The 72,089-nt window shown below is 40.8% G+C and overlaps 1 protein-coding gene and 1 long non-coding RNA gene across 33 annotated transcripts; one reads left to right on the top strand and one right to left on the bottom strand.

Annotated features, from left to right (window-relative positions):
• Positions 1-32,767: 32,767 nt before the first annotated feature.
• On the bottom strand, positions 32,768-35,794 carry LOC119016323. Of its 2 annotated transcripts, none has more exons than XR_005074027.1 (5): positions 35,050-35,794; positions 34,661-34,697; positions 34,336-34,541; positions 33,528-34,177; positions 32,768-33,420 (listed from the first exon to the last, which is right to left on the bottom strand). It is a non-coding gene; the product is annotated as an uncharacterized LOC119016323 (long non-coding RNA). The 2 variants fall into 2 exon arrangements; XR_005074026.1 differs by having other exon boundaries at positions 34,268-34,541.
• A 119-nt stretch (positions 35,795-35,913) lies between these two features.
• LOC119016320 lies at positions 35,914-58,233 on the top strand. 31 transcript variants are annotated; one of them, XM_037092091.1, is made up of 14 exons: positions 35,919-36,099; positions 38,793-38,881; positions 38,987-39,062; positions 39,274-39,493; positions 39,941-40,011; positions 50,748-50,839; positions 51,121-51,204; positions 52,171-52,240; positions 55,957-56,057; positions 56,380-56,488; positions 56,575-56,684; positions 57,111-57,283; positions 57,386-57,442; positions 58,096-58,233. In XM_037092091.1, the coding sequence occupies exons 9-14, from the start codon at positions 55,994-55,996 to the stop codon at positions 58,183-58,185; spliced, it is 603 nt and encodes a 200-aa protein (XP_036947986.1). In that variant the 5' UTR covers positions 35,919-36,099; positions 38,793-38,881; positions 38,987-39,062; positions 39,274-39,493; positions 39,941-40,011; positions 50,748-50,839; positions 51,121-51,204; positions 52,171-52,240; positions 55,957-55,993; the 3' UTR covers positions 58,186-58,233. The 31 variants fall into 31 exon arrangements, 8 of the variants coding, with proteins under 8 accessions (XP_036947986.1, XP_036947987.1, XP_036947984.1 ...); XM_037092089.1 differs by lacking the exon at positions 50,748-50,839 and adding an exon at positions 39,632-39,709 and having other exon boundaries at positions 35,921-36,099; positions 39,274-39,533; positions 52,139-52,240; XM_037092087.1 differs by lacking the exons at positions 50,748-50,839; positions 52,171-52,240 and adding exons at positions 39,632-39,709; positions 40,363-40,451 and having other exon boundaries at positions 35,922-36,099; positions 39,274-39,533.
• Positions 58,234-72,089: the final 13,856 nt, after the last annotated feature.

The raw sequence follows: 72,089 nt of genomic DNA on the forward strand, positions 1-72,089 counted from the left end.
TGAAGTCCTCTGTATGTTATGCATCTGCAGTGGCTCACTCCGTACAGGCTACGTCACATTAGTTACAGTTAGTCAATTAGGTGTCACGAGGTTGAGGGAAATAGTAGCTAGACCCAAACGCAGTTACTAACAGGAAGCAGGATTGGAGAGAGCAAAAAGTGAGCTTTATTCAAAAAGCTGAATTACACAAAAGGGAGCCAGATACAATAAACCACAAAAAGGGAAGACAAAGCAAAGTAGAAACCGAGGACAAAACAGCTAAACAAAGTGCAAACAAAAAGCAAAGTTCAAATCAAAAATGCAAAAACCAAAAACGCAGAGACTAGAGACATACGAAGAGCCACTACAACAAACCTCAGGGAAATATCTGCGTCTTCCCTTGGTGTAAACGGGGCATTAAAGGACAAGAGACACAAGCGGGCCATGTTGAGCCGCATTTTGTAATAACGGTGCATTTTGTAATAAATGTCCAAAATGTAATAACTTTTTCATTTCATTTTGTAATAAAGCCGCATTTTGTTATAAACTGCCGCATTTTGTAATAAACTGCCCCAACGCATTTTGTAATAAATTTTGCCGCATTATGTAATAAGTTATTACATTTTGAGAAGATTATTACAAAATGCACTTGCAATTTTTTTATTCTCTAAAAAATGTAATAACATGGTGCATTACGTAATAACAATTCTAAAGCATAGTTTATTTGTTTATTAATTGTATTTTATTTTACTTTGAAGTATTTGTAAAAGCTAGGCCTATTATTAGTATCACTGTATTAGCCTAGTAGCAGTACTTAGCAATTACTATCAGTACACTATTCAAAGGTTGCATTAATAGAGAATATTCTGTAAATTCCAGATTTTTTTTATTGGATACCAAAACCACATCAAGAATAGTTATAAACATCCAACAAACCTTATTATGCTTCTTGTAATACAGAACAAAACTCTGGTATCAAAATGTAATCCATTCATAAACATTAACATATGCACATACAAAATAGAAACGCTGATGAATAGGTAAAGAACAGCTTTATTTATGCATTTATAGAACCTTTCAACAACAATAAATGCAACCAACACATGCAGGCTTGCAGCCAATTTAAAATAATAATGAACCAATGAATATAAGTTCTACCTTAAACAACGTAAGTGTCTTCTGCTTGTTTAGAGAGCTGCTGTGACCAGCAAATTTCTCCACTAAGATCAATTTTAAACAAATATGAAATTGCCTCACAAGGCTAAACAAACAACAACATTTCTATTTCCAAAATATATCCGTAATTTCAAATTGTCCATGTCTAATATGTCTAATTACCAGCCAAGCCATAAACCACTTGGAATGTTTCCCAAACAGCTCCTTGAGTTTTAATGCCACACCACCAAAGCGCCCTGCTGCTTTGTACAACCTTTGTACACTAATTGTGTGCTTTCCAACGACGTCCAACCCAAGGCTTCGGCTTAATGTTTCCCTTAGATAGATTGATGGATGGAATCGATCTGCAATGTCTTTAAAATGTTGAGACACTCTGTTAAATGTCCCAAGCATTGACATGTCATCCTCAAGGGTCATTTTGATAATAGACTGAAAGATTTCAGTTGGTAGGACAGGCTGAACAGGGGGTGTAGTCAGAACAGGGTCCTCAGGCTCATCAGGCTAGATAGGTGGGTCAGACTCATCTGGTGAGGCAGGCTGGATAGGTGGGTCAGACTCATCTGGTGAGGCAGGCTGGATAGGTGGGTCAGACTCATCTGGTGAGGCAGGCTGGATAGGTGGGTCAGACTCATCTGGTGAGGCAGGCTGGATAGGTGGGTCAGACTCATCTGGTGAGGCAGGCTGCAGAGGTGAAAGTGTGTTGTTGTCATATAACTGTGCTGCTTGAGCATCCAAAACATGCTCTATAAATGGTGTGACTGGTCCCTCCAAACTCAGATAATGTTCTCCATGCCCCTCTGCCACATGACCAAGTACTAGCACTGGATTGTTGTGACAATATATGTTTGACTCTGATACAATATTTGAGGCATTGATTCCCAGAGAGGAAATTACAAGAAACTGGACCTGGAAAATTTCAGATGCTCTTTGCAATGTAATGTGGTCACCATAGGTTCCAGTTTGGGCCATTCTTTCCAAGTATCCATCCCAGTCATTGCCCTCGACAAAGTTGAACAAGAGTGTTCCATTTCCATTGTATGGATAATTCCTGAGGTCTTGGACAATTTCATCTCTTAAGCTTTCTGGTGATCTAAATATTCCAAGGGTGGATAGCTGGTCAGCCATGGCTGCAAACTGACAATTTCCATCTGGGTCAGGGTCATAGCGAATGCTTAACTCCATGGACATAAATGCCTCTAGTCTGTCTGTGTGTGTGTACTGAAACAAAAGTGGGTTCAGGCCTCTCTTTGATGGTGCTGTCTTGGGTTTTTTAGAGTGTGTCTTTTTTGCAGCTGGGTCGCACTAGTTATATCCGACACGAAGAACCATTTTTGTGTTTGTCGGAGGGTCTTTGGGTCCCTAAAACTCACTTTGTATTTTGAGAGCTTTCGATTTTTTTTTCACAATTGTACCACGCCTTACGTGATACTTTTTGGAGACTCGATGGGCACCATCCCTCATACTGACCAAAACAGCGTCCTTAACATTGTAGTGTTGTGATAGGTTTTGTTTGAATGCACGCTTGATCATTAGTTTAGCACAGTGCTCAGAGGCCTTCCGTGCCATTCTTCTCACCCTTTTTCGTTTAGTATCAAATTTTTCTCGATGTCTCAAGGATGGTAAAGTTGAATGTTGATTCCTCACAGACTCCTTACGAACAGAAGATGGAGAACCGCATAAAGGATGCCTTATGCTGTTGCTTTTTCTTCCATAGTATACTTCAAATGGAGACCTCCAGCCTAAAACTTCTTTAAGATCCTCATTTAGCACTCTTGAATATACAGGTAGGTGCTTGACCCAGTTAACTCCGTTCCCTTGAAATTTCACCAGATCATACATGATCTTCTTTCTTAGCCACCTATGTGTCCTCTCAACCTTTCCTTGGCTTTGTGGATGATATGCTGAACTTTCAATTATTTTCACTTGCAGAGATGTCATTAGAATTTTCACCGCCCCTTTAAACTCAGTCCCTTTGTCATGTTGTAATACTCTGGGTGGTCCATGTTCACGATAAATCTTGGTAAGGTGTTTGGCAATTTCAACACTACTTTTTCTTTTCAATGGTTTCAGCCACATGTAACGACTAAACACATCCATCACTGTGAGAATGTAACGGTATAAAGCCTGACCATAACTAATTTTCATTTTTCCCATGTCCAATAGGTCAATTTGGTGTCGATCTTGCACTTCTTTGGCTTGAATGGTCATCAAAGGGGGCTTATTCAGAAACTTTGCATTTTGAAGTTGGTACCACTCAGTTTTGTTCAAGATTTCCTGCACCTTTCTTTCACTTATGCCACTATGATGCATTTTCAGTCGTTTGCTCAACTTTCTTGCTCCAGAACCCTTAGTATCATCTAGACCCTTTTTAACAACACAATCAACATTAGACTGTAGCATGACTGGCTTGCCGGCACACAGCAGTGTCTGCCCATCCTCACTGAGAGAATAGACCCCTTGATTTCTCCAGAGACGCACCAAGGCATTTTGTTGAATTCTTGTGCGTTCAGCAACTGGAACATGAAACTCTCCTCTCAACTTGCGAACTATGACATTGTACATTTCCTCGGTCATTGCTTGCTTTTGTCCATGGCCTACAATGAGCCCCAGCAGGGTGCAGGTCAGGGTTATAATTAGCAGACCTACAAGGGTGACAAAAGAGGGAAAATGTTTAACTCCCAAAACTAAACTGCATTTTGTGCCTTTTTTTGCACTTTTATTTTATTTGTGGAATTTCATTTCAAGTACTAAAATATTTTATCTTGAATTAATATTTAAGAAGGCATTTTAATTATTACAATTTTGATAACCCACCACCACCTGCACCATCACAGTACCATAATTCAAATTGTTTTATGAATGTTGATCTTATGTTATAGCCCTAGATTTGTCTCAATAAAGGATGCTATCATTAAAGAGGACGCTGCTTTTGTAGGAATACTGAAAAACAAGGTTTTAACAAATTTATTGTTTTCACACCTGTTATAACATTTTTAGCCTTATAATAGCTATTTCGATGCTTACTATTTATGACTGTGTTAATTCATTGCATGGAATGTTAGGTATTCAGTTTCACTCATTCAGCCAATGGTTTTCAGTGACTTCACACAGGGAAGGTAATGCTCTCTTATCCAACATTCTCCATATGGCTAAACTAGGAAGAAGTGAATTAGTAAGTTAAACTACGTAATTAGACTTACAGTGAAGGGTGAAGCACAACTATCAAAGCTGTTGTTCACAATGAAGATCTACCCACGGAATAACACATGAGAGGGGTGAACAGAGAGGCAAGCTTTGAAACAGCTTGGAACTGTAAAGTTTGGCATTCATCTTAAACCATTTTAGAGCAAAACAGCAAGTTATTTGTTATCCAAATTAATTAAGATCTGCAAAGTACAGTTTATGTTCTTACAATGACAAAAAAAGTTCAACCCCAAAGTTTTATTGGCATTTAAAATATAGATGGTTCATAACTTTTCATTCCTTCTGTTAAAAAACCCTATAATGTACACTAGTCTACTCAAAATAATAAAAAATGAAGGGTTCCACCCAGTGTAAGACCATATGCTGGTGCAGTGGGCCCTTCCTTCTGATGCACATAGTATTTTGTTTCCAACTCATTCCACTATGTAAATAATATACATTATTAACCAGAATGCCTCATTCATTGTGATCTGGGATGTGTTGTTTAAATGTTCACTTTATTTTTTGAGCAGTGTACTATTGTGTGTGTGTGTGTGTGTGTGTGTGTGTGTGTGTGTGTGTGTGTGTGTGTGTGTGTGTGTAGTTTTTTTGCACATGCACAGTTTTCCTTCAAATGTGTCCTGCTTTAAGTTATTAACTTTTAATATGTACTTAGAGGCATAGATTTCAGTTTTACTTTACAAACTGTTTTTAATGCAGTGAGCATAACTTGGACAATGCAGGTTTAAATTCAGCCATATAATTTCTTATCAAAGGCAAAACATCTACATAACTTTAGATCAACTGCAAAATGTCTTTATACTTCCATATATTCAATTACACAGATAATATTTGGCACAGTTTTTTCATACCTGGCATCATGTTGAACTCTGTTGGCTCTCTCAATTAAGCATGCAAGCAGCATGATCTTTGTAGAACTGATGCAGCAGCCAATCAGATTACAGCCCGCCCTCCCCTCCCTGGCTGAGTGACAGACCATGTAGAGCTTTGAATTTGGCCACAAGTTATTGGCCTATATAATTCCAAACTTCAAATAGGCAACTGAAGTTATATTTGGAGTATTCTGTCATACATAGATTTATTGGGCTACATAGCTCTAAGGGAAATTGCATAAAAAACAACAAAAGTCACTCTTGTATAAATTCATTGTTTAACAAACAACAATAATAGGTATTATTACATAATGCACCATGTTATTACATTTCCTAGAAAATAAAAAAGTTGCAAGTGCATTTTGTAATAATCTTCTCAAAATGTAATAACTTATTACATAATGCGGCAAAATTTATTACAAAATGCGTTGGGGCAGTTTATTACAAAATGCGGCAGTTTATTACAAAATGCGGCTTTATTACAAAATGAAATTAAAAAGTTATTACATTTCGGACGTTTATTACAAAATGCACCGTTATTACAAAATACTGCTCAACAGGGCACGAAAATCAAAATACACAAGACACAGAACCATGATATCGAAACATAACACAAAATGAACCATGACACTAGGAGTCTTTAAATTTCAGTCCAGTTTGAACAAATAATGCTTTTTCAAAGCTGAGCGTCTGGACTGGAGCGGCTCTCTGCTTCTCCAAACTGAGGCTGCGCTGATCAGTGATTACGGTAGAGAACAGATCGACTATAGATATGTACTTTATATGACCTCACTTCAAAAAACACAAACTATCCGTGTAAAACTATAGAAAGACTCAACTGTATTCTTTTACTGTCATAATTTTGAATCACATTTTTGTAATAATTAAGTACTCATATCATCATCCTCAAGGTGCCCAGATGCCTGTTAAAGCCTAAAAGCCTTCACTTTCAAATGTTTGATGTTCAGAGGTTGACTTATGTCTTTCATCTTATTGTGACTTTTGAGATGTTTCTGACCATTTTTGAACGATACATTCACTGACATGTTACTCAAAACACGTGTGCACAGTCAAACTCACAGAAGTGTACGTCGAATATTCCAGACTCCACTGAGACACAGGTGACATACACAACATTTCAAACAAACGATTCCAAGTCAAAAGACAAAAAGGAGAAATTAAATAAATAAATAAAAGATACAAAGATGATAAAATAAAATAAACATCTCAGATAGTAACACTCGTATGTTAGAAAAATAAATTAACAAATTATTGTCTAATCACATTGGTACAGTAAAAATACTTTATCAATTATACTTGCAGTCTTGTATGTCATATATAGCACCCAAAGCCAGGAATTATAAAGCAAAGTGTTTTTACAGTAGCTCAAAAATTGTCAAATATGCTATCCTGTATGCTAGCTGTTCTTCCACTTTTAGGTCTTAAACAATTTGTCAACAAAATTTTCCTTTAATTTTATTTTCAACTTTATTTTTATTTCCCTTCTTCTATTTTTTATACACTTAATTTTCATTCTATAGGGATGTTTTACCATTTCATTAGGGTTTTATAATTTAACAAAACAGCAGATAGATAAATACAAAGTCAACAGGAACCAGAACCAGTGCATGATGCCCCCAGTTACTGGGGTTCATCATTTTTTAAACCTTACCCTAACCAGCTCATGCAAATTTCACCAAAAAGAGATTCTTAAAGTCAGTAAAGTGGACGCCCAGACACAATCGATATTTGAGGACGTGGCTTCTGGGCTTGAAGAAAAATGTCTGCTTCCCTGACAAATTAATCCCTCACCCTCCCCATCCCTCAAACCCCTACACACATCAGGCATAACCTATCACTCACTGAATGATTCCTTAAGGTGCCACACACTTATACCCCTTCCCTTCCCTTAATTTCATCCCCTACCACACCTCCACACAAGGAGAGTCTAAAGGACAAGGTGACTTCTTACAGGAGACCGTTGGCCGTTTTTACACATTATCCCTGTTGATGGAGGTTCTCCAGTGCTGACAGTAGGAAAAATAACAAGACAGTTTGGCACAATATTTACCAGGTATCACAGAGGCAGCTAGAGTCAACCTATGTCTGCCAGCATAGGTTTGCTTTAACTGCCACACTCATACCTGGTGAATATTGTGCCACACATTCACTGTATTTTTCCTACTGACAGCACTCTCTGACCTCCATCAACAGGAATATGACTGCAACACGGTCGACGTTCTCCTTTAAGGTGGAATATTTTATTGTATGTTTTGTTTTGTAAAAATTTCACTTGTATATAGTTAGTTAAGTTGGGTAGTTTTTTTTAGATGTACTTAGAGTTAGATTGTTAGTAAATAATTCAGTTGCATAGGTAGTTATAATTATGTAGTTATAGTTTCATTCAGTTTGTTGTACATAGTTATAGTTAGGATCCTCCACGAGTTTCAGCTCATAGAAACCTTGGGAAAAGCAATGAATCACCACTTCAAAAGTGGCACTTACCCCTATACCCCTAACCCATCATGGCTACTACCACTGAGGCAGAGGGTTTTAACAAAATCGACATGTATACTGTTGCTTTTCCCAGATTGTAATGTTTTACTGTTTTAGTTCTCCTGTTCCCATTGTGTATACGTTAAATTATGCAGAACAAGGCATCCATTACCCTCAACAAACTTAGTGTGGAACATGCTGCAGGAACCAGGAGGGCCCACTGGCTTTAACCACAAACCTTCCCTTTCCTTTCCCTTACCCTCCCTCACGGCATCCCACCTGGTTCCCACCTTATTTTACCTGGTCCCTCACTGTCATCCTCCCCATCACCCAAAGACTAATTTTCATTAAAGTGCCACACACTTATACCCCTTCCCTTCCCTTTCCTTTACAGTACCTCCCTCCTTCCCTCCCCCGTGTCATCCCACCTCAGGTAGGGCCACGAATAAACAGCCAAGCAAGGGGAGTTGTTTGTCTTTTTGTAAATATAACTCTCAAAGCCATTGATTTGGACAAACTGGCAGCACAGAGAGTTAAACACCTGATCCAGTTTCCTTTTCATTGGTCCCCTGTTGAGTCCTGAGTGCTATGCAATAAATAAACATGGCAATGATGACTGAGGCAGGTAGGCTGGTAGGGATCCAAAACAAAAAAGCTACCTTTACAATGACAGAACAGGAGCCCTTTCTCGAGAGACAGTCCCTTCCCTTCCCTTCCCCTCCCTCCCCACTAACAGCCAAGACAAAACAGTCAGAAGGAAAAAGTCAATCGCCACATCAGGCACAACGTGTCACTCAACTAGTGATTGCTTGAAGGAGAATGTCGGCCGTTTTTACTCCTTATCCCTGTTGATCGAGGTTACCAAGTGCTGTCAGTAGGAAACATTACTAAGACTTGTCTTGTAATTTTTCCTACTGACAGCACTCTCTCACCTCAATCAACAGGGATATGAGTTAAACACGGCCGATGTTCTCCTTATATTTTTTGTATTTTGTAAATAGTTAAATTGTATATATTTAGGTAGTTGTGTTTAGATGTTGTTAGGTTGTATATAGTTAATTAGGTTGTATATAGTTCTTTAGGGTTAGTTTAGATGGGGTTAGAGTTAGACAGGGCTAGTTAGATGTGGGTATAGTTAGATTTAGTTTGTTGTACATAGTTCTTGTTAGTTAGGTTCCTCCACATGGACTCTGCCTTGACGGGGCGTGGAGGCTTGAGTGCATCGGTGATCCTAGGTAATGCCCAGTTGCCTAGCATCACCGATGCCAGACTAAAGAGTCCAATAGATGTGTGACAAATGGCATACTTGCCTTGCACTTGATTTGTATAGACATTTTACTTAAATCCTGGCCATGCCATGTTTACTGAACTCAACCAGTTGGGGAATGTGCCTGAACCCAAACTCTCACACTTTGGAAAATGTCACCCAAAAATTGGAAAATTTCAACTTTTGTTATACGTACAGAGCGACTCCAAATGGCCCAAACATGCTCCTAAACAGTTTCTGCACACTAACTTTTGCCTCTCACACTTCACCAAATTTCAGCAAATTTCAGAAAAATGTAACTTTTTTTTATGTCTAGATGGATTCCAAATGGCCTGAAACGTGCTCCTAAACACTTTCTGGAAGACACATTTTGCCTCTGCCTCTGACACATGAATTAGTCACTTTCTTTTTCAAGGTGAGTGCAAAGGTCAAGGTGAATTGCCCCATGAGGCGCAACATTTCACTGAAGCAGTGATGGCCTACACCAAGAAGCTTGAGGTTTTTACGTTGTTATTTGACCTAAACCCTCACCATCATCCTCTCCATCATCCAAAACTACACCCACCCTACCTTCCTCCCTCCCTCCCCAGTGTCATCCCACCTCAGGTAGGCCATGAATAAACAGCCAAGCAAGGGGAGTCTCGCCTCCAATGCTTTGGACAAACAGTCGGAACAGAGGGTGAAACACCTGATCCGTTTCATTGGTCTTAACCCCATCCCCACTCTCACCCCCACCCTACCCATCCCACCAACCCCTATTTACCCTCCACTGAAGGAAGGTCGAAGTACAAGGTCAACTGCCGCATCAGGCACAACGTGTCACTCAACTAGTGATTGCTTGAAGGAGAACGTCGGTCATTTTTACTCCTTGTCCCTGTTGATCGAGGTTACTGAGTGCTGTCAGTACGAAACATAACTAAGACTCTTCTTGTACTTTTTCCTACTGACAACACTCTCTCACCTCGATCAACAGGGATATCAGTTAAACACGGCCGACATTCTCCTTATATTTTTTGTATTTGTAAATAGTTCAATTGTATATATTTAGGTAGTTGTATTTAGATGTTGTTAGGTTGTATATAGTTCATAGTTAGTTTAGATGGGGTTAGAGTTAGATAGGGATAGTTAGATGTGGGTATAGTTAGATTTAGTTTGTTGTACATAGTTCCTATCAAACGTTGATTTTTTGAATTGGCCATAACTCGGGGAACCAAAGGTCCTAAAGACTTAGTGACACCAATCAACTTGGGAAGGTCGAAAATGGTGGGGGAGGTCAAGGTGTTATCGTCTCTATCTGCTTCAGGGGAGGAGTGTTTACTTTTTGTGTTCACAGCCCAACTTCATGCTTCATGTCATGTCACATCTTTACACCTATAGTGGCAGCTTTTGGAAAATAAGGAATATTACGCCTCCGTTTTAGAAAGATAAGGTGGCACATTGCAGGTCACGGTAAAGGCCCCCCACACACCGCCCAGATGTCCAACTGCCTTATCCGACCACTCTCCGACTACTCTGTTGCTTCTTGTCTGACCCGTTGGGCAGAAAAGTTGCACTGAACACATCGCTTAGACGTGCTGCCAGCTCCACAGTAGCATGTTCATTCTGCACTTGTGCAAGATGCAATAAACAGGTGGCTCTAGTCAGTAGGTGATTTGTTAATTTTTACCTGCCCCGACACACCTATGTAAACCTCCCAAAGGACGCCTTAACCATAACTGTAGTCTTTTTGTAACTGTATTTATAAGGAGTTTATTCAGGCAGGAATACATAAGGAGTAAATACACCATTAAATTGTATGCAGTGGACAGAGTTTATTCAGGCAGGGTTTTCTCATGTTTCTCACAATGCACTACAAGCAGGGTTCTTTTAAATTACATGACCCACCTGACCCCTTGGAATATTTTGCCATCTAAATTCCTTGAAGGACACACAATGAACATTGTGCAAAATAGCAGAGCCCGACCAAAATATCAGAATTTGCCTATACTGATTAATCAGCTGATTTATAAGGTTTTACAACCTTATATTTAAAAAGTATAATGCAGAAAAACATGCTTGGGGTAATTAAAAGTTGGTGTAATGACACAGTTTGCCCAGCAGAGTGCGTTTCAATGGAGGATAAAACAGCTGGTGTCAGGAAATGTAACAGCCACCTCATTGATGATTAAACTATACAGCAGCTAAAAAATGGCAACTGGCAACATAACATAAGCCACCATGTTCTGAAATGACACACTTAGAAATGCAAACAAAAGTAACATTTTGGATTTAGGACATGAATAGCAAACTTTTGTTGATCTGGTCATTTTTTCATTCTTATACAATCAGGAGTCTGTACAGGGTGATAATTGACCGGATGCTCTATGCCTTTCTCGTGTCTCTGACTTCCTGTTGGCGCGATCTGCTCTGTGCAGCTTGTTTCGGCTTTCGTCAAAAAATAATCCAGGCAGCTGGATCACAAAGCAGCCGTGCGCGGCTTGAGTCCACTGAGCGCTGGAGCTGATCGCCACCGCTTGTGATTTGTAACACACTATCTGCTACCAGGGGATGGAGACTGATGGCAGGTTAACAAGGGGGATGCTTTTTGGTAATTTTGCTAACAAGGGGGGCGGCATCCCCCTCACATCTTTATTGTTTGACGAGCTGGTCTCAGGCTAATCACACAACCACTGTGAATTTTAATAAAATACAATCTATTGAGTTGGGAAAACATGATTAAGCACAAAAACGCATGTCTTTTCTGCAAATCATACATGGCTTGTCCACTCCTCCACTCAGAGAATTTGTTAACATTAGAACAAATCCATGTCGGATCACAAGAGGAGTCACAAGGGGGGACTGCATTATTCCGTCTAGGAAAAGTGCCTTTAGTCAGTCAGCCTTCTCTGTCACAGCCTCACGAGAATGGAACGACATCCCAACATGTATCAGAGATCTAAACACGTATCGGTCCTTTAGTTCCAATATGAAACAGTGGTTTTTTTGATAATATGACCTGCCAGCACTGAACCTGATCCCCCTGCTGTTGCCTTCTTGTGTCGGTGTGTCTGTGATTTTGTCCTGCTTGCTTAGCTCGTCCATATGGTTCGTTTTCATGTTTTGTTTTGTTTTTTGTGTTGTTGTTTGGTTAGTTTTTTGTTTGTTTGTTTTGTTTTTGTTTGTTTATGACTGATAGACATGTTGTTGTTTTCTTGTTTTGTTTTTGTTTTTATGCACTGTTGCTGTATGTTGTGCTGTTGTGTGCATGTGCTGTCTGCTCTGGTGGGCTACTGCCTGCATGTGATGCGCATGCCTCTCTGTATTCTCTCTCTAGTTTTACCTTTATTTGAATTTGTCTGATACTGACTGTTGTTTGTCCTGCACGCTTTATGTATTTTATGCCGTGAACTATTAAATACTTACAGGATATGTGGTTATGATTAATGTTTTATCAGAAAGTGTTGTTCTTATCTTAGTTGATGTGTTGTTTTGTTTTGTTTTGTTTTGTTTTAAATCTTGTTATTTGCCTTTTAGGGAGCCTGTTGTTACATCTGGCCAGGGACTGCAGATGAAAACTAGCCTTCTGGCTAAATCTGGTATATTTACAACCCTAGCCCTAACCCTAACAGTGCACACTGTAACAGGAATGTTACAGGAAAAAAAACAGGAAATCAGGCACTTTCTGTTGTATAATGTTATTAGGGCTGGGAGATGGAAATGATCTCTTAGCTACATCTGACAGAGACTTCATGTTTCTACACACTGAAAGAAAAAGACAACTAAAATGTGACTTACTTGTGATCCACCAGGTTGGTTGAGTTGGCTGAGGAGGGTGGTGTAGAGGTCTTTCCTGTGCAGGTACTCATGTCTGAAATTACAGCACAATCATTAAGAATGACACGTTCTAATACAATCTTGTAGAATCCAAATTACAGTAAAATAACAGAGACTCACCTTGGCGTTAAAACAGCAGGGAACGCGGCTCTGTGAGCTGGACTGAGCTGGTTTATCCCACGCCAGGAAGCGGCCAGTGGCATGCTCTTTTGACTCCTGTGCAGCTTTCCTGCAAGCATTATAGGCCAGGACCCTGATTAGAGGTTGTCAGGCCATGTTATGCATTTACTAGTTTTGCTTATGGCTTTTCAAAAATCTGCATTCTACGATTTGACCAGCAGGGGGAGTCAAGAGCCATGGGCCATGATTGCAAGGTTGCTTGAAAGGGACATCTAGAAATTACGGCTTTCCACCTTCTATTTACTGACGTTGGCTTCTGTGCCACAGCCCCACAGGAGCCTTCAGCAAGCCCCACTCTCACTCAGAGTCAATGGACTCAAAACGGAGTACCAGGGGCACAAACCTTTAAATGGAGTACCAGGGGCACAAACCTCCTGCTGAGGGCACTCCTCCTCCCACCACCACTCCAGGAAATTCAGATGGATGAAACCACATTGGGTCACTTTTGAGGACTTTCCTTTTCCTGATTTTCCTATAAAAAAAACAAACGCAAATCAATAAACACAATCAGAAATCAGAAAACACAACAACATTAACCAAACAGGAAGAGGTAGGTACCCTCGGGCGTCAGGAATCGTCGCTGATTGGACTGGTTCATCCTTTGAACCAGAAGGACGTGGTTTACATGTTTTCAAAATAAGAGCGCTGCCAGCGACAGTTATTGCAGTTTTTCTCAATCGCTAAAACACAGTTTCTGAAATCGTGCTCCATTTTCTGAAAACATTCAACACAAAACCTCAGCTTCAAGCACTATTTAGAAAACCTCTGGCTCAAAATGATATACATATAAATATATGTTGGCACCCTGATCATGTGCAGTAAACAGCTTCTCACAGAAGTCCTTGATGTACGTCACCACCAAAGGTATGAACAACTCCTTACTTGATAACGACGATGTGTTTCGGGGCAACATGTACTGATCAGGTATTTTATTTATCGGGGGCAACTTGCAGATGGAACTTTTGACGCACAGAAAGAACATGCACTTTTGACATATCAATGCACAACCCCAATGCATAAAAAGACAAATAATCAAATTTAAAAAATGTAGGTAGATTTGTTTTATTTCAAACCATGCACGTTTTTAAACATCTGAAGCAGACACTTCACCACAAAACAATGCAGACTGATGTAAAAGTTTGTGACTGTACACTGCAGGGCATGTGAGTGGAGCATGTGAAATATAGTCGGAGCGCAGAGCGGGTTTTAATCCAAAGGCCAGAGCGATGGTTCCTTTTCGCTCCAGTTCCAAGACTGGCCACTAGATGGCAGTACAAGGCCATCCACTGGCTCAAACAGACAGAACACAGCACCCCAAAACAATCTACTGTTCTTTACAAACTGAAAAGGGTTTCAATCGACAGGCTCTCTCCAGCAACAGAGCCGCTGCATGTCAGTTTAGGCCACATCGGGCAGTGTGTCCCAGCCGTAGTTCAGTGGAAAACGTCAGGAATTGCTCCCTCTTTTAAATTTGAGCGAGCGTGGAGCGATTTCACCGGAGCTGAATGAAATTTTAGGTGAGCGGAGAGCGCTGTTTGAGCGGAGCTGTCTGGTATAACTTTGAGCGATGGAGCGAAGCAGCGAACACCCACGAAAGCAGGGAGCAGAAATTCTCGCCGCTCAGCTGCGCTCACATGCTCTGGTACACTGTGTACTGATATAGAGACGCATATGTGGCATATAAATACTGATAAGATAAAATAAATACCAGTGTGAAGAAATTGGAAAGATTTGTCTGTAATTTAGATGAAGCTCATTATTGACACTTTAAAAGGGGGTGAGAGAAATGTTCTTGATGCCACATAGCTGCGACGGTCATGCCACGCTCTCATTGGTCGGCCGGCCGGCCCAAACGGCCCACGAGGGCTCTGGCATCTGCCCAAATTCCAGTCCGTCACTGCTGGTGTGCACGGGCGGCTGCCGGCTGGCATGTAACTTAAAGACGGATTGTTGCCACCCACCGGACAAAACAACGAAAAAAACCAAAACAAAAAAACACTGGTGATGACTTTGTGGCGGCCACCAGCCATCCTGGAGTACCGACCGTTCTGTGATTCTCCAGAACACACATGGCCAGTCCGCCCCTGGTTACATTCAGTCATGCTGCCACTTCAAATTTGTTTTTGAGGATTGATAGTACTTTGTCACCAGCACACAGTGTACAACAAACCTTAATATTCTCATCCTTAGCTGACATGAATTCAAACTAATCAGTGTATTAACCTGCACATCTCTCTGCAATGCACACATTTTGCACAAATTTGATTGGCTCTAACTCTGCTCAATGACCTCGCAGGAAAAAGGCACACCATACGGAGGTTACGGAAGGTTACGTAAGGTTACGTAAGGTTACGTAAGGTTACGTAAGGTTACGTAAGGTTCGTCCTCCACTACGTGATTTCAGACCTGACAGTTTCATAGGCCGTAACCCTCTGCGATGTACCCTTGCAAAGTTACAGAGCATCCGCTCCCTTACAGAGCTAACGTAACATTAGCCCTCCTGTAAAACACCATGTTTGCCATTATCTCAACTTCTCACAGATTAAGATCAATCATATGGCATACACTTCCTCATAGCATGTAACTTAACTTTTAATTAGTACAAAGGAAAATAGACAACTTGAAAAGTGACATTTTAAAAAACAAAAAAAAAAAATGTAAACAAAATCAAAAACATCAACTGTGCCAGTGGGAGTGTTTGTACTATCCAGCCTCTGCTGGGTGTCAAGTGTGGATGGACAGTCAGATACAGTCTTAGTGCTGGAAACAGAGTCAGCCAGTCTCTCAGTCTCTCTCTCAATTCAACTGGCTTTATTGGCATGAGGTAACACTGTACATACTGCCAAAGCACTCGTTTGTGTGCTGAATGTGTTGGCGATCCATAAATATATGTCTGGACTAAAAGCAAAACAAATAATGGCAACTACTTAGAACAATTAAACTTACAAAACTACTTATCAAAATTTTAATAAAACAGCTGGAACTAAAATAGAACAAAAATTATAAACTATGAAAGCAAAATATCAAATTCAAAGTAGGAAGCAAACATTAACAACGTGTGCAAAAACTCTCAGATATGAACTGAGACAACAATAGAGGACACAGTCAACTGTTGTAATGGTTCAAAGTTTGTCTTGTTGCACTGTTGACACATTAGCTCAGGCCCATTGTCAGACATCTATAGCTCCATCAGAGCCTTGATGTCATTGATGCAAGATGTTTTCCTGTCATTGTTCTTGGAGCCAAAAGCCTTCTCCACCAGGTCCTGCTTCCCCCTCTGGATCTCCACCATCTTCTCCTCTACTGAGTCTTTCACAATGAACTTCACATCGCGGCCTGAGGAGGTTTCCCATCAGTGCCTGCACCTTTGAGCTTGTCCTCCACTTCATCTTCTTCATTATCTTGTTCATCTTGTGGCAGGACTTGCAGGGTTTGCAGGTTCCTCCAGTAAACATGGGGATGGTTTCAAACAGCATCTTGTGGAAGAGCAGAGCGACGGGTTTGTACAGCAGCTGGTTCCTCAGCAGGAAGCTGTAGTAGATGACACAGTGCCGCTGACTGGGGATGGTCACACACTTCTTGTCTCGTGTCAGGACCTCTCTGTAGAAGCCCAGCGCCTCCTGGAACTTGCCCCGGTGCAGCAGGTAGGCCCAGATTATCACAACTGTTCAAATGTTTCCATTTCACATCCCTCTTGCAATTCCTGGTGGGTCTCAGGAGTTGTGGCTGCACCAGTCTGTAGGAGACATCAAACCACTGTTGGCAGAGGAGAAAAAATTAAGGTTAATGTTCTGACAGGTTCTGACAGGAAATGTGATGAACTTACATGCACCTCCTCCTCTGATGGGGCAAAGGCAGCCACTTGCTGTGCTGCTGTCTTGTGCTCCTTTACCCCAATCACCCACTGTTGCCCTAGTTTTGCCCTGCCAAGCCACTCAGGGTTTCACATGAATTAGTAGAGTTAATGACTAAAATATCAGGGTGAAATTTACCAATGCAGACCAAAAGATCACAGTAACACTCACAGTCATATGCTCTGCTATCGTTCTTTCAAACAGCTCAAATATCTCTTCAGCAGCCTTCAGCATGTACAGCAGCTCCCAGTTGTCAATCTCCAGCAGTATCCCAGTAATTTTACCAGCCAAATTTGGCTGAAGGGCCTGAATCATTGGGTACAGTCGCTCCCCAAGAAGCTGTTATTGATCCATGAGTGGAGCTGCAGCCAACATGGAGGCAGTGAGTGGCTCTTGTCCTTGAATGTGTATGAGCGGCTCCATCACAGGTGCAGGAACAACCTGTAGTCTTGTCATGTGTGCAGGTACAGTAATGACCTGCTGTCTGTGTCTCTCTCTCTCTCCCTCCGTCTCTCCCTCACTCCCTCTCAGGTGTCGCTAACGTTCAGTGTCACAGAGGCCAACGTGCTGCTGGCGTCACAGTTAGCTAATTCTTCTACCGTCTTAGTGAAGTACAGCTTCACCGTCCTCATCATCTTGTTCTACTTGTGGAAGGACTCCACCATGATGTCTCCACAAACAGGAAGCGGCTGCGGGAACTCAAACAGCATCAGCTTGTCTTCTCGGGTTCGACGTGTGGATCTTCATCTTCAGCTGGTACACCATGAACTGAGGGTTGCAGGTTCCTCCAGTGAACATGGGGATGGTTTCAAACAGCATCTTTTTTTTTTTTAAGATTTTCTTCTGGCATGGACACCTTTTATTAAGCAGTAGACAGATCGAAAACACGGGAGAGAGAGGGTTAGAACACACAGACCACTAGCATGTTTGTTGTACAGAGTTATCAAGGAGTTAGTGCTTCATGCTCTGTACAGTGAACATAGCAGTGTTCTGTCTAGTAATCAGTTTGAAGCACCACTTAAATTCTTACCATGTAACAACAATATCCTTTAATAATAACCTACTGGTTCTACCCTGTCCGTGCTGAGTACGAGGGAGGGCGAGCAGGGCCTGCAGCTCTGGTTTGAGAAATGTCTGGAAATATTAAAAATTAATCCAAAATGAGTCTGAGAAAAATAAGAGAAAAACAACATATTATTTTTTGGCAGGAGACTCACCTCAGTGATAAAGAGCATGAAAAGTTTAAACAGTTGGCTTTTGAAAATATATTAGCATATTACTAATCTTACAAACATGGACAAAAGAGAGGAGTTATAATATTAATCTCTGACAAAATTATGTTCCAGATCTCCAAACAGATAAAGGACACTGAGGGGAGATACATTCTAGTAAAAGGTTACATTGACCACAAGCAGGTAACACTATTAAATGTGTATAGACCCCCAGGTAATGATAAAACATTTATGGAGGAAAATATTGGATATAATTGCTGAAGACACTGGTGGGGTCCTTATCTGTGGTGGAGACTGGAAGATACAATTCCAACAGTCCCTCGACTCGACTAATTTAACAGAAAGAAATAATCCTGAGAAAGTCACCGTTAAGAAACTTCTCCTTGAAGCAGGTATGATGGATGTTTGGAGGGAATTAAACCCAACAATGAGGCAGTTTACCTTTTTCTCCCACCCTCATAATGTTCATTCAAGAGCTGATTACTTTTTAATGTTTCATTCAGAAAGACACTAAATTTTCAAATGTCAAATAGGGGTAAAATATATCTCAGACCATGCGGGTGTATATCCATCAGTGGCATATCCAGGATATTTTTACTGGGGTGGCCAAGATGGGACACAAAGCTAGTGTGGGGTGGCCATGGCATAGCCAAGTTTAATGGCACGTACGCAGCCGACCGCGGTTGAGATCTACAGAGCAGATTGTCTATGTTTAAGCATGGGGTTTGCTGTGCATTAGCAAATAAATAGCAAACACTTTGGGCAAAATTGGACCATCCTTTTTAAAATAATCATGTATGAAAGTACACAACAACTTCAAGTAACTGTTCATGAATGACACATCTGGACAAAACAGAACTTGACATACCATGCTCAGCAGGTGGAGCTCCAGACACTGCTGAATCACACTCATCTCTCACTATCTCCTCCTCTTCTGGGTGTGGCCGGTCAGCTGTGGGAACACACAGATATCTGAGAAATCTGAGCCATCAATAGGTTGGAGGTTCTGCCACACACACACACACACACACACACACACACACACACACGTCTATGTATGTATGTACGTGTGAAAAAAAACTGTATATATATATTTATCAATTTATTTCTTTCACACTTACACATTCATATATACATCCATTCATACATACAGTTGTAATTGTATGACTGGAGTGACAAACAACTTGAATGTGAGCCTACATGGTACATTCCATCTGTCCAAGAATGACCCACCATCCTGTGCAGGGGGAGCTGACTGCTCTGGGTTACTACAGCTGTACTGAGGCTGCTGACTGGACCGGGCCATAGCTATTCTCTAAATAACCCTGGGGAAATGGAATTCAATCACTCAATCAGTCAGTCAATTCACTGTGATGTAATAGCTGTAACTACAAACATCAAGCAGGATCATTGTCAAACTGGGTTAGAATCAGTATGCAAACTACAGGTCTTAAAAACAGCTTTGACTCCATTAAAATGCCAAAAAGAAAGGAGGTGTCAACAATGTGCCTAATTATGTCTATTTATAGTATCTACAAAGGTTTATTTTTACATAACTACCGACAACTTCCATCACTTTTAATAACACAATTAACACATACTGCATCTCAAGCATGTGTGGCATTTGAATGCAATTTGCTCGTCTTCTGCATATTTAAACATCTAAAAATATGTGAACTGTTAAGATGAGCTAATTGATACAAACACAAAGTGCTTTATCTCCAAGAGCATAAAGTCTTTAAACAGCCCTTAAATCACAGAGCAGATAAATAAATCCCAGCTTGTTCTTGTGTAATAGCTACTTAAATCTAGTCTGTCACACTTTATTTCACACACTGGTTGGTCAGAAATATAACATCAGCTCTACTGAACACACACATCTGTAAAAAAAAAAAAAAAAAAAGCCCTCAGTCTTCACTCCAGAAAACAGCTGTTCATATTTCATGGCAGTATGCAAATAACATTTTTTTTTTTAAATGCTAACGTTAAATTCTTAACTTGGTTTGCAGACTGCTGAACTAGCTCCTCTTTTAGCTGCTACTTAGTACCAGATAAAGTTTTCCTACACATTCAGAGGGAACTACGACATTGCTAAACATTAAATTACCTCTCAATAGACAGATTTCAGCGTTTTTATCCAGCAGTTGATGTTGTCACTGTGGCCGTCCTCCTGTTTCATTAACAACCGGGCCGGACCGGACCAGCAGCAGCAGCAGATGCAGTGTGCTAATGGCTCACCTATTACACCTGCATGGCCATTGGCCAAATGTTCGCTGACCAGAAATCAGCTCTCACAGCCTCTGTATGCCCATTACTGTGTTAGTTAGAAATATAAAACTGGCCCTAAATCAGCTGATCAGCTGTCGTCATTGATTGACAGCATTTCTCTTGTTTCTTGTGTTGATGAACTTGACCAACTACCTATCAGATCAGGGGTGGCCAATGAGTTTTCAGGGGTGGCCATGGCCACCCCAGGCCACCCCCCAGAATCACCACTGGATAATATCTATCCCTACATTTAGATGGTGAAATTAAAAATACCACATGGAGGCTCAACACAAGCTTATTAAATGATCCTCTGTGCAATCAAGACATTCAAAACGAATTTAAAGAATATTTGGAACAAAATTAGACTGAAGAACTTGAAAGCTTTTATTCCTTGAAGAAAAAAAGAAGAAGATATGGCAGAAGGCAAGGCAGTCCCTAAGACTCTTGCCAATCTTTTAAAAGATATCTTAAGGTTCATCAGCACCTTGATTACTGCTTCAAATTCAACAGGAAAACTTTGGAAAATACAAACATTAAGGATGCTTACAAACGTCTTAGGCTGGCTGTGCAAACCAAACCATCAGATGGGAACGTGCACACGCAAGTTAACACAGCTTGCAGCGACTGGACTGAGGACACAGTTGCAGTTATCACTAGACATTTTGAGGGTGTACTGGCAGATTTCCACTTCACTACTGACAGCACAAACTGGCAGGAGCTATGGACCATGGCAGTAAACTGGGTCAAGAAAGAACTGGTTGATTTTAATATGGATGCTGCAATGAGAGCTGAAGTAAAGCTGAAGGAAAAACTGGATCAAGTGGCAGAGGACAAAGCCCTGTTTACAAGGCACCAGCATTACAATGACACATTTAAAAGCTAAGCATCCAGAGGCCAATCCTGATACTTGGTGACTCAAATACTTCACGGCTACCAAAGTGCAATGACAGCAGAGTACAGGTCGACTCTTACCCGGGAGCACGATTGTGCCATGCCCTGCACATTTTGGAGAACACAAAGCAAACGGATCATGTCCTCAAAGTCACTCTTTCATTTGGAATCAATGACAAAAATGCCAGGGATGGAGAGCAGGTAAAACGGGAACTGGAGGCAATTTTTATAGTGGCCAAAGAAAGATTTCCAAAAGCCGAGGTAGTCATGCCTCTGATCTCCTTCTCAAAACATTTTCCAAACAAATACCAACAGGTGCTCTCTCATATTAACACACTGATTGAAAGCTTGCCACACCTTCCAAAATTACCAAAAGCAATGTTTCAAACCGTACATGACCGAGTACACTGGTGTCCACGAGCGGCAGAACACATGTTGTCTCACTGGAGAGACATGTTGCAATTTGAATTAGCCATGGTAAAATGTATTTTTTCTCCTTTGGACAGAGTTCTTCAGCTAATTCTACAGTCGTGCATTGGCTAGGCAGTATAGGCAAATGCTAGGGGCGCCGTCATCCACAGGGGGGCGCTGAAAACGGAGGGAGAAGATAATAAAAATAATTTAGAAAGTTAAAAAAATAGATATATTTTACCAGCGCCATTACTACAAGTAATTCGAAATATTATAAGATCACAGCAACATAGCATCTGTCACTCCAGAGTCTGAATTAGTTGTCTCGACAGTGACATTTTGAAAGCCTTGCATTTTAAAGCAATAAATTAAGGGTAGGTAATTGAAATCAATGTTCCTTTTTAAATGACTGGATCAAACATCTTGTAGCAAAATTTATTTTGGGGATGTTTGTTGTTGTAACTTTGTGAGTATTTATTAAATAATTTACAGCTAAAAATTGTTCTTTTTTCCAATTACACCACAACAGTAATTGTTCTGAATAAATAACCTGATGAAAAAGATGGTGGTAATCGTGGGACAGAAGGTCCTGGTAATTCTTTTTCCATAGCTGTTCCACTGCAGAGAGCACTGCCCATTCTTAGGACAGACAAAAAAACAGAATGGCAAAAGGAGACAGATCAATAGTGGTTATTATTTTTCACATATTTCTTCATGCATATAGGCTCCATCTTACATAGTCATCAAATCAGAACCCTAAGAAGTAGTAGCTCTGTTATGATTTCTACTGCAAATAGATGATGTTGCAGTCACACTCTGATGCAACTACTATAGCTGTCACAATACAGCACTTTGAGCACAAAACAGGAACTGTAGTGGGAGACTACCTTCCTTATCTGTCCAATTATTCCACTATCAGACCCTGTGACTCCACTCAAAAGTTAAAGTCCAAATTAGAGACAAGACAGCTCAGAGACTAAGTCCAACGTAAGGCCTACAAAGTGTCTCACCCAGGCCCCTATCTGTGGCCTTGGGTGAGCTGTAGCTGCACCTGCTGCTCTCCCACTCCAGCCTTTTTATTATAAAGAGAGCATCAAACCTTGGTCTTTCATCGGGCTCAAATTCCCTGTTAACACAGAACTGCAAGGTGTATTCTCAAATCAATGTATATGCATGATCATGACCCTGTTTGTATTTGCCACTACAGTCCCCCCTTTGGTCCTTCTAAAAAGGACCAACACTTCAAACTTCAACATCAGGGAGTACAGTCGTCTTATCATCAAAACAGAAACAACAGCATGAGTATACTGTAAATAAAACACAATATATAGTTTCAAACAGCGTAAATGCAACCCCATCCTACAAGACTGATAATGAGTATCAACCCACAGGGAAGTGCTTCAACTATCAAGACGATAGTTGAGAGCTCTCCCTGAGCCATCTTCTGGACCAGCCCTCAAACAGATGACCCAGTGATATTCATTGACAGGTTTCTATTCTGACCTGGCAACATGACAGGGGAAACGTCCTCTCCAATTAGCTGTTCATGAGAGGTAAAATGCCCCACCATGTGGCCCACCAACTGACCTGTTCTGTGGGTGCAAACATAATATGTGTACATACAGCATTAAATCACACATTGTGGTTAACTCTTTGAAGGCACTCGTGACTGTAACACACGTGAATCAAACTCTTGATGAATTACACCACTCAACACCTCAAGGTTTGTTTTTAAGCATGCATAACTAGGTAACTCGTGCTCATGTGAATATATCATAGGTTTAAGATTTTTTTTTTTTTTTCAGAAAAGCACAAGATTACATAGACAAATTCTTAAACCTTTTAGAATTAGAATATTATCTAGACACACTTTGTAAAGATAATCCCTCTTTGGTCAGTTCAGCAAACATTAGATCAGTAATTATTAGATCATTGACGTAAAACACTCATACCACCTTTTGTTTTTGTAAAAAAAATTTCTTCTGGTATTTTTTCCATTGATCCAATTACATAAAGACAGGTAAGAGCTCTATCCAATCTTAGCACCTGGATTTAAATGACACGCTTGGGTTATTTGTTAGCCTTGGTGACATATTACCCGTGGTGTTGCCTTGGTTAGTGTGGCGGCCCTAAGGCCAACATTACACCAGAGTCCCTATGAACTTACTGGTTTCCTGTAAACCACACTGGTTTAATACATTTCTTGTGCTTTTTATGGCACTCAGCTTTCTGACATGACCTTCACAAATGAGTGCCCGCTTTTCTTCATCAACACATTTACAACCTTTGACTCTACATAACTATGTTGAATACAAGGGATCGTCGTACAATTGTCGGAACATAATTTATAAACCTGTCAGCCTGTCTCTCTCCTTGTACAGTAGTCTCTGTGTTGATAGCTCACCCTTCTTCCTGGAGGGTGCAGGTACTGACAGATACCTCTGCTCTGTTGTATCCATTTGGATTGTTCCTCTGCAGGAGTGGACAGCAACCTTAGCCAGGCTCACAGCCTTGCTGGCACATTTGTCTAAATTACATTTTGACCTCCATCCATGATGTTGATGACTTCCTAGCTGATTATCCACGGAGAGCTCATCCTGTAGTTGTGGTTGGGCTAATTGTTGAAGGGCTGGATTCACACATTTTTATGGTGGTAGCATTGCCCCCATTGGTGGCCGGATACCAGGTCTCATTGCTGCACTTCATTAGCCTCACCACGTCAGGTTGGTTGTGTTTCTTCAGGTTACATACTCCAACTCCTCCTCGTGCTACACAGAAAAGGAAGATTAGTTTATCAAGTTTACATAGCTGTCATTCTTTTTAATTTTTTATTGGCATATTTGAGAGTTGGAACTCCATCCATCCAATTTCACTGCCATGTGCACTGCACAACAAGCAAGACATTCAGTTATGTCTGAACAGTCCGCTCTGTGACTTCCTGGCAGTGGTATTCTTTTGACATTTGTAACTTACAATACACTCTTGTTGGTCTTTTTCTGTGCTTCTTAGTTTGGCCAAATCTCTTTTTTCTCAGTTACTCATTAGCCGAATCCATCTACTGGCTTCTAACAGTTTCATTTTCTGATTGTTTCTGTGTCCTAACATGACGTGTTTGTGCGTATTACCTGTAATGTCACCATCCATTCTCTTGGCAGTCAGTGGTGCGGGGTAGTCCCACCCAATGTTTACCTGGATTGTCAACTATTGTGCCATCGGTGGTTAGTGAACAACCATATGTGTCAGCTTTTACATACAGGAGATGTAGTAGTTCTCCCATTTTCACTATGCCCTTGTAATTGTGGCTAAGGTGACCATGGTAAGTGCACAATTAACATGTGGTGTGTTAATAGTGGCACATGTCATTAGGACTTCTCTTTCTACCTCCCCCCTTGTGAAACCTGAAAGGGTTAGCACAAAGAGAAAGAAAACAAACAAATTAATCTGAGTCAGAGAACGCTCTGACTCTGGCCTGAATTCAGGCGTGGATGGCTGGTGTACATCTTGCAGGCCGGACGGTCCTGCACGTGCACTTTCCAGGGTGTCACTGCCCGTGGTTGTGCTGGTGGCATCATCCTCTGCAGCCTCTCCGACACTACTATCAGTCTTTCACCTGTTGGAGGACACATCTGTAGATTTGAGTTAAACCCCGTAAATAGTGCTGCTGAAGCGGTCCCTCTATAGGGCCCCTGCACTGTGGCAGTGGCATTGGGCATCCAGTGAGCATTTCATGCAGGGTTAGATGGCTTAGTCTGTTAGTTTGTGAGTGCATAGACATTAGTGCTAATGGCAAAGCATCTTCCCAGGTGAGTTTACCATTACCATCAGCCATGATTTTGGCTATTTTAGTTTTTGATACACCATTGGCATGTTCTACTGAACCTTGTGACTGTGGACACGTTATATGTATGTTGTTATTAGATGCTTGATGTTTCTGTAGTTCAAATGATGATTGTACTTCTTCTGTAACAGGTATGTGAACTTTGATGTGAAAATCATGATGCAATCAACACAGACAATTTATATATATGCTTTTTTAAAAGGATCTCAGTATTTTCAACATCATTATATATCATTTCTAATATTTCAGTTCTAATATTAGCTTTGAATTTCTTTGTTATGAACACACCATTTGGACAATAGAGTAGGTTGGTCAAATACTACTTGATTCACAACAGCCTTCTTCAGCTCACACCCTGTACTTCCAAACAACAGATCATAGCGTTTACTTGAATATAAACTGGCTTAAACTGTATTTGCAACACAATTGGTCATAATATTTGAAATAGCAGCTTATATGTAATCGTCGTAAATTGTATATATCACTTGCATATAGGTATTCACTTCAGACAACAACCACTAATGAGACAGCATGCTGAAAGGAGCTTGAAAAACAACAACAACAACAACAACAACAACAACAAAAACACAACAAAAACTTGATGTACTAAAAAAGGAAAAGTTCACTGAGCTTGGACCCAGTCGACAGTGAGGAGAGAGAGGGAGGGTGATGACGTCACACCGGACGTGCAGTAGAGTGGGGGGGCGCTAGCATCCCCCCTCTCACACACACCAGGGGAGGAGCAATGGAGCTGCAGTTTGAAACACAACTTTTCAGCACACAACTCCCTCAGCCATCAGCGAGATAGGAACCCGCTCTTAAAATAATATAAAACCTGCCCGGGGATGTGTCTCCTCGGCTGTAACCTCAACTGACCGTCACTTGGATTCCTTATCTCAACGACACTTTACACATGCATTTATAAACTCTTAGCCTGCGCGAATAGTATTCATAAGTCAAAAACAACACACAAGAACAACCATCTCATAAATCACATTCAATACTAATATATCTATTAGCACACACATTTTAGACCAGAACTATCAAGTTTGTCTAATAACCTTCACACCGTTTGAGTACTGCAACACACTTAACCACTTATTAACAGTAATACAAAGATCTTTAGAACAGCAAAAATGTCTCCAATGTCTGACAGTTACATCAGCACCAAATCACACAACACTGCAAACTAACTAATTTTTCCAGTAGATTCTTCCACACAGTCAAGACACAGGTGGTTGACAACACACAGTCAACAACCTCATACACTACTTTTTTACTTTATTAAACCCCCATAAGAATGTTCAAACATTTATTGTTGGTTTAACTGAAACTTTTTGTTGGTCTTCGATTTTTGTTAACAACTATTATCGCTGTTTATTTTCGGTTCAGATTGTTTTGGGTTTTTTTGCAGTTTTGGTTCTCGCATGCATTATTCTCACATTTCCTTTAATTTAGACTTTAATTTACTTTGCTTTTTGATTATTTTTTATTATTTATTTAAGGCTGTGTTTTAATCTGCATTTCTCTGGCTTACAAATACCTTTTTCTTTTCTCTTAGCCCAAATTGAAGAGTGCCCTGGATAGTCTCTACCCTTTTTAGCCTGAATTGTCTTCATTTTCAGAAGTCCATGGTCTCAAACTCCTAGTTTTACTAGTTTTTCTTTATCTCTATCAAAAGATGACTCTTTATCAGAATTCATGCACTCCGGCAAACCAAACCACTTTGTATAATTTTGCAGCAGGAAAGGCTTTCCTCAGAATATGGTTTGCACAGACATTCTGCTAAAGTTTTATCTACTGTGCTTTGCGCATCACGAATGGCATTTACGCCATAAACCTTTCTGGTGGTCTTCTTGAGTGGTTTTAATATCACCACGTTTTAACCACACTAACTGTTCATGTGTCAGCCTCCTTCTGGGCTGCTATTAAGGATGGTAAAGTGGTGAGTGGTTCACAGTTTTCGGCTGCCTTCAACTGGTTTCAGCTTGTTTAGCGGCCTCGTCAGCCAGGCTGTTGCTTTTGGCTATTAGGGAACTGCTCTGTTGGTGAGCAGCACACTTGATAATAGCTGATGCACTTGATAGATGAATGCTTGAATTAGTGTTAAGATGGCTGCTCCATGCATTACTGGTGTGCCATTCCGCTCTGAGAAAACCTCTCTGTTTCCAGATATTTCCATACATATGACACACTGCGTATGCATAGCCCACTGTGAGTATACATTTAACCGCTTGCCTTCTGATAATTTGCTTTGCGGCAGTTAAAAGCTTTAATTTCTGCAAGCTGTGCTGAGCATGGTTGGGCAAGATAGATTGCTTGGACTGTGGTAAACGTATCATCTGGCAGCAACTGTACAATTTCTTAACCTGTGTTGTTGCTTGTCACGTCTCTGAAGCAGGACCCATCTACAAAGAGAGAGAGATATGTTGTTATTGGCTGATTATGCATATCTTCACGTGGTTTCAGAAACACATTTGTGGCTTGAAGGCAGTCATGTTGCATTCTATCTATGGGTATCATCATCCATGTTGTGGGATTAACTGTATTGCAGCGTTGGATGTTCAGTTGTTGCTGAGAGCACAACTTCATAACCTAGCTTGTGTAAGCACAAACCTTGGACTGGTGAGGTGGGCATGTATCTGGTGAGATGTATACAGTATTGTTGGGTGTCCTATGGTTCCTGTTGAGGCTCTCTCAAAGCAAAAGCTGCTGCTGCAAGTCCCTGGCAACTGGGATGCAGACCAGCCTCAGAGTTATCTAACTTGGTGCTATAGTATGCTAAAGGTTGCTTACCAGTCGGAGCGTCTTGCATTAAAACTCGACAGGCAAACTGCGCCCTATCTGCAACATATTCAATTATCTGTTCTTTTTGGTTTTCTGAGGTTAAATGAAACAGCGCGCAGAACACAAACAGTTAGAGGACACATAATTAAATCAGCTATGGTCATAACGTTAAAGTTACGGAAAGTTAAAAATAATGATCTATTAATCACTTTTTGTCACCGTGGGGCTACATTTTTATTTTTTTTTTAAATAAACACCTCATTTCAGAAATGTCCTATTTTCATGATTTTTTTCTTTAAGGGACGTCTATGGTCTGGGAGGCCTAAAAGAATAAAAAATAAATGAGAAAAAGCTTAATCTATGGACAACAATAGCCTGCTAAATCCAATAAGGCAATCATTTGTTTTCATTTGCAGTTTTGGAACAAAGTTGGACTGGAGAAGAAAACTATGGCATCCAAATCCATGAACAAAGTTTCCCATTGATAGTGAAAATAACCTTGAACTGTGAGTCAGGATAAACAGGAATGCTAGAATATGCATTTGTTAAATCAGTAACTGAAAACCCACAGTCATTACAACATCTTAATTTATGACCCTAAAGTATTTTAAAAATCTCTCCCCCCCCCCCCCCCCTTTTTTTGGTTTCTTTTTCAGGCAAGATGGGGGAGGTACATGGTGAAATGAGAGAGTCAACAATGGCACCCTGATAAATGAGCAATGACCTTGACAGCCCTAGGGCTGAGTGGATATTTTCTTTAACCTAGTCTAACAGTCAACAACAGGATAACAACAGAATGTGCATCTTTTATATTTCTAAAAATCCAACTTGCTTAGAGCCCTAAAGCTATCAGATACTGCCAGAAAGCAAAGCTTAGACTTTAACAGTCACTCAGTGTTTCCCTCTGTGTGTGTGTGTGTGTGTGTGTGTGTGTGTGTGTGTGTGTGTGTGTGTGCGTGCGTGCGTGCGTGCGTGCGTGCGTGCGTGTGTGTGTGTGTGTGTGTGTGTGTGTGTGTGTCTTGTCTATGTGCTGCTCAAAGTCCAGACCTCTGACCTCTGCTGTCTCCTTTGGCTGTGTCAAGGTGAATCCTGGGAAATGAACAGACACCTTTAGCTGGTGCATGTGGTCAGGATTCCTCTGGATCTCTCCCTTCTTGATGATTAAGCTCGGGGTTCCCATAACCTTACTTCTGCAGCATAGCTTATCTGGTCAGTGCTGTTGCACTGTCCTTGATAATTTGATACGGGCCCAGTCTCCTTTTCCTCTGGCTGTTGTGCAGTGCCTGCCATCTTTGTCCAGGACTCTGTGGCCCACCCGACTCCAGTCTTTGTGTCAGGTGATACCTCTGTAGCCTCCTTCAATTTGTTTGGCTGACATGGCCTGTGTATAAAACACTTCTGGATCTCAATGACAGTCTGCTTCCTTGTTTGCCTAGGCACGGGGTCGGGGAACATCATCCCCTCAGTGATCTCGACTCCGCAGTCAGTAGTCAGTAGAAGCTGGCTGGTGGAGAAAAAGGCTTTTTTGGAGAAGCAAGGTTAATTTGTGACTCATTTTAGAAGAGAGAAAGAGGGCTGAAAAGTCAGGGTGTACTGGTTATCGTCCTCCCTCCTTCAGAGAGTCATCCTGGGATGCCTGACCTTGTGTGGAGAAGGTATTGTTTAAAGGAGGGTTGTAGGTGTGGAGACAGCATGGAGGAGGTCCATTCCTAATTCTGGCCCTACATTGTTTCTTCTTTATGTTACTCAAACTCTATTTTCCCATTACCGTTTCAGTCCCACTACTGATTTTAAAAACTTGTCAGTCTATCTTTTTTTTTTCTTTCCTGCTTTCCATGTGCCTTTTACTGGAAGCACCCCATGGGTGACATAGTGCCAAAGTTGAACATTTTTAACCACATTATTTCCCCATTTGTCTGCCATTATTTCAGCAGAGCCTGTAAGAGGGTCAGATAGAGCTTATACATTTCCAGTTTTGTTCCTTATGTTTTCAACTGACTCACTGGCACAGATGTGCTTAAACTTTCAATGGACTTATCATTCAAACAAATTTCACAATCACTCTGCTCTTCCCATACAGTGTATGGATGGATCTCATCAACCACACACTAACTTTGGGTAACTTACTCAGCCAGGTGGTTTGTATGACACATTCGTTCCGAGCAACGCACCCCTGTAGTATACAGGCTGTATACTAGTCACTGAATGTCACCACAAAGTTTATTCTTTATACTTATTTCATATATATATTTTCACTCATACACCCATTTTATTGTAGTGGGGCCTCATGTAATACTGTACTGTATCATATCATTATTACAGTATCTCGTATTATATTTTCTTCCTATTATATGCTATTACTTCTATTATATTACCCGTTATCAGGTTTGCATAAGTCACTTCCTTTCAGTTTCTTACTCACCCATAAGGATTATCTAGAACTCCTTTGTGGGCTAAATCTCTGAAGAATGTTAGACTCAGTGTGATGAATCAGATCTCTTTAATGCATGCTGCATGTAGGGAAGGTCCAGACTGTTCTCTCCAGTCTTCCAAATGACTTAAATACAACAGAGTGGAGGTCACATACTTTCACAGCACTTCATATCTTACTCCCTCTCAAAACAATAACCCCTCATGTAGAGATAATTGCCTCTCATATGACTTTCTGACACTCCAAACGGGAGTCTCTCCTCCTCCTCTCACATCCTGATCATATTCTTTACAGCACATTGATTACAAACCAGAAGAGTCTGTATTACCAACTTTCGTCAAATGCCACAATGTTTGACTGATTTCTTGCTCAGTTTCCAATGTCCAATTTCCTCATAATCAAAATATGTTTGTTCAAGCCAAACATGCGTTCCGACACCTTGATTTTCCATGTCCCGTTTAGTGGCGCAATAGTCACCAGTAATTATTTTATTTTCATTTTTATGCTTGTATCTGTGTTATCACCCACCACTTTATCCTCATCATTCAATTTATTATCATATCATATTACTTTATTTTGCCTATAATTATCAGTTATTTTAATTACACTTCTCTTATTACTTACTATTCTTCTACTATTTACTATTCTGTTATTATTTATTATTTTCTTATTGTTTATTAAATATTATTATTACTATTATTATTAGCATCATTATTATTGTCCGTCACCACTTCATCCCTTTTATGGGGTCGCAGGGTTTGTTACTGGAGCCAGTTGCAGTTATCTGTCTGGGCAAAGGCAGGGCACTCCCTGGACGAGTCATCAGCTCAGCGCAGGGTCCTCACTGATGGCAGAGGCCGCCACGCAACGTGCCAACTGCACATCAGGAGCAATTTGGGCTTCAGTATCTTGTTCCGATGACGAGCCTACCTGCTCTACCTGCCGTCTATATTATTATTATTATTTATTACTTATTTGTCACAGCATCGATTTTAATGCATGCTCTCTACTCCAAGTCTAAGTTCTCTGCTAAATGCAGAAGGTTTGGCTGAAGTCTAAATTGCAGCTGCCCTGACAGTGTAAATTTGGGCACTTTATATATTCATTAACTGAAAGAAAGTATGATTGGCTATTCCTTCAAAAATAAATAAATAAATTCACATTGAAAGACATTCGCAGGACTAATGGATCACACTGACACAGACATCTGGACAGGCAGACAAACAGACAGACAGACAGACTGATGGGGTCAAAGGTCATGGCCTCTTTGTTTTGTAGGACTGGGTGATTGACTTTCACACATCTAACCTGTTTACACATGTGGTCACTTGCCTCCATCTAGTGGACAAAAGAAGCAATTGGATCCACCTCATCAAATTCTAACAATTATTAGCACAACGCTTACAAACCATCAAAAAGCAGTGGTTTTGACCTCAGATCAAATGGAAATGCAATCAATGGCACCCAAAGACTACTGATAGCAGAAGTGAAGTGTTTTAGTGTTTCATCTTGGACATTACCTTTGTTTTTCCTTCTATAATCATGTCCAAGCTACGCTATACTTGACTCATTTCATCAGGTCATCTCAGCCTTCAGACAGCCGGTTGGTCAGCCTGCGTTGTCTGGCTTGGTTGGAGGAATGACCTGCAGCCCACACGACCCTTTGTGGAATCGTTTTTGACGTGTCTCTGGTAGTATGAAATGCATTTTGTGTCTCCTGCTCTCTGTCTTAAGCATTTACTTGTTTATTCATTCACTCCTTCATTTATGTGTTGGTTTGTTTCTTCTTGTAGCTGCTTGTATGGCAATAAATGTTTTCATCCTGACATCTGGTAATTACAATCATCCCACATATCATTACGGAATGTTTCACATGCAGTGAACATTTTTTATGCATGCCCTTATCCTGCAGTAGCAATGTTTGTCTAAACCCTGTGTTTCTCAAATAAATGAGTTTAAGAAAAGACAGTGCCTGTGTGTTTTTCACTTTGTTTTGTAACCCTTTCTATGTCAAACTTATGTTAACAAGACTCCAAGGCATTTTCCTTTTCACCAAAAACATTTATTAAAACCATGATTCTAAACAGCAACAACAACAACAACACGTGTGAACATACAAAACAACAACAACAAATGTGAACAAGACAAAGCAAACAACAACAAGTGTCAACAATGAATCAACATATGCAAACTGCTAATCATAACACTGAGGACTATCATCATACCACTGACAGCAACAACAAACAAACAAACATAACAGGAACTTAACAACAACAGTCTTCAAAGATTACACCACACGTCTTTTCATTCATCCAACCAGTCCAGGTCCATGCCTTCGCCTCTGAAGGACGCCCGTCTCACACCATAGTCCAAACACAGCTCATCATTGATGGATATTTCTCTCGTGGCCAATAAGAGGACAGTGTCTTTGGGTCCATCTGGAAAGTTCAATTGGAAGACCACAGGCTTCACATTGAAAGCCTTGAAAGAGTGGTTCATCCTTCTACTGAAAGTGTCCGTGCCAGGGTGACCCTCGCGGGGGAAGGTCTGAGGAATCAGCGCACATCTTGGTGCCGAGCCTGCCCTTAATGAAGAAGAGGTAGCACATCGTTCCCTCCTGCATGTCTTCCATCTTCTCCTTCCCCTCTGATTCTGAGATCAGCTTTCCATGGTAGTCACAGATTACGTCCCCTTTGGAGAAGGGCATGGTGGCAATGACACCTGCACAGAAGAGCAAAAGGAAAAAAACAACAACACATGAAGAGCTCTTGATTAGCTGCCATGGCAACGTCATTACAGGAAAGTTGTGCTTTTCTGTCTCTCCTCACCTTTACCCTTGGGCTCTCAAAAATCCTTCGATGTGATCACCTTTCCTCCACCACTGACTTGATCTTGGTTGTCTTCAATGGCAGTCTTTCAAAGGGAGACCCACACTGTGGCCAGTGGCTGCCGCGGGTCTATCCTTCTCCTGCCTCCCCTTCCCCTCATCCATCTCACCTAGTCCAGCTGTGGTTCATGACCACGAACATGCAGAACAAACAAATCCTTGTCCTCTTCCTCTGCACTGGAGACTGACTTGGTCTTCTTCACAGAAGGTGTGTGAGGAACAGGGACGCTCTTTGGTTTATGTACAATTTTTTAAATTACTATTCTTATTTTGCAATATTCCTTTGGTGCCATTATGCGTCTTGGCACTCTTTTTCCTCCTCAGTCTGTGACATGCACATTTGCACATGTCAGCCCATAACAACTCACTCTGGAGTCTGGACGCTCCAAATGGTGAGCATGGGTCTGCTATTCATGTCTCCCATGCAGGAAATGTTGCACATGAAGCACAGCACAGGATGGTTGTTATCTCTGATCCCAACTGTGTGGCTCATAAGGGACAGTCACACTCTGGCTCTTTGTTTGCTCATCTTCAACAAAGCCTACTTAGCTCTCAGGCTGCCCTCCACTCGGATCAGATGGCTGCGATGCTCTGTGCCAGAAGAAAAAAAAGAGTCACCTTAAACATTAATCAAACCAGAAGCATAACCAGCCTCAGCTCTGCACCCTGCACATCCTCCACCTGTTCATAGACAACACAGAATCCTTTGCTTTGGTGGCAGCGTACCAGGGACTGGCGAGACGCTTCACCTGGAACCACGAAGCACAGTTCCTGTTACTCCCAGCATCTACCGACCCTGGTCCCCTCTCTTTGAGACCGTCTGGCCCGGTTTACTTCGGCATCCCATTCTTGTGGCGTGTTGTCCTTCATGCACGCCCTTTTCAGGTGGACGGGCAGTACATCGTACCCTTTGTTGCACCGGAGGTAATACACAAGTCACCTGTCAGGGCCCTCCCTTCCAAAACAGAGGACAGAGAGAATGCATTCATCAGATGTCAGCATGTGCACTGCCTTCTCCTAAATGTAGTCAGGTGAAGTGTGTAGTCACAAGCACATATGTGTGTTATTACTTACATCTGCCTGAATCAATTAGAAGGGTGACCTGCCTTATCTGTGGAGACACAATGCAGACACACACACACACACACACACACACACACACACACACACACACACACACACACACACACACACACACACACACACACACACACACAGGTAACCCTGTAAAGGCTGATATAGCCAAAAAATCCCTGAGAAAATTCTAATATTTTGCAACTGAGATGTTTATAACACTGAAATCAGGCCAAAAACTGTGGCCGTATCATTTTGTTTATGTTATATTTTTTGTAGCACATTTGACACATTCCGCACGTTTGGCAAGTTCTTGCTCAGGACTTTGTTGATTTTAGATACAAAGCAAATTATGAAACTTACATTTTGAAAATATAACTTCCCCATACCTGAGCCGAACAAGCAGCATCCAGAGCAGCACACCATCAGCCTCCTGAGAGACAGACTGGCTCTGCTAGAGGTGGAGCTGACCGAGCTGAGAGAACAGCTACTCCCCACCAGCACCACAACACACCCTGACCTCCAGGAACAACTCAACCAAAATAAGCACCAGATGGACACTACTACACAAGAACTCAGGGAACAGATCTCCAACCTGCAGAAGGATAAACAGGCCCTCAACACAGAGCTGAGAGAAACAAAAGACATCGTGAGAAGAGAAATAGCGCAGATGAGAGACGACATGACGAGGGAATTATCAGCCGTCAGGTGGAACTACAACTACAGCACAGAACACAGACTGTAGAAATGCCCCCCAGCCTTCCAACTACTGAGCCCCCACCACTCAGTGAAGACGCAACAGAGGAAAGACCCCCAGCGGTCACCTGTCTTATACAATGAAATCCCTTTCAATATGCATGTGGAATATACAGGGCCTAAAATCGTCAACCTTCAGGTTGAAGAGTTTGTATGGATTCAGATCAGTCTCATAAATAATAAATGCACAGCGAAAGACTCACCAGTGTGTTTTGTGATTTATATATAAATGACTCTCTACACACAAATATATTTCAATGCACACACAAAAAGTTTTCAATATATGTAAATGTAAAAAAAGTTTCACCTATATTTTTTCTGATCCACACATAAACGTTTCATGATTAATATAAATGTAACATAAATCCACATATATGTTTTTAAAGGTATTTGAAATGTTAGTAAAAAATGTGTTTTATGTTGTTACATTCATATACAAACTGTTGCACTTGCATTTAAACGTGTCTGTATATGTGTGTCAAGTTGTCTACATTTGTGTCTCAGCCAATGCACGAATGCATTTTTTTCAGATGGAACTGTCCGCAGCCAATGAGCTGTCGCCTTAATTTTCAGCCAATCACATTAGCTTAGCCCCACGGGGACGGTTACGCCCATCACATTTTGCGGAGGGGTCAGAGGTCAGATTCAAGATGGCGTCAGGAGGCAATTCTGTGGAATAAATTGTAAGTAAAACATAACTAATTTAGCTTCTAACCTCCTTGTCATAAGCAACCAATGAATTGGTTTGCTAAGTTATAACATGAGCTGAGTTATTTCGAGAATGATTTGAAACCTTAGTCGGTTTAATTGTGTTTTAAGCTTGTAACTCCATAAGCTAGCGTTAGCCAGCTTTGCTCATGTGTAAAGTTTCCGCATGCTAACTAGGTGTTTCTACTTCTATGATGTATGAACTATAACGTTACCATTAGTGAAAGTAAAGTGTCTGTGTGACAGGGTCTTACGCCTCGAGCCGAGGTAGCAGCACGGGCTTTGGTTCAGCTATTAGCGAGGGAACTGTCCGCGCCTTACTGCAGTCAAGCCACCCTCCACTCCGAAATCCCCGGTCAACCTAGCTGCCACTTAATTTGCAGTGCCTGTATATAGGCGATATTACGGTAATGCCGTGCCAGAACAGAATTCAAAATAAAAGCAGACACTTATGAAGGCAGTCTGCAATTTCACACAAATACAATCAATCAGCCAGTCTGTTAATTGACTGATGAATTATTTAAACCATTAGTTAATTACTTAATCGAGCATTTAAGGAATTAATTCATTGATTATTTATGTATTATTCAATTCAAATTACCATCCTTATTCTGATCACACTGAAGCTGTAGAAGATGTGTGTCATGACATCTGTTTGTACAATTAGTCCAACATAAAAATAAACACAATAGCTGGAGTTTCTGATGAGGAATTTCAAAATAAAAGCCCACTTAATAGTCAAATATTTTCAATATTTCCTTCAAATTCAGATTTACTTTAAAAGAAAACTACCTATGTCCACTGACTCATTTCTGTTCAGATTGATAGGACTCGACGTCAGAGTTGCACCCAGATAATTCCATGAGGATCTGATGTGGATTTTCAAAATTAAAGCCCTCTAAAATGTGACATTTTTGCCAATATTTCCCTTTGATTTCAGATTTACTTTAAAAGTAAACTACCTTTTTCCACTGACTCATTTTTGTTCAGATTGATAGAACTCAACATCAGAGTTGCACCCAGATTGCAACTCTGACGTTGAGTTCTATCAGTCTGATATGAAATGAGACTGTGGAAACAGATAGTTTTCTTTTAAAGTAAATCTGAAATAAAGGGAAATATTAGCAAAAATGACACATTTGAATTTTGAAAATCCACATCAGAACTTCCTGAAATTTTCTGAGTGCAACTCCGAGGTTGGGTTCTATCAGTCTGAAGTGAAATGTGTCTGTGGAAACAGGTAGTTTTCTTTTAAAGTAAATCTGAAATCAAAGGGAAATATTGGCAAAAATGTCACATTTTAGAGGGCTTTAATTTTGAAAATCCACATCAGATCCTCCTGGAATTATCTGAGTGCAACTCTGATGTTGAGTTCTATCAGTCTGACGTGAAATGAGACTGTGGAAACAGGTAGTTTTCTTTTAAAGTAAATCTGAAATCAAAGGGAAATATTAGCAAAAATGACACATTTGAAAGGGCTTTTATCTCGAAAATCCACATCAGATCCTCCTGGAATTTTCTGAGTGCAACTTTGACATTGAGTACTATCAGTCTGAAGTGAAATGAGTCTGTGGAAACAGGCAGTTTTCTTCTAAAGTAAATCTGAAATCAAAGGGAAATATCTGTGGATCTGAATTTGAGAGAAATATTGAAAATATTTGACTATAAAGTGGGCTTTTATTTTGAAATTCTCATCAGAAACTCCAGCTATTGTGTTTATTTTTATGTTGGACTGATTGTACAAACAGATGAAATGTCATGACCCACATCTTCTACAGCTTCAGTGTGATCAGAATAAGGATGGTAATATGAATTAAATAATCAATTAATTAATTCCTTAAATGCTCAATTAAGTAATTAACTAATCGTTTAAATAATTCATCAATCAATTAACAGACTGGCTGATTGATTGTATAAGTGTGAAATTGCAGACTGCCTTCATAAGTGTCTGCTTTTATTTTGAATTCTGTTCTGGCACGGCATTACCGTAATATCGTCGATATACGGGCACTGCAAATTAAGTGGCGGCTAGGTTGACCGGGGATTTCGGAGTGGAGGGTGGCTTGACTGCAGTCGCGCCTTCAAGCGCATCCCAAGTTAGGGTAGCGACAGGACAGGGAGCCAAGTCAGCAGACCAGTCAGGGCTGGAGACAGCACCCAACCTGTCCCCAATAATGATGGTAGGCTGAGGCAGGCCATGAGAAGGTCATGCGTTTTATTAACTATCCCTATATTTCACATTACAATATCAAAACAGTGGTTTAAGGCCTGTTTATATGTAAACATCATTATTTGATGTTATGGTTGACGACATTTTTCCATAGTCTGCGTTTCTCTGTGTCCTGTTATGCTGCCATACAAACGATAACATTACCGAACAGCATGAATGTATTTTATACTCCTATTTAGTTATTGATAACTACAGTCTTTGAAAACGAGTTAAATATAAAACCTTCAACTAAAGCCATTTTCCTACATTTCCATTATTTATCAATATTGCTCTAGAATAAATAGACCATCTCTGGTTTTCCTCACACATTTTTTTGTAATTCCCACATCAGACAATTCCCAAGTATGTTTGGAGATCAGCTGAGAGGTAAAAGGTGGTTCTTAGCCCTGCCACCTATTATTGTCAAAAGGACTGATTTCCATATCTGTGTCCTTTCAGGACGCAGCCAGTTCCCGCCTGAGGGCCCAGGGGAGCTGGAACTTGCTTATGCTGGCCTTGGGAAAAGGATTATTAGTACACACAGTGAGGTAATCATACATATATGAATATGTATTAAACAATATTGTACAATGTTCAATGACTGATGTTAATAACCTGCTGAATAGTTAATCATATTTCACTTTGATTTAAAGATTGTGGCTCTCCTTGAGGAGGAGTTTCCAAAACCAAAATTATTAAAAGGATGATGGATGTTCTTCAAATCTACAGGTAGCATTTTTCTCAACCAAAAATATAGCTATAATTTTTTTTCACATTCAGAGCCCCAGAGATGTGTTATGTGACATCCTGCTTTGAAATACCATTCATATTACACAAAGTGGTAGAGGACAGTACTAAAGTTGCCTGATATTAATGCATGTATATTTTTACAATGTTTTGAAGGACCCTTGTGTTGTTCCTCTTTACATCTTAAACATAGGTGGGAGCAGACGTTGCAAGCTGTCCATAATCCCTACTGACAACGAGGGGTACTCCACAAGGCTCCTCAAATCAGTGTCCAACAACGGCAAAGACATAGTGTTTGTTGTTCCACTACAGGAGCAACTTTCCACCGAAGCGCTTCCTTTTGATTCGCCAGAGTTCGCAAAGATGCCACAGTCATGCTGCATTTCATGTGGCAGTGAAATGCCTTTGCAGAGGTTGCCGCTGCATGTAGAGGGATGCGATGGCAAAGTGACTGTAAGTTTTCTATAATTTCACAAATAAATATGTAACATTTCATCTTGTGCAAATGACTGTTTCAAAGTCTATAGCACTAGCTCTTTTTTTCTTTTAAGGAGAGTGAACCTGAGTGAAGATTGCCAAGTTATTATGCAGCCTTTTCCACCATGACAGGGATGGGGGAATCCTCAGAGGTAATGGATGTTGTCCTCCAGTGTAACTTTGCTATAGAGAAATAAAGTCTTATTCTTTTTGTCCTTGGGAAGCAAGGTAGAAGACAGTTGTAATATTTTTTTTAAAGTCAGAATTATATTTCCTGTGTCCAGGAGATGTGACATGTCTGAGAGAGGTTCATTAACCACAATACATTTCTCCTAAAAATTGTGCCCTCTTTAAAGTATTTACTTTTTAAAATTTTCTTTTAGGTTTGCCCAGTCTGTCTCGTATCATACCCAGTTGGTATCCTCCCATCTCACACAAGCACATGTGGTGACAGGTAAGAGGTTTTGACTAATTCAGGTTTACTTAATTCAAGTCCATGTTCTGAGTCAAGTGAAGAACATGTAAAGACTGTCACGCATAATTAGAGTATGATTATGTGTTGTGAATGCTCTTGTTCCTGTTTTGTGCTCAAAGTGCTGTATTGTGACAGCTATAGTAGTTGCATCAGAGTGTGACTGCAACATCATCTATTTGCAGTAGAAATCATAACAGAGCTACTACTTCTTAGGGTTCTGATTTGATGACTATGTAAGATGGAGCCTATATGCATGAAGAAATATGTGAAAAATAATAACCACTATTGATCTGTCTCCTTTTGCCATTCTGTTTTTTTGTCTGTCCTAAGAATGGGCAGTGCTCTCTGCAGTGGAACAGCTATGGAAAAAGAATTACCAGGACCTTCTGTCCCACGATTACCACCATCTTTTTCATCAGGTTATTTATTCAGAACAATTACTGTTGTGGTGTAATTGGAAAAAAGGACATTTTTTAGCTGTAAATTATTTAATAAATACTCACAAAGTTACAACAACAAACATCCCCAAAATAAATTTTGCTACAAGATGTTTGATCCAGTCATTTAAAAAGGAACATTGATTTCAATTACCTACCCTTAATTTATTGCTTTAAAATGCAAGGCTTTCAAAATGTCACTGTCGAGACAACTAATTCAGACTCTGGAGTGACAGATGCTATGTTGCTGTGATCTTATAATATTTCGAATTACTTGTAGTAATGGCGCTGGTAAAATATATCTATTTTTTATTTTCTAAATTATTTTTATTATTTTCTCCCTCCGTTTTCAGCGCCCCCCTGTGGATGACAGCGCCCCTAGCATTTGCCTATACTGCCTAGCCAATGCACGACTGTAGAATTAGCTGAAGAACTCTGTCCAAAGGAGAAAAAATACATTTTACCATGGCTAATTCAAATTGCAACATGTCTCTCCAGTGAGACAACATGTGTTCTGCCGCTCATGGAGACCAGTGTACTCGGTCATGTACGGTTTGAAACATTGCTTTTGGTAATTTTGGAAGGTGTGGCAAGCTTTCAATCAGTGTGTTAATATGAGAGAGCACCTGTTGGTATTTGTTTGGAAAATGTTTTGAGAAGGAGATCAGAGGCATGACTACCTCGGCTTTTGGAAATCTTTCTTTGGTCACTATAAAAATTGCCTCCAGTTCCCGTTTTACCTGCTCTCCATCCCTGGCATTTTTGTCATTGATTCCAAATGAAAGAGTCACTTTGAGGACATGATCCGTTTGCTTTGTGTTCTCCAAAATGTGCAGGGCATGGCACAATCGTGCTCCCGGGTAAGAGTCGACCTGTACTCTGCTGTCATTGCACTTTGGTAGCCGTGAAGTATTTGAGTCACCAAGTATCAGGATTGGCCTCTGGATGCTTAGCTTTTAAATGTGTCATTGTAATGCTGGTGCCTTGTAAACAGGGCTTTGTCCTCTGCCACTTGATCCAGTTTTTCCTTCAGCTTTACTTCAGCTCTCATTGCAGCATCCATATTAAAATCAACCAGTTCTTTCTTGACCCAGTTTACTGCCATGGTCCATGGCTCCTGCCAGTTTGTGCTGTCAGTAGTGAAGTGGAAATCTGCCAGTACACCCTCAAAATGTCTAGTGATAACTGCAACTGTGTCCTCAGTCCAGTCGCTGCAAGCTGTGTTAACTTGCGTGTGCACGTTCCCATCTGATGGTTTGGTTTGCACAGCCAGCCTAAGACGTTTGTAAGCATCCTTAATGTTTGTATTTTCCAAAGTTTTCCTGTTGAATTTGAAGCAGTAATAAAGGTGCTGATGAACCTTAAGATATCTTTTTTTTTTTTTAAACTCTTTATTTAGTTATTTTTGTGTGTGTATGTGTATATATATATATATATATATATATATATATATATATATATATATATATATATATATATATATATATATATATATATATATATATATATATATATACATATATATATATATATATATATATACAGTCATGGAAAAAATTATTAGACCACCCTTGTTTTCTTCAATTTCTTGTTCATTTTAATACCTGGTTCAACTAAAGGTACATTTGTTTGGACAAATATAATGATAACAACAAAAATAGCTCGTAAGAGTTTAATTTAAGAGCTGATATCTAGCCATTTTCCATGGTTTTCTTGATAGTAACCAAAATCACTTAAGTTCTTACATCAATAGCTATGGCACTGTACTGCCAAAAACACTGCTTTTAAGCATTCCATGTTTTCTTTTCTGTTTGCTTTAAACACATGATACACACAGGAGTTAGTACTTGATTGCGTAACCATTGTTTTTGATGACTGAAGCCATGCCTCTTGGCATGCTCTCCACCAGCTTCTGACATTGTTCTGCTGTCACAGCAGCCCATTCCTGTTGCACAAATTCAAACAAATTTGCTTTGTTTTTGGGCTTGTGGTTCTCCATTTTGAGTTTGATGATTTTCCATAGGTTTTCAACTGGATTCAGATCTGGTGATTGAGCAGGATGTTGTGGTTCTCCATCCAGGCTTTAACTGACCTTGCTGTGTGGCAAGGGGCATTGTCTTGTTGGAAAATCCAGTCATTCGAGGCAGGAAAGAGTTTTCCAGCTGATGGAAGAAGACTGTTTTCAAGAGTAGTCCTGTACATGACCTGGTTCATTCGCCCTTCACACAATTGCATTTGCCCTGTTCCACTCATACTGAAACAACCCCAGATCATCACTGATCCACCCCCATGTTTTACTGTAGGGGCAAGACAGTCTGGTTTGTAGGCTTCTCCAGGCCTCCTCCTAACCAGTAAGTTAGCTGGAGTGGGCATCAACTCAAAATTGGATTCATCACTGAAGAGAACCTTAGCCCAATGATCAACAGTCCAATCCTTGTGATCCCTAGCAAAGAGTAACCGGGCCTTCCTGTGCCTTTCGTTGATGAAGGGCTTCTTCCGTGCTCTGTGTGACTTCAGACCAGCTTCAACAAGTCGGTTTCGAACTGTCCTTGCCGAACAAGTCACATTTCTCGACAGTGCCCACTCATTTTGAAGGTCCCTGGAGGTCTGACGACGATTCCTGACACAGGAACGGACGAGTGCACGGTCATCTCGTGGGGTAGAGAGACGTTTCCTGCCGCGGCCAGGTAGCAATTTGGTAGTGCCGTGTTCGGCTTGTTTTTTCTTGTTGTAATGAACAGCTGTCTTGGAGATCTTTAGTTTTTTTGCTACCTGTCTCTCACTCATGCCAATTTCCAGCAGTGCCAAGATGGCTGCCTTTGTGGCTTCACATAATTCTTTTGTTTTAGGCATTATGTGAGAGCTGACAACTTCTGAGTTGTGCTATGGCTTGAATGTAAGCAGGAAACCACTCTAAGCCTTTGCATGTGCAGTGCTGCTTATGACATGAAATGGCCTCTTATATACCCTGGGAATACAATTAAGCTTAAGATTGTCAAATAGGACATAAAGTATTATGTGATCAGCTGCATTTTTTGTCGTGTTCATTGTATTATACCTTTAGTGGTACCAGGTATTAAAATGAACAAGAAATTGAAGAAAACAAGGGTGGTCTAATAATTTTTTCCATGACTGTATATATATACACTATATTACCAAAAGTATTCGCTCACCTGCCTTTACTCATTCTATGAACTGAAGTGCCATCCCATTCCTAACTCATAGAATTCAATATGATGTCGGTCCACCTTTTGCAGCTATTACAGCTTCAACTCTTCTGGGAAGACTGTCCACAAGGTTGAGGAGAGTGTTTATAGGAATTTTTGACCATTCTTCCAAAAGCGCATTGGTGAGGTCACACACTGATGTTGGTCGAGAAGGCCTGGCTCTCAGTCTCCGCTCTAATTCATCCCAAAGGTGTTCTATCGGGTTCAGGTCAGGACTCTGTGCAGGCCAGTCAAGTTCATCCACACCAGACTCTGTCATCCACGTCTTTATGGACCTTGCTTTGTGCACTGGTGCACAGTCATGTTGGAAGAGGAAGGGGCCCGCTCCAAACTGTTCCCACAAGGTTGGGAGCATGGAATTGTCCAAAATGTTTTGGTATCCTGAAGCATTCAATGTTCCTTTCACTGGAACTAAGGGGCCAAGCCCAGCTCCTGAAAAACAACCCCATACCATAATTCCTCCTCCACCAAATTTCACAGTTGGCACAATGCAATCTGAAATGTACCGTTCTCCTGGCAACCTCCAAACCCAGACTCGTCCATCAGATTGCCAGATGGAAAAGCGTGATTCATCACTCCAGAGAACGCGTCTCCACTGCTCTAGAGGCCAGTGACGGCGTGCTTTACACCATTGCATCCGACGCCTTGCATTGCACTTGGTGACGTGTGGCTTGGCTGCAGCTGCTCGGCCATGGAAACCCATTCCATGAAGCTCTCTGCGTACTGTACTTGGGCTAATCTGAAGGTCACATGAAGTTTGTAGCTCTCTAGCAATTGACTGTGCAGAAAGTCGGCGACCTCTTTGCACTATGCGCTTCAGCATCCGCTGACCCCTCTCCGTCACTTTACGTGGCCTACCACTTCGTGGCTGAGTTGCTGTTGTTCCCAAACGCTTCCATTTTGTTATAATAGAGCTGACAGTTGACTGTGGAATATTTAGGAGCGAGGAAATTTCACGACTGGATTTGTTGCACAAGTGGCATCCTATGACAGTTCCACGCTGGAATTCACTGAGCTCCTGAGAGCGGCCCATTCTTTCACAAATGTCTTGTTTCACAGTCTGCATGCCTGAGTGCTTGAATTTATACACCTGGGGCCAGGCCAAGTGATTAGAACACCTGATTCTGATCATTTGAATGGGTGAGCGAATACTTTTGGTAATATAGTGTATATATATATATATATAAATACATATATATATATATATGTATATATATATGTATATATATATGTATATATATATGTATATATATATATATGTATATATATATGTTTATATATATATATATATATATGTGTATATATATATATATATATATATATATATATATATATATATATATAATATAATATATTATATATATATATATATATATATATATATATATATATATATATATTGAAGACAGTTCAGACAACCACTTCTTCACACTTGGGCTACTAGTATTTTTCCACGAGGTGGCTATTACTCTCTTTGCCATTAGCATGCTGAAGTCCACAAATATTCGTTGATGTTTTTTAAACTTCAAATTATCTGGATATAGACCAAATATAAACAAATGTGGGATTAATGGTATTTGAATTTGTAAAATATTTTGAATACATTGATTTATTTCTTGCCAGAATTTTTGTATTTTTGTACATTGCCAAATACAGTGGAAAAAAGTACCTTTTTCCTTCCCACATTTAATACAAGTATCAGGTATAGCACTGTTATATTTGTGAAGTTTTTCTGGAGTGATATATGTTCGCATCAACCAGTTGTATTGTAGTATTTTCAGGTGTGTATTAGAAGTTCTTGATTGTGTTTGAGAGCATACTTCCACCCATTTTTCTATTGGGATGTCCTCCTGTAGATCTTCTCTCCATGCTCCCAGCCTTCCTGCTGATGTTTCTGTGCTTCCATCTACTAGACATTTATATATTTTGGATATTAAACCCCTCCTTAAAAAATCCATATTCATTAATTTTTCTACAGTAGACCTTTCAGGGATGGATAATGTTTGATTTTGGTGTGTTCTAATGAAATTTCTCAACTGAAGGTATTTAAAAAAGTGGTTTTGGGGTATATTAAATTTATCAACTATTTCTCCAAATGACATCAGCACTTCTTGTGAGTTGTAAAGATCTCCTATTTTTGCCAGTCCTTTAGTAGCCCAAGATTTAAACCCCCCGTCTGTTTTACCTGGAGGAAAGGAGTAATTGCCCCATATAGGGCTAAAAATAGAAAGGGGGGGTGTTTCTCTTAGATACTTTTTAACTTGATGCCATACTACAATCATATTTTTCACAATAGGATTTTTTGTGGTTTTTTTGAGGATTTTAGTGCTTGCTGAGTACAGGTATACCGGGAGGTCTAACCGTAGTTCTTCCATACCTTTCCAAAGAGGAACTTCTCTTTCTGCAAAGTAAAACAACATTGTTCTTAATTGGGCCGCCCAATAGTACCAGAGAGGGCAGGGACATTTGAGTCCCCCTCTATCATACGGTAAGTACAGTAATGATAGTCGCGCCCGGGGACGTCTATTATTCCACAAGAATCTAACAAACAGTCTTTTAAGCCGTGTGAACAGATTACCTGGAGGGGGAAGAGGAAGATTTTGAAACAAATACAACAGTTTGGGCATTATGTTCATTTTAAAGACGTTTATTTTTCCTATTAGTGACATAGGTATGGGTGTCCACCTTTCCAGTAATTTTGAGATTTCTTGGAGTAACGATTCATAATTACTAGCTACGATATGCTTAAGTTGTGGGGCAATTTGAATGCCTAGATATGTAAAACAATCCACTATTTTAAACTGAGTGGCTGCTCTAGGAGGATTTTTGCTTTCTAACTGGTTTAAAAACATTATTGATGATTTTGATTTGTTTAATTTATATCCTGAGATTTTTCCAAATACACCAAGCAGTTCTAGTAGCTCAGGAATGGATTTTTCCATCTTTTTAAGGAATATGATTACATCATCTGCAAACAGAGCCAGACGGTGTTCCCGTTGTCCAATTGATATGCCTGTTATATTTTGATGTGTTCTTATTGCTATTGCCAGTGGTTCTATAGCCATAATAAAGAGGAGAGGGGATAGTGGATCTCCTTGCCTACAGCCTCTTTGTATCTTAATGGTTTTAGATATATTACGGTTAGTCATTATTTCAGCATATGGTTCTGTATATAGAAGTTTTATCCATTTATTAAAGTTTTCACCAAAGCCAAAACGTCTGAGGATTTCAAATAAATAAGGCCATTCTACTCTGTCAAAGGCTTTTTCTGCATCCAGTGACAGTAATGCTGCATCTGCTGCTCCTTTCTCCTCAAATAATATATTTAGAATTCTCCTAACATTATGGAAGCCTTGCCTACCTTGTACAAAACCATTTTGATCTTTGTCAATAACATTTGGAATTATTTTCTCCAGTCTCCTGGCTAATATTTTACTCAAAATTTTTAGATCCACATTTAAGAGACTGATTGGCCTAAAGTTTTCACATTTGTTATTTGGTTTGCCTGGTTTTGGCAACAAAGTGATTAGTGCTCCCCTCAATGATGTTGGAAGGACTCCGTTGTGAAAGGATTCCTTAAACATTTCTAGTAATGCTGGCATCAGTCTGTGCTTGAACACCTTATAAATCTCAATAGGTATTCCATCTGGCCCAGGGGTTTTCCCCCCTTTGATATTGTCAATGGCTATAGATAGTTCCATTAATGTTATATCTTTCTCTAGTTCTTCTTTAATTACTTCTGATATCTTGGGAACTTGAATTTTGTCCAGGAAGTTATTCATTTCAGATGTATTTGGATCTATTTCTGAGCTATAAAGCTTTTCATAGAATTTTTGGAAATTTTCATTTATTTCAATTGGATCAACAATGTTTTCATTGTTATCGTTTTGTAGTGATGTGATAAGTCTTTCATTCTGAAGTTGTTTGATGCGCCATGCCAGTACTCTGCCAGATTTTTCCCCTTGGTCATAGAATGTCTGTTTAAGTCGGAGTAAACTCAATAAGGCTCTTGTCGTAGATATTTCGTTGTATTGTGTTCTTGACAAAAGTAATCTTTGATGGACGTCCTGAGAACCCGACTGGTAGTATTCTTCTTCTAATTGTTTTATTTTTGTTTCTAATGATTTTGTTTTATTGTAGGTTTCTTTAGCTTTAAAGCTAGTAATGCTAATTATTTGCCCCCTGATAAAGGCTTTAAACGCTTCCCATCTGTTACTTTGTGAGGTTTCTGTTGTATTTATTTCAAAATAGAACCCAATCTGTTCATCAAGAGAAGTAACAAAGTTAGTATCAGCTAGCCATTTTGTTTTAAATCTCCATTTGGGAATATCACTAGTCAGTTTAGGGTCATGATAGACTAAAGAGTTTGGAGCATGATCAGACAGGAGTATGGCGTCGTAGGACACCTCCTTTATTTTATATTTTAGTTGTGCTGAAACCAAAAAGAAATCTATGCGGGAGTATGACTGGTGTGTACCAGAATAACATGAATATTTTTTCCCATTGGGATTGTCTTCCCTCCAGACATCAATTAAACTCATTTCTTTCATAAAATGATGAATTACACCCCTGCTTCTTGAATGTGACTGGTCGATGCCTGAACTTTTGTCTTTCTGGGGATCTAAGGTGCAGTTAAAGTCACCTGCCATTATACAAGCGCCGGATAAAGAAGCCATGGTAAGAAATAGATTTTGGAAAAACTTGGGTTCGTCTGTATTTGGAGCATAGACATTTATTAGGATTAATTGTTCTCTAAGAATTGCCCCTTGAATGATCAAATATCGTCCTGCCTTATCTTTGATAACATTATGAATTTGAAATGGTATAGAGTCGTGGATTAAGATCATAACACCCCTTGCTTGAGAGGTAAAGGGAGCTGATAGAATTCTACCTTTCCACCTCCTCCTCACTTTAAGCTCATCTTCCTGCGTTAGGTGAGTTTCTTGCAGAAATATTATTTTAGACTGTAAAATTTTAATCCTGTTCATAACTTGTTTGACCTTTTTTGTTTTTTGTAGCCCTCTGCAGTTCCAGGATGTAATTCTAACCTTAAGATCAACAGACATAAGGACCCATTGTTTTGAATTTTCCCAACAGTTTCAGTATTTTCAGACCAAACAACAGAAAAAAAGAACAGTAAACAAACTTATTACCCTCAACTAACATCAATCCACCTGAGTATTACCACGTCAGGTGTCTCCCTCCCCTTATTTTGTTGGACGTCCCGAAAGCAAAGAGCTGATCCACACGAGGTGAGGATCAGTATAGCTATGCTGATGTCTAAAAAAAAGAAGAAAAAAAAAAACCAGAATGAGCGTAACTACTCCGCCACTATGATTTCGAAAACTGTTTCCATATTTGCTTAAACAGTGCATATAAATCAGAAAATTGTTCTTTCTCAATAACTCAGTGAGGGAGAGCGATCAGAACTCAGTGTAACTAACTTTCACTCTGCCCTCCACTCCTGTTTCTGCACTGCATTTAAGTGTTAGAAAAATGTTCCATCAGCGGTTTTGGGTTACATTTCCTATGGTGTCTTATGTTTTTCACTACCTCCGTCTGGATGATTGTCCGACTGGATCTTCTTAATGAAGAGCTCGGCTTCGTCGGCGCTATTGAAGATGTGTGAGCGCTCTTTGTAGGTAACAATAAGCCGGGCAGGAGGGATCATACCGTACCGGAGCCCCAGTGAACGTAGTTGTCTCCTCGCCTCCTCAAACTCTTTCAGTTTCTTGTGCGTCTCTGCGGTCACGTCTTGGTAGAATCTCACCGGGTCATTTTTGTCGAGGACTTGCTTTTTTGCCCTGGCCGCTCTCATCACCGCTTCTTTGTCTTTGTAATTCAGGAACTTCATAATGAGGGTTCTAGGTGCAGAGTCAGTCTTGTGTTGTCTTCTTGGTCCAAGCCTGTGAGCTCTTTCCACCATAATTTCCCCCCGCAGCGTCTGCAGCTCCAGCGCCTCCGGTATCCAGCTCTCCAGGAATCCACAGGTGTCTTCACCTTCCGCGCCTTCGGGTAGATTAACAAGCCGTACGTTGGAGCGGCGTGAACGAGCCTCCAGGTCCACTACTTTCTCTTCCAGATATTTATTTTTCCCCTCTAAGGTTTTCACCTTCTTCTGGAGCGTAGTCACATCATCTTCTGTTGTTGAGATTCTCGTCTCCGCTTGCGTAACTCTTTCTGAGCAGTCTGTAATGTCTCTCCTTACACTTTTAATTGCGGAGGATGCCATCAAATTTGGATGAGATGTCAGTCTTCATAGTGTTAATGGCAGCCAGTATTATTGTCAGAGATGTACTGGTCTCTTCCCTGGTAGTTGCAATGTTTTACTCCGACTGTTTTTCGGGGCTAGCGCTGCTAGCGCTGCCAGCTCCAGCGCTAGCTTCCATGGTCTCGTTGTTAGCGGTGAGCTTGGCTTTAACCGTCGGAGTTGCAAAATTTGTTACTTTGGTTTGTTGTGTCCTACTCCGGCTTGACTTTCTTTGATTCATCGGTGTTTTCTCAAACCTTGGTATTGTAGTTTGGCTGAATGACGGACAGAAGTAGCCTATTTTAGCAAGGATTTAAATTGTTTAGTAGCAGAGCAGTCTTGCACGCGTCTTCTCAGCAAGCCGCCATAACCGGAAGTCCCCGTTTAAAGACTTTATGCTCTTGGAGATAAAGCACTTTGTATTTGTATCAATTAGCTCATCTTAACAGTTCACATATTTTTAGATGTTTAAATATGCAGAAGACGAGCAAATTGCATTCAAATGCCACACATGCTTGAGATGCAGTATGTGTTAATTGTGTTATTAAAAGTGATGGAAGTTGTCGGTAGTTATGTAAAAATAAACCTTTGTAGATACTATAAATAGACATAATTAGGCACATTGTTGACACCTCCTTTCTTTTGGGCATTTTAATGGAGTCAAAGCTGTTTTTAAGACCTGTAGTTTGCATACTGATTCTAACCCAGTTTGACAATGATCCTGCTTGATGTTTGTAGTTACAGCTATTACATCACAGTGAATTGACTGACTGATTGAGTGATTGAATTCCATTTCCCCAGGGTTATTTAGAGAATAGCTATGGCCCGGTCCAGTCAGCAGCCTCAGTACAGCTGTAGTAACCCAGAGCAGTCAACTCCCCCTGCACAGGATGGTGGGTCATTCTTGGACAGATGGAATGTACCATGTAGGCTCACATTCAAGTTGTTTGTCACTCCAGTCATACAATTACAACTGTATGTATGAATGTATGTATATATGAATGTGTAAGTGTGAAAGAAATAAATTGATAAATATATATATACAGTTTTTTTTCACACGTACATACATACATAGACGTGTGTGTGTGTGTGTGTGTGTGTGTGTGTGTGTGTGTGTGTGTGTGTCCAACCTATTGATGGCTCAGATTTCTCAGATATCTGTGTGTTCCCACAGCTGACCGGCCACACCCAGAAGAGGAGGAGATAGTGAGAGATGAGTGTGATTCAGCAGTGTCTGGAGCTCCACCTGCTGAGCATGGTATGTCAAGTTCTGTTTTGTCCAGATGTGTCATTCATGAACAGTTACTTGAAGTTGTTGTGTACTTTCATACATGATTATTTTAAAAAGGATGGTCCAATTTTGCCCAAAGTGTTTGCTATTTATTTGCTAATGCACAGCAAACCCCATGCTTAAACATAGACAATCTGCTCTGTAGATCTCAACCGCGGTCGGCTGCGTACGTGCCATTAAACTTGGCTATGCCATGGCCACCCCACACTAGCTTTGTGTCCCATCTTGGCCACCCCAGTAAAAATATACTGGATATGCCACTGATGGATATACACCCGCATGGTCTGAGATATATTTTACCCCTATTTGACATTTGAAAATTTTGTGTCTTTCTGAATGAAACATTAAAAAGTAATCAGTTCTTGAATGAACATTATGAGGGTGGGAGAAAAAGGTAAACTGCCTCATTGTTGGGTTTAATTCCCTCCAAACATCCATCATACCTGCTTCAAGGAGAAGTTTCTTAACGGTGACTTTCTCAGGATTATTTCTTTCTGTTAAATTAGTCGAGTCGAGGGACTGTTGGAATTGTATCTTCCAGTCTCCACCACAGATAAGGACCCCACCAGTGTCTTCAGCAATTATATCCAATATTTTCCTCCATAAATGTTTTATCATTACCTGGGGGTCTATACACATTTAATAGTGTTACCTGCTTGTGGTCAATGTAACCTTTTACTAGAATGTATCTCCCCTCAGTGTCCTTTATCTGTTTGGAGATCTGGAACATAATTTTGTCAGAGATTAATATTATAACTCCTCTCTTTTGTCCATGTTTGTAAGATTAGTAATATGCTAATATATTTTCAAAAGCCAAATGTTTAAACTTTTCATGCTCTTTATCACTGAGGTGAGTCTCCTGCCAAAAAATAATATGTTGTTTTTCTCTTATTTTTCTCAGACTCATTTTGGATTAATTTTTAATATTTCCAGACATTTCTCAAACCAGAGCTGCAGGCCCTGCTCGCCCTCCCTCGTACTCAGCACGGACAGGGTAGAACCAGTAGGTTATTATTAAAGGATATTGTTGTTACATGGTAAGAATTTAAGTGGTGCTTCAAACTGATTACTAGACAGAACACTGCTATGTTCACTGTACAGAGCATGAAGCACTAACTCCTTGATAACTCTGTACAACAAACATGCTAGTGGTCTGTGTGTTACCGCTTGGTAAGAGAACACCCAGCAGATATAATGTGGGCAAGAAAAGCAAGATGAAAATAAACAGTGTGTAACTTTACAATATAAATCTAAGTGATTGTCCTTATTGAAGTGGGCGATCAGTGGCAGCTTTTATTTTTGTTACTTTCCGGCCCCCCCCCCCAGATTAATTGTTACCCCCTGTGCCCCCCAGAAGAAAATTCTCTGGACGCGCCCCAGCTGTAGCTGATCAAGCCGTTTTGTGAGGATCTGGATCAGTGACTGAGTGAGGACGAGCAACACGTTGCTGCCATCCACTGCAAAGCAGGAAAAGGCCAAACAGTTGTGATAATCTGGGCCTACCTGCTGCACCGGGGCAAGTTCCAGGAGGCGCTGGGCTTCTACAGAGAGGTCCTGACACGAGACAAGAAGTGTGTGACCATCCCCAGTCAGCGGCACTGTGTCATCTACTACAGCTTCCTGCTGAGGAACCAGCTGCTGTACAAACCCGTCGCTCTGCTCTTCCACAAGATGCTGTTTGAAACCATCCCCATGTTTACTGGAGGAACCTGCAAACCCTGCAAGTCCTGCCACAAGATGAACAAGATAATGAAGAAGATGAAGTGGAGGACAAGCTCAAAGGTGCAGGCACTGATGGGAAACCTCCTCAGGCCGCGATGTGAAGTTCATTGTGAAAGACTCAGTAGAGGAGAAGATGGTGGAGATCCAGAGGGGGAAGCAGGACCTGGTGGAGAAGGCTTTTGGCTCCAAGAACAATGACAGGAAAACATCTTGCATCAATGACATCAAGGCTCTGATGGAGCTATAGATGTCTGACAATGGGCCTGAGCTAATGTGTCAACAGTGCAACAAGACAAACTTTGAACCATTACAACAGTTGACTGTGTCCTCTATTGTTGTCTCAGTTCATATCTGAGAGTTTTTGCACACGTTGTTAATGTTTGCTTCCTACTTTGAATTTGATATTTTGCTTTCATAGTTTATCATTTTTGTTCTATTTTGATTCCAGCTGTTTTATTAAAATTTTGATAAGTAGTTTTGTAAGTTTAATTGTTCTAAGTAGTTGCCATTATTTGTTTTGCTTTTAGTCCAGACATATATTTATGGATCGCCAACACATTCAGCACACAAACGAGTGCTTTGGCAGTATGTACAGTGTTACCTCATGCCAATAAAGCCAGTTGAATTGAGAGAGAGACTGAGAGACTGGCTGACTCTGTTTCCAGCACTAAGACTGTATCTGACTGTCCATCCACACTTGACACCCAGCAGAGGCTGGATAGTACAAACACTCCCACTGGCACAGTTGAGTTTTTGATTTTGTTTACATTTTTTTTTTTGTTTTTTAAAATGTCACTTTTCAAGTTGTCTATTTTCCTTTGTACTAATTAAAAGTTAAGTTACATGCTATGAGGAAGTGTATGCCATATGATTGATCTTAATCTGTGAGAAGTTGAGATAATGGCAAACATGGTGTTTTACAGGAGGGCTAATGTTACGTTAGCTCTGTAAGGGAGCGGATGCTCTGTAACTTTGCAAGGGTACATCGCAGAGGGTTACGGCCTATGAAACTGTCAGGTCTGAAATCACGTAGTGGAGGACGAACCTTACGTAACCTTACGTAACCTTCCGTAACCTCCGTATGGTGTGCCTTTTCCCTGCGAGGTCATTGAGCAGAGTTAGAGCCAATCAAATTTGTGCAAAATGTGTGCATTGCAGAGAGATGTGCAGGTTAATACACTGATTAGTTTGAATTCATGTCAGCTAAGGATGAGAATATTAAGGTTTGTTGTACACTGTGTGCTGGTGACAAAGTACTATCAATCCTCAAAAACAAATTTGAAGTGGCAGCATGACTGAATGTAACCAGGGGCGGACTGGCCATCTGTGTGTTCTGGAGAATCACAGAACGGTCGGTACTCCAGGATGGCTGGTGGCCGCCACAAAGTCATCACCAGTGTTTTTTTGTTTTGGTTTTTTTCGTTGTTTTGTCCGGTGGGTGGCAACAATCCGTCTTTAAGTTACATGCCAGCCGGCAGCCGCCCGTGCACACCAGCAGTGACGGACTGGAATTTGGGCAGATGCCAGAGCCCTCGTGGGCCGTTTGGGCCGGCCGGCCGACCAATGAGAGCGTGGCATGACCGTCGCAGCTATGTGGCATCAAGAACATTTCTCTCGCCCCCTTTTAAAGTGTCAATAATGAGCTTCATCTAAATTACAGACAAATCTTTCCAATTTCTTCACACTGGTATTTATTTTATCTTATCAGTATTTATATGCCACATATGCGTCTCTATATCAGTACACAGTGTACCAGAGCATGTGAGCGCAGCTGAGCGGCGAGAATTTCTGCTCCCTGCTTTCGTGGGTGTTCGCTGCTTCGCTCCATCGCTCAAAGTTATACCAGACAGCTCCGCTCAAACAGCGCTCTCCGCTCACCTAAAATTTCATTCAGCTCCGGTGAAATCGCTCCACGCTCGCTCAAATTTAAAAGAGGGAGCAATTCCTGACGTTTTCCACTGAACTACGGCTGGGACACACTGCCCGATGTGGCCTAAACTGACATGCAGCGGCTCTGTTGCTGGAGAGAGCCTGTCGATTGAAACCCTTTTCAGTTTGTAAAGAACAGTAGATTGTTTTGGGCTGCTGTGTTCTGTCTGTTTGAGCCAGTGGATGGCCTTGTACTGCCATCTAGTGGCCAGTCTTGGAACTGGAGCGAAAAGGAACCATCGCTCTGGCCTTTGGATTAAAACCCGCTCTGCGCTCCGACTATATTTCACACGCTCCACTCACATGCCCTGCAGTGTACAGTCACAAACTTTTACATCAGTCTGCATTGTTTTGTGGTGAAGTGTCTGCTTCAGATGTTTAAAAACGTGCATGTTTTGAAATAAAACAAATCTACCTACATTTTTTAAATTTGATTATTTGTCTGCAAAAGTTAAAATGGTAAGACGGTAAGACATGTTTTTGTTATGGAGAGGCTGGCTCTGATGATTTATTCATTTTTTTATGCGTTGGGGTTGTGCATTGATATGTCAAAAGTGCATGTTCTTTCTGTGCGTCAAAAGTTCCATCTGCAAGTTGCCCCCGATAAATAAAATACCCGATCAATACATGTTGCCCCGAAACACATCGTCGTTATCAAGTAAGGAGTTGTTCATACCTTTGGTGGTGACGTACATCAAGGACTTCTGTGAGAAGCTGTTTACTGCACATGATCAGGGTGCCAACATATATTTATATGTATATCATTTTGAGCCAGAGGTTTTCTAAATAGTGCTTGAAGCTGAGGTTTTGTGTTGAATGTTTTCAGAAAATGGAGCACGATTTCAGAAACTGTGTTTTAGCGATTGAGAAAAACTGCAATAACCGTCACTGGCAGCGCTCTTATTTTGAAAACATGTAAACCACGTCCTTCTGGTTCAAAGGATGAACCAGTCCAATCAGCGACGATTCCTGACGCCCGAGGGTACCTACCTCTTCCTGTTTGGTTAATGTTGTTGTGTTTTCTGATTTATGATTGTGTTTATTGATTTGCGTTTGTTTTTTTTATAGGAAAATCAGGAAAAGGAAAGTCCTCAAAAGTGACCCAATGTGGTTTCATCCATCTGAATTTCCTGGAGTGGTGGTGGGAGGAGGAGTGCCCTCAGCAGGAGGTTTGTGCCCCTGGTACTCCATTTAAAGGTTTGTGCCCCTGGTACTCCGTTTTGAGTCCATTGACTCTGAGTGAGAGTGGGGCTTGCTGAAGGCTCCTGTGGGGCTGTGGCACAGAAGCCAACGTCAGTAAATAGAAGGTGGAAAGCCGTAATTTCTAGATGTCCCTTTCAAGCAACCTTGCAATCATGGCCCATGGCTCTTGACTCCCCCTGCTGGTCAAATCGTAGAATGCAGATTTTTGAAAAGCCGTAAGCAAAACTAGTAAATGCATAACATGGCCTGACAACCTCTAATCAGGGTCCTGGCCTATAATGCTTGCAGGAAAGCTGCACAGGAGTCAAAAGAGCATGCCACTGGCCGCTTCCTGGCGTGGGATAAACCAGCTCAGTCCAGCTCACAGAGCCGCGTTCCCTGCTGTTTTAACGCCAAGGTGAGTCTCTGTTATTTTACTGTAATTTGGATTCTACAAGATTGTATTAGAACGTGTCATTCTTAATGATTGTGCTGTAATTTCAGACATGGCGTGGACAAGCAAGTGGTCCCCCTGATGAGGGATCGAGTACCTGCACAGGAAAGACCTCTACACCACCCTCCTCAGCCAACTCAACCAACCTGGTGGATCACAAGTAAGTCACATTTTAGTTGTCTTTTTCTTTCAGTGTGTAGAAACATGACGTCTCTGTCAGATGTATCAAAGAGATCATTTCCATCTGCCAGCCTTAATAATGAAACATTATACAACAGAAAGCGCCTGATTTCCTGTTTTTTTCCTGTAACATTCCTGTTACAGTGTGCACTGCAACAGGAATGAGGGAGCTTTCCAAGAAGACTTACACTGAGACAAAGACAGTAGAAAAATACTTATTTACACACTTACCTTTACTTATTAATACTTGCTGTAATCCTGGTGAATATTGCTGGTCACACTGAGCCCGTTAGATTCCGCTACCCTGATGGAGAGAATTAAAACCGGCAGTAGCGCAAACAGAGATCCTACAGTCTAATGTTGGAGTTCACTGTATGTCTGTGCCTGCATTCCTCTCTGTTTGCAGGGATTCTCAAACATCAGTTTCAGCGACCAGCACCAAAGCGGGAGCTGCTGTCACCAAGGCTGCTGAGGAAAACCTTCCTGATCGCTGAGACAGAGAACATGGAGGACTACCCTACTCAAATCATGTCCACATTTGACATTGAGAAAGTCCTCAAATACGACTCTACCAAGAAGGTAATTTTGATGCAGCCTTATGAACAGGAACATTTTTAACTGAAAATATAGTCATTGAGTCAATTTAAATTAAGCATCGATTATGTTTTATTGATCATTTAGGTTGAATGCGGAGCAGAGAGAAAATCCTATGAAATTATGGCCAAGCATAACGCTGAGGTGAGATGTCTTTTAGCTCTCTTCTTCAGCTGACACCTTGAAAAGTGTAAGAAAATGAAGCCATAGATCTCCCGTCACTCTTCATGTCTCAAAAGATAAACAGTCCCGGAATAACACAGAAGATATGTGCTAAGATTACTGAGAATTCATCACTATCGTCCATTTTAAGGCACACGTACAAACATCAGACATGAATTCAAAACAAATGAAAGACAATTACAGCGTGCACCTCTTTGATCACATGTAGAATAACCTCATTCTGGAGCAGTAAGTTTTTCCTCTGCAGCAGTGTTGGTCTGACTCATACTGCTACTGTCCCATGACATCACTGCATGGCATCATAACACGTCCCTTTATGCCCTTAACTAAACTCTGGTCCTGTGAGCACTAAATTGCTTAGTCCAAAATGATATTCAGGTGGACGTGTTTCTATACATGTCACCCTGTTAACCCTTTTTTATTACATTTGTAATCAGGTTTTATCGGCTCGATGAACACAAATAATTATCACTTTATGACAAGAGCATACACAATAAACATCTCAGTGAAGTTACTTATGACAGTTCTTATATGCACACACACACACACACACACACACACACACGCTTACACTGCTGTTAATGTAAGAGTGTCTCTGTTTTCTGTTTGGTCAGATCCTCGTGGCTGTAATCAAATGTGAGGAGTCTCTGGACAAAATGCAGCCAATGGCTGAAGGCCTCATGGAGGTACAGAAGAGCTGGTGAGGCACCTCCTGAACTGATGTACGTGGACCGCGGCTGCTGTGGCGTTCATGGTGTGTCACACCTGGAGCAGCTGTTCAGTGAGTGGGCCGACAGTGACATGATGGTGCGGCTTGACATCTTCCACTGGATTCACAGATTTGATGCAGCAGTCAGAACTGATCACCACCCCAAGTACGCTCTCTTCAAGTCTGCGCTCTCTGCTGTGGTGTTCTCATATAATATGGACCACATGGCACGGCTCATCCAGGCTATATGTTCAGGTCACCACTCCAAGTATGATTCCCTCTCTGATGTTCAGATCATTGAAATGCATGTCAGCAAAAATGAAGCATTGTGTCAGGAGGATCACTGTTGGAGTCCTGGAGACCTTTTCACATGTGCAGAATGCCATCAACATCCTGAAGGGACCAGCTGGGATGGATGACAACCAGGTCCATCTGTTCGAGGATGCAGCAGCCATCGACCGTGTCTGGGAGAACCAGCAGAAACACCTGGAGTGTTTCAAGGATCCACCAGGGAGAGACATTTACACCATCACCAAGCACATCACCCGTAATGGTGTGGCCCTGCCACATTCCAGCACAGTGAGAGGAAGCAACAGCCTGGAGGGATTCCACTCCTTCCTGCCCAGCATGATACCAGGGCCCCACTGTGCTGCAGTCCTCTTCCAGGTGTATCTGCTCAGTGGAATTACATGCTGGAACTCTGACAGGGAGTGAGCCGGCGTCAATGGCCAGAAAGGGAGGAAGCACATGGTGCACGTGTCTCCTCTGATAGACCGCCTCAGCCAGAGGTGCCAGGACTTGTTTGGATTGGTTGAGGAGGCAAACTACCGGCCTCCTGTGCCTGCTCGGGAGGAGCAAATTGGTTTGGAGTATCTGTTCTCTCAGTCGTCAGAACCATTCAGAGGTCCAGACCATTACACTTAGACCAGAGAGACCCTTCAAGCAGCGGAGGAGGAAGGTGATGAGGTCTGTTCGGCCGCAGTAAAGGTGATCCGGGTGAGTCATCGCTGGTGCAAAAGCTGAAGTTCACACTCTCAACAGTACTTGCAGCTGTTCCCCAGCCGCAGGTATCTGCAAGATCAACTTTCTACAAGACAAAGAAAGCAGAGCGCTGTGGTACTGGATATCAGAGTGCCGTGAGACTGTACACCTGTGTACTATGTGGCCACTCCAGTCAAGGACACAAAAAACACAGGAAAAAAAACATACTGTGAAAAATTGAAATCATCCACCTCCAAAGAACTTATTTGAACCCAGTGTTTATGTTGTCATAATGGAGGCCGTAACAATCAATAATATTATTATCAGTGATATTATCAATAATATTAAAATCAACAATATTATTTATATTATTTATCGGATGTTGTCTGATCCGATAGGACATGCGAAGTCTGAGAAGGTTGGCTGTCGGCTGTCTGAGCCATTGGATTCTCTGTTTGGCAGTGTGCTAGTGAATCAGCACGGTGTGTGGGAGGGGCGGGATACTGTGTGTGCACTGGTTTTCTACGCACTCCGTTCCTCAGTTCTTGTTTTCATGTTTGGGAGTACTGGCATGAGACTAGCTGTTATTATGTCCGTTCAGGACGAATTAATCTGTGTTTGTTTGGTAATGCCTCGCTGCATGTTTAGTATGCAGCTGTTTTTGTCTGAAATAGTTAAGTTTCGTTTTGATCAAAAGTAAAGAGAGTTGAATGCATAAACCTCTAGTCCAGCATCTTTAACACTAGAGCCAGTTGGCCATATTTATTTTGTTTATTTATATTTTATTTGACAGGGACAGTGCATATTAATAAACATTTCTGTAAATATACCACATTTAGCCAGAAGGCTAGTTTTCATCTGCAGTCCCTGGCCAGATGTAACAATAGGCTCCCTGAAAGGCAAATAACAAGATTTAAAAAAACAAAACAAAACAAAACAACACATCAACTAAGATAAGAACAACACTTTCTGATAAAACATTAATCATAACCACATATCCTGTAAGTATTTAATAGTTCACGGGATAAAATACATAAAGCGTGCAGGACAAACAACAGTCAGTATCAGACAAATTCAAATAAAGGTAAAACTAGAGAGAGAATACAGAGAGGCATGCGCATCACATGCAGGCAGTAGCCCACCAGAGCAGACAGCACATGCACACAACAGCACAACATACAGCAACAGTGCATAAAAACAAAAACAAAACAAGAAAACAACAGCATGTCTATCAGTCATAAACAAACAAAAAACTAACCAAACAACAACAACAACAACAACAAAAACATGAAAACGAACCATATGGACGAGCTAAGCAAGCAGGACAAAATCACAGACACACTGACACAAGAAGGCAACAGCAGGGGGATCAGGTTCAGTGCTGGCAGGTCATATTATCAAAAAAAACACTGTTTCATATTGGAACTAAAGGACCGATACGTGTTTAGATCTCTGATACATGTTGGGCTGTCGTTCCATTCTCGTGAGGCTGTGACAGAGAAGGCTGACTGACTAAAAGCACTTTTCCTAGACGGAATAATGCAGTCCCCCCTTGTGACTCCTCTTGTGATCCGACATGGATTTGTTCTAATGTTAACAAATTCTCTGAGTGGAGGAGTGGACAAGCCATGTATGATTTTGCAGAAAAGACATGCGTTTTTGTGCTTAATCATGTTTTCCCAACTCAATAGATTGTATTTTATTAAAATTGCACAGTGGTTGTGTGATTAGCCTGAGACCAGCTCGTCAAACAATAAAGATGTGAGGGGGATGCCGCCCCCCTTGTTAGCGAAATTACCAAAAAGCATCCCCCTTGTTAACCTGCCATCAGTCTCCATCCCCTGGTAGCAGATAGTGTGTTACAAATCACAAGCGGTCGCGATCAGCTCCATCGCTCAGTGGACTCAAGCCGCGCACGGCTGCTTTGTGATCCAGCTGCCTTAACCTCCCCCACCATTTTCGACCTTCCCAAGTTGATTGGTGTCACTAAGTCTTTAGGACCTTTGGTTCCCCGAGTTATGGCCAATTCAAAAAATCAACTTTTGATAGGAACTATGTACAACAAACTAAATCTAACTATACCCACATCTAACTATCCCTATCTAACCCCATCTAAACTAACTATGAACTATATACAACCTAACAACATCTAAATACAACTACCTACCTAATATATACAATTGAACTATTTACAAATACAAAAAATATAAGGAGAACGTCGGCCGTGTTTAACTCATATCCCCTGTTGATTGAGGCAAAAGTTAGTGTGCAGAAACTGTTTAGGAGCATGTTTTGGCCATTTGGAGTCGCTCTGTACCTATAACAAAAGTTGAAATTTTCCAACTTTTGGGTGACGTTTTCCAAAGTGTGAGAGTTTGGGTTCAGGCACATTCCCCGACTGGTTGAGGTTAGTAAACATGGCCAGGTCAGGCTCTAAGTACCTAGTACATACAAGTCAACTGCAAGGAAAGTAAGTCATTTGTCAGACATCTATTGGACTCTTTAGTCTGGCATCGGTGATGCTAGGCAACTGGAAGTCACACTAGCATCACCGATGCACCTTAGACCCCCACGCCACGTCAAGGCAGAGACCATGTGGGGGTCCTAACTATAACTTATATACAACTAAATTAATGGAACTAAGACTAATCTAACTAACTATAACAAAGTGTCAAACTAAAAATAAATCTAACAAAGTATACTGAACTAAAACTAATACAACTAACAAACTAAACTAACTATATACATTATAACTATTTACAAAAAGGAGAACGTCGGCCATCTTTAACTCATTGTCTCTGTTGATAGAGGTCATAGAGTGCTGTCAGTGGGAAAACTAACGTGAATGTCAGGCACAGTATTCAGCAGGTATCAGTTGGCAGCTACAGCCAACCTATGCTGGCTGACATAGGTCGGCTGTAGCTGCCTCTGCGATACTGCTAAATATTGTGCCAGACATTCACTTTATTTTTCCCACTGACAGCACTCGGAACCTCGATCAACAGGGTTAAGGAGTAAAAACGGCTGATATTCTCCTTCAAACAATCACTCGTTTAAGGAGAGGTTATGCTATATGGCGCGCTTTCTCTGGGACTCTTCTATGGGGTTCCCACTGGGTGTCAGGGGATGGGGAGGGGTGGGGGGTGGAGGTGAAGTGTTTCCCAGTGGCAAGTTGTGCCTCATTGGGGAAATTATCTTGTCTTTTAGACAAACTTTATCCTCCCGTTACTGGGGAGGGAAGGGAGGGGAAGTTGGTGGCTGGGTGGGGGTTGAGGGCTCTTGAATCCCTCAACCCCCAAAGGAACCCTCATCTTTGTTTTCGCCCGATAACTTCTTTGTGGGCGGAAGGGAGTTGTCCAGTCACTTTTACATTTTGTGTAAATGGCATCGTTAAGGCTTTTTTTCACTCCATCATGGTCCACGATTTTGTAAGGCGCTGCAAAAACTCTCAGGCCAGCGCTTCACCTGATGCTAACAGAGAATATATGGAGAACGTAGACTCTTATTTTCCCACAGGCGTTTCCACCAGCACCTTGCAAACACAACAGGTGCACATTCTGCTGAGTTTTACACTGTTGCTAACATTATTTACCAGGTATGGGGATGAAAAACCACTCAAAGTCAGGTTTTTTGGGAACAGCTGGAGAACGAAAAGTCCAATCGACTTGAAACCAAGTTCTAGGCTCATTTTAGCCCTCCGGACCATCTGGTAGCAGTCCCCAAGAGGATAGGAGCTATGTTTTCTGAGACCATTTGGAGTCTGTAGATAGCACTAAAAAATGTTGAAATTTTCCTGAAATTTCCCCCAATTTTCCCAAGTGTGAGAGGCCAAATGGTACCTCCCAGAAAGTGTTTAGGAGCACATTTCAGGCCATTTGGAGTCTATCTATACCTGTAAAAAAGTGCCCTTTTTCCAACTTTTTCTGGAAATTTGCCTGAGACGGCTGTTTTTCTGCACATGCCCCGAGTGGTTGAGGTCAGTAAACATGGCCAGGTCAGGGTAGGGTAGGGAACAAGGCTCGTTTTCCTGTCCAAGGGGAGAAGGAAGATGCACGGTCCATCCCCCCATGAAATCTCCCATACCCCCGGTCCCAATATGGGTTGGCGGTCACGCTTAGGTCTACGCCCATAGCGCACCTCTGTCCAACCCTCCTCCATATGTTGGGTTTGGTGAGTGGTGTATTTAAATAATTATATTTCTTTTCTTTATGTATTAATTGTTTGTTATAAATATATGATAAGAGCTATCTATAAAATAAAATATGTAAATCAATTTGTTTTTAACTCTCAAAATTATATATGAACTAAAGAAAATATATTAACTAAAAGTGCTTTCCCAACAATTAGGAAAGATTTGTTTTTCTAAGATAAAATAAAATAAAATAAAATCCCTGTTTCATCTTTTTTCTTTTTTTAGTATTTCTTTCAAAAACTAAAATCTACGTGTGCCCACAACGTTTCGACCCACTCTAGGTCTTCATCAGGTAAAGGCACACTGAAAGAGAGCTGGCTTGCTAGCTATCTGGCTCCTTGATGTGTCTCTGTTAATGGTCAGAACACAAATGAGTGTTTCTCCCCCTGCATCTCCTTATATAGCGTCAAAATTACATCCCTTAACATTTCTACATTTTTGTTAGCCATTCCTTTTTCAGTCTTTTTAGCCCCTCCCCTTTTTTCATTTTTCTCTTTTCTCTATGTGGAAAAAAACCATTACAATGAAAATTTATATTAAATTAAATTTTAGTGTTAGCAAAATGTGAATTGTTTTTTAACCCTTATGATAATGAATTATATTTTGAATTATTTATAATGAATTATATATTTAAGATTATTATGATTTAATACATAAATATATATCAATTTTTCTGAAGTTTATTACTCGGTTCTGACTTTATGTATTGGCGCGGCCTTCAAGCTATGTACAACTTTTTAAATTGTGTTGATAGGCCAAGTAAAAACCGGAGTTGTGATCAATATTGTCCGCCACGTTTTTTCGCTAACATTGCCGTCACGTTTGCTGCGCGTTTGGTGCAGGAAGAAGCGATGATAAAAACGGGCTGCTCTCGCAAAAGCGTCCGCAAGCAGTAAGTGTTTACTAAGCAAAACACATTCCCGTTGCTGGAAAAAGGCATCATACCAACCAATCACAAAATGATATGATAAAATCACGTGATTTGGTTGCCTGAGGAACGGGGGAAGCTGTGGGAGGGACGGTGACCGGAGACACAGACAGCAGATAGAGACAGCGACAGAGATGGCGAGTTGTGAGAGTTGAGAGATTTGTGACATATAGCGTGTTTGGGAGTGTGTAATTCGTGTGTCATATAGTGTTTAGTGTAGTGTGTTTAGTGTGTTGTGTAGTCGTTTTTTTTTGTTCATGAGTCAAAACACATGAGGAGACTGCTGAATGTGGAACAGGCAGGAGAGCTGAGAAGCCCTGAGCTTGAGGCAGCTGCCTGCATTAAATGTAAGAAGTTTACTTATCACTTTGTAAATTTCAAAAACTTATGCACAACTTTAGCAAACAACTATTTGTATTTGCATTCTAAGTAATAAAATTGGTTCATTAAACATATTTGTGGTTTTCACAATCAAAATCTAACTTTTTTCTACTCTGATTTTATGATTTTTCTTGAATTTAGGTCCATTGTGTTAATAAGTTTGGTCAAAATGAAAAAAATAACTGTAGATTCACACATGTGAGGTTGTGCTGAAAATAATGATCACAAACAAGGCAAGGTAAATAGTTTTAAGGTGAAAGTATAATGGTAAAATCAAAAATAGTCAAAACGGCCAATTATACTCTGGACTCCTAAGGGTAAGTTGAGGGCAGACAGATGGATCGTAACATTTTAGATCTGTAATGAGAATGATAATCGTTTAAGTTTCAATGAGATCAAGCAAACGCTTAGCATTGACTCTAAACATTTCTTCAAGTATCTACAGATAAGAAGCTTCATAACAAAGACACAGAACTCTGTAAATTCTTCCCTGTCAGAATTCTTCAGAAAAAACAGTATCAAAGTTCAAAGTTTTATCAGATCATCATGGCTGCAGGAAAAGAATCTTCAGAGGATAAAAGATTAGCATGTTGCTCAGACCTTAATGAGGAAATCACTGTAGAAGAGTGGCAGGACATATGTTTTCAATGCCAAGCACAAACAATAAATACAAGGTTTAAACTCCTCCAGTACAAATGGCTGATGTGAAACACACTTCACTCCAGAATTATTGCATCGCATTTACCCTTCTACCCCAGATACTGTGTCAAATCCAGCTTTCCATAAAGGTAGCATGTTTCACTGTCTCGGAATGCACCCCACATCCAGAAATTTTGGAAAGAGATTATATAATTATATCCATCTTTATTAAGGAACAACTTCCATTTTGTCCTAAACTTTGTATTTTTGGATGCTTCCCAGCAAGCTGTACTTTAGCAATAGGCAGTAGGAAGATTTTGTCTTCTTGAAGCTAAACATAAAATTGCACTGTGATGGAAGTGTGCTCACAGACCAAGCAAGCGAGTCTGGGTTGAGGGGCTGCTGCAGTGCCTTGCCCTACAGTGACTTACATGTGTTATCAAAGGGAAATATAACACTGAAGATTTGGGGCTCATTTCTGGAATTTCTGGAAGGGGCCGATTTCATTACAGCTTTGTAGTCTACTGCTTTTATTCTTATTAATATATTTTTGATATTCTTAATTTCATTTAGTCTTTTTCCTTATTAAAATCAATATTATTATGAGAGCACGGGAGCATTCTGTTTGTGGGGTACAATCTGTGTCCATCTGTGCATGCACACAATTGTCACTCCTTTATGTTATTCTTCTCTTTTCCTTATATGCCATGATGAGAAACAGTCAGTTACTGAACCAGCAAAATATGCCACTAGTATCTGCATTTTTGTACTTATTGATGTGCCTTGTTCTGTTTTGTGTTTTGGTACTGTAATCAAAAGACAATAAAAGCACTGGTCAAAAAGAACAAGTTTCTCATCCCACTCAATCCTCGCCATGGGCTAGTTAGCTTCATTATCAGTGGTTCTGTAGAATATATTCTCTACCTGGACTGCAAGCTCAGAGAGCTGTTGGTGGTGTTCAGGCTGCACCACTAGAGAAGGAGTTTGTGATGGCTGAGCTGGTGGGGAAGCATAGATGTCTTTGGCCACAATGTCAAACTTTTCTTCATTTTATTGACCTTCTTTGAAGCTTCATGTAAGTATTTACATTTAAATGCTACTTTATTACTTTTACTCCACCCGCCTTCAGAGAGAAATATTGTACTTTTCACTCCTTTATTTTTGCTTGTGTGCTTTTCAAATGAAATTCTTAACATTGTACATAACATTTGATATGTGTAGAAATGACTACACATTATTTGATTAAAGTGGTTGATCTTAATCTTTGCAATGTAAAACCCTGTCTGTCTATGAGTCGTTAGCAGCTCCACTTAAGAAGGATATACTCTCGTATCTTTTCACTGCTTTCCATGATATAACAGTTCAAGGTCCAAAGAGGTACAAGAATGAATAATCAATTTAAAAAAAGCAAAGATTAAAGAACAGATTTTCTTCTCCCCTCTCCCATTATTCTTCTCATGGACCCCACAAATAAAGGGAGAGAGAGAGAGAGAGAGAGAGAGAGGGAGAGAGAGAGAGAGAGAGAGGGAGAGCGAGAGAGAGAGAGAGAGAGGGAGAGAGAGAGAGAGAGAGAGAGAGAGAGAGTAGCAAAGCAAATTCTCCCAGATGCAAGATGAAGGAAATAACAAACAATGACAATATCAAAGATACTAATGAAATGACAACAATAATGACAATATTACAGAGGGTGTTGAGCAGGACCATGGGGCAGAGGGTGGTTTGTACAGGTCCAGAAGCTACAGCTCCAAATACCTACAGAGAGTAAGGGGGAAGAGAAAGTATACAATGATGGGAAAGGGAAGATGTTGGGTTAGTAACAGGCATTGAGAATTTCTCAATGAACACAAAGATGGTTTCTCCAGATGATATTGCTGTATTTACACTAGACCACAAACATGCAGACAAAAGCAGATGATTTGGCTTCTCCAGCATCATTTATATAAAAATTTGGGTAAGTTTTAGTTTGAATGTATGTAAAACACTCAGTCAGAGCATGTCATTTTTCATCAATATCACTGAGGTTCTTCTTCATAGGGACTTCCTAACTCTGTTGTAGGCTACAATAAAACAAATAGTGTGTCAGAATTTCCCATTTAGATTTAGAAGATCAAAATGTGAAATTCCTGTCCAAAGTAGATTGAAAACCATTAACAATGCAAGGGGCAAATAAGGGACATTTCAAATTCGATGTCATATATCCTCATTATGGTTCTTTTCTCAATGAGAAAAGAGTTTGTTGTTGTCATTCAACATTTGATCGTCCCTCCGGGTTGAGCTCTGTGCACTCACTGCCTATCACAATGCAGCTCCATGAAATAAACTGATACAACCTTGGAAGAGGGCACACTAACAAAGTTTGATGTTAAAACTTTACCTTTTTCCATTTTTGGTGACTGGTGGTGAAAGGCTTGTGTCCTACTGTACTGCTGCATCACTGTAGAGTGCATCAGGCATCGGGCTCTTGTTCTCTTCTCCCTGAGTGGACTCTGAAAAAACCCAAAGGAAAACAAATTACAGCAGACTCCACTACACATTTTATCTTGTTCAATCATTTCAACCACATGACATGGCCAATACAGCTTGAGCCGAGCTTTTCAGGAAGCACTCATATTACATGTCCAAGCCAGGCTCTAGCTGTTGGAGGCCCCAAGTTGTTTATAAAGCTACTTCCAGTATGGTAGTGGCAATCGACATGCTTTCTGGATACCATGATTTTACACTTCTCAGTGATCTCCTAAATTCAGGTTATGGGCCTCCATCTGTTTTGGTGACCAAATGAGGTCGAAAGAGCAACTGGTTATGGAAGACCTCAGTCAAGGTCAAAGGTCACTGGAGACCATTCTTTCAGTATATACACTCAAAAAAACCCAACCTCTGCAACTTTGTCCCTTCAACCTCACAAGGAAGGAAACACTCATAGTACATGTCCAAACCAGGTTTTAGACGTTGGAGGCCCCAAGTTATTTGTTATTTGCATGAAATAAGCAGAGACCTTCAGGCATCACATTTAGTAGTTCAAAGAACATTATTATTGAAGTTGGTGGCCCTATGTCATTCCTAAAGCTACTTTTGGTTTTAGAGGAGCAAGAAACCCACTGCTAACAGTCTTATAGTACATTTTCAGACCTCTATCTTTTTTGTGGGACCAAAAATCACCATTTCTTAATGGCCCCTAGGGACCTCCGTGACCACTTTCTCCTTTTTATCATCTAAAAAGATCCATTTTCTGCAACATTGATCCCTTAAAGCAAAAAAACATATGTATAAGCTCTAAATGTCCAAAAACTCAAACAACTGACCATGAGAGATGCTTCAATCCATTTTTCTGAAGTCCCATACATTCTGCATATGTTCCAGGACTAATATTTTTCAAGGGGCCTTTCAGGACTGTCAGGGGCCATTGGGACCCCTTGCAGACCACTCAGACTGCAAGAAACAACTAATATTTTTGGACACTGGGGGAAACTCATGGTAAGTCAGTGACTATTGGGGTACCTTGCAGACCACTGAGAAGGTCACGAAATGCCTCTATATTTCGGGGCTACTAGGGGCCGCCCAGAGTTCATTATGCTCTTTTGCGGGGCCTTGTAGACCACCAAATTGGTTAAATAAGGCATTTTTATTCTGGGGGACATGCAGGATACTGTGGGTCCCCAGAGTCACACTGAGGGCCAATAGAAATCATTGCAGGCAACTCCAATGCATTTTAAATAAATGGCCACCTGTGCCCAAGATTCATATTGTTAGGGTCTAATAATGATAAACTGGATGATATTGAAATATTGGCCCCCAGAGTCTTGATTAAGTGCCCCCTGGTACCCAAAAATGCAACTACTAAAAAATAAATGCATACCTGGATACTGGCACTGCGATATTGGCTTACTGGGAAAATGGCCCCAATACACATGAATGGATGGCATGCCCAACATATTGAATACTAAAAAAGATGTTAACTTTTAGGTAGATCCCGATAAAAAAGGTCAACTTTTCAATATAAGATTCTGACCAACCTTGGAGCTGCTGAAGATGACTCTATGTTGGCATAGGAGCTGAAAATCTTCTTTGCCCACTTCAAGGTCACAGCACCAGAGACAGCACCACTACACCACATGGCCCACAGCAAACCTCACAATTGAAGAACATAAGGTGAGGTGCATGCTGTGGGCCGTCAACCCGAGGAAAGCGGCTGGTCATGAAGTGCTTTGAAAAACTGTTCCGTAGTCACATTTCAGCAGCCCTACCCCACAGCCTTGACCCCCACCAGTTTGCCTACCGAGCAAACCGATCCACAGAGGATGCCACAGCCATAGTACTCCATACTGCACTATCACACCTGGAGCAGCAGGGGAGCTATGTGCGTATTCTCTGTGTGGATTATAGCTCTGCATTCAACACCATCCTCCCTCACAAGCTAGTGGTCAAACTGGGGGACCTGGGGCTTCCACACACAACCTGCATGTGGATCAATAGCTTCCTTTCTGTGAGGGTAGGAACGTAGATTGAGCGGTAAATCGAGAGCTTCACCTTTCGGCTCAGCTCTCTCTTCACCACGACAGACTGATACAACATCCGCATTACACAGAGAGGGAAGATGCAGGTTGAAGTTTCCACCTTTTTAAAGTGACTTTGGATTCAGTTAATGATAACCCTAACCCTTTCAGTGCTACTGTCACATTTCTGACAGCCCGACCGACAGCTGCCTTGGACACATGCTCTGCATCACCAGTGTTGTACAAAAAACTGCCGTTGGCAAAAAAACGGAGTGTAATATAAAGAAATTGTTTGGAACTGAGAGCATTTCCATGATGTGTCATGTAAGCGATGTGAGGGCTGAGAATATTGTTTAGATAAATGATTGATGGTGCTCATCAGGTAATGATAAAACATCCAATCCAAGTCTGATAATCCTCTACCGATCGAGATTTCTGCAGAGTATTTGCGCTTTGACATCAACTGACACCTCGAGAAACGGACACGCCATGTCTGCCACTGCCTTCAGTTTGCAGGCTTCACTTTAATAGCAGGGGAAACTCAAGGTTAGTTGAAGCAAACCTGCCAGCGAGCAGGTTAGTTTCATGGAGTATGTTGCCCGGGTAACTTACTCAGAGTTATGATGAACTGGCTTTGTGAAACCAAAAAACTAGAGTTTTCCTCATCTCAGGGTTGACTAAACCTGCTTTCTGAAACAGGCCCCTGATCAATGAACACAAGGACAAATAGACTCAGACACAGTTTTTATCCAACTGCAATAACAACCATCAATGCTGCAAAAAATAGTATGCAATATACTGTTTTTATGCAATGACTGGGTGTGACATGATTTTTATTCTTTTTTATATTTTTTATTTTTAATAGACTCAATGATGCACTGACTAGAGAGCACTTTAAATTTCGAGAGGGTCTGTACTGAGATGTTTGGCATTTGGGTTTAGGGAGATCTTGGGTCTTTACTGACATATTGGTGAAGTTAGGGTTAAAGGGTCCATGGAGATGTAGGGCTTCATTATGGAAGTATTAGGTGTCACAAAAAAGTCCAATGCCCCCTATAATTTTATTAGGTCTCAAGAAAGGGGTCAAAAATAGGGTGAAATGACGTCCAACTTTGAAATCCACTTTTGCAGTTTTTAGATCCAACTTTGCAGTATTGATAAAACCCGGACCCTAAGAGCGCTGCACTAAAACAAACCTGAACATCTGAGCTAGACGAGCTACATGATCTACAACATATTTTCACATCTTGTTTCTGTTTCTTTTTTTAGATGCAGCCAGCTTTTGTAAGCCCAGGAACAGCAAAGATGTTGACAACTCACACAACAAAAATGCATGTATTTATTTATGTGTTGTAGCACAATCAGTTTATAACTTAAAAATGAGGAAGCAAGACTGTTAATTCCATTCAGATGTCCTTTAGTGAGTAAAGAAAGGGGACAAGAAAAACTTACATACAGCGTGTGCTAACTAAACGAGAGGTCCAGCACAGCTTCCTGCAACAAAATCTGATGTCATCATGCCACGTTCACCTTTTTCCGCCAGAGCATCCTGGGTAATGAGGTCGGTTTTTAATATAACTCTAAATGAAGTAAGGTTCTCCTTTAAACTACATATTTAACATATGAACAGGTTTTATGAATTTGAATGTTGACTCATTTTACAGTTTTTTCAAAATGTGAACACTAAAATCAAAAGTATTACATAATTATCAAAACCTTAAACTCAAGAAGCAAAATATGGCCCAGATGTGCACCACTATAAGCACAATGTCAGCCTCACTCTTTTTACAAAACAATACACAGTGATTTACAAAACACTGACAAATGACCACACCTATGAGCCAGTCAGTAAATACAGCCATCAGATGCACCAACACATGATTGCTTAACTGGAGACACACCAATCAGGTTCAAGCACTATAAAAATGCAGCAGATAAGTTCACTTGCCTTTAACTAAAATGGAGGGAGTCAGAAGAGTGTGAATGAGGCTGAGAGGGGGAATCCACAGAGGAGAAGAAGGTGGTAGAGGAAGAGGCGGAGGCCCAGCCAGAGGTAGAGGCCGAGGTGGAGGAAGAGGAAGAGGAAGCCCTGAAGCAGGAGGAGAACAAGGAAGAGGAAGGAGAGGACCAAATTTATCTAATGACACTCGTGCAACACTAGTGGACCATGTCATGAACCATGAACTGATGCTACGGGAGGCTGGACTAAGAGTTCAGCCAAATATTAGCAGATATACAGTGGCATCTGCCATACAGATTTTCTCAATTTCTAAAACACAATTTCTGAA

Source organism: Acanthopagrus latus, unplaced genomic scaffold (assembly GCF_904848185.1).
Source record: "Acanthopagrus latus isolate v.2019 unplaced genomic scaffold, fAcaLat1.1, whole genome shotgun sequence".
NCBI lineage: Eukaryota > Metazoa > Chordata > Actinopteri > Spariformes > Sparidae > Acanthopagrus > Acanthopagrus latus.

Coding starts and splice junctions, on each gene's coding strand:
- LOC119016320 (XM_037092091.1), top strand. CDS start 55,994: ATGTGGTTTCATCCATCTGAATTTCCTGGAGTGGTGGTGGGAGGAGGA. Junction 56,489..56,574: donor CCTGCTGTTTTAACGCCAAG/GTGAGTCTCTGT, acceptor CTGTAATTTCAG/ACATGGCGTGGACAAGCAAG. Junction 57,284..57,385: donor AATACGACTCTACCAAGAAG/GTAATTTTGATG, acceptor TTGATCATTTAG/GTTGAATGCGGAGCAGAGAG.